The sequence below is a fragment of the Coregonus lavaretus genome, assembly GCF_964263955.1.
Source record: "Coregonus lavaretus genome assembly, contig: HAP1_SCAFFOLD_4114, whole genome shotgun sequence".
In the NCBI taxonomy this organism is placed as follows: Eukaryota; Metazoa; Chordata; class Actinopteri; order Salmoniformes; family Salmonidae; genus Coregonus; species Coregonus lavaretus.
The window spans coordinates 1-53,872 of NW_028162580.1; the positions used below are offsets into that span (position 1 = coordinate 1).

The following is a 53,872-nucleotide window of genomic DNA, read 5'->3' on the forward strand; positions in this document are numbered from 1 at the left end:
GCAGCAGGTTGATGTGTTACCTGCTAGTCTAGTCTGGCAGCAGGTTGATGTGTTACCTGCTAGTCTGGCAGCAGGTTGATGTGTTACCTGCTAGTCTGGCAGCAGGTTGATGTGTTACCTGCTAGTCTAGTCTGGCAGCAGGTTGATGTGTTACCTGCTAGTCTGGCAGCAGGTTGATGTGTTACCTGCTAGTCTAGTCTGGCAGCAGGTTGATGTGTTACCTGCTAGTCTAGTCTGGCAGCAGGTTGATGTGTTACCTGCTAGTCTGGCAGCAGGTTGATGTGTTACCTGCTAGTCTGGCAGCAGGTTGATGTGTTACCTGCTAGTCTAGTCTGGCAGCAGGTTGATGTGTTACCTGCTAGTCTAGTCTGGCAGCAGGTTGATGTGTTACCTGCTAGTCTGGCAGCAGGTTGATGTGTTACCTGCTAGTCTAGTCTGGCAGCAGGTTGATGTGTTACCTGCTAGTCTAGTCTGGCAGCAGGTTGATGTGTTACCTGCTAGTCTGGCAGCAGGTTGATGTGTTACCTGCTAGTCTAGTCTGGCAGCAGGTTGATGTGTTACCTGCTAGTCTGTCAGCAGGTTGATGTGTTACCTGCTAGTCTAGTCTGTCAGCAGGTTGATGTGTTACCTGCTAGTCTGGCAGCAGGTTGATGTGTTACCTGCTAGTCTAGTCTGGCAGCAGGTTGATGTGTTACCTGCTAGTCTGGCAGCAGGTTGATGTGTTACCTGCTAGTCTGGCAGCAGGTTGATGTGTTACCTGCTAGTCTAGTCTGGCAGCAGGTTGATGTGTTACCTGCTAGTCTAGTCTGGCAGCAGGTTGATGTGTTACCTGCTAGTCTGTCAGCAGGTTGATGTGTTACCTGCTAGTCTGGCAGCAGGTTGATGTGTTACCTGCTAGTCTAGTCTGGCAGCAGGTTGATGTGTTACCTGCTAGTCTAGTCTGGCAGCAGGTTGATGTGTTACCTGCTAGTCTGGCAGCAGGTTGATGTGTTACCTGCTAGTCTAGTCTGGCAGCAGGTTGATGTGTTACCTGCTAGTCTAGTCTGGCAGCAGGTTGATGTGTTACCTGCTAGTCTAGTCTGGCAGCAGGTTGATGTGTTACCTGCTAGTCTAGTCTGGCAGCAGGTTGATGTGTTACCTGCTAGTCTGGCAGCAGGTTGATGTGTTACCTGCTAGTCTAGTCTGGCAGCAGGTTGATGTGTTACCTGCTAGTCTAGTCTGGCAGCAGGTTGATGTGTTACCTGCTAGTCTGGCAGCAGGTTGATGTGTTACCTGCTAGTCTAGTCTGGCAGCAGGTTGATGTGTTACCTGCTAGTCTGGCAGCAGGTTGATGTGTTACCTGCTAGTCTAGTCTGGCAGCAGGTTGATGTGTTACCTGCTAGTCTGGCAGCAGGTTGATGTGTTACCTGCTAGTCTAGTCTGTCAGCAGGTTGATGTGTTACCTGCTAGTCTGGCAGCAGGTTGATGTGTTACCTGCTAGTCTAGTCTGGCAGCAGGTTGATGTGTTACCTGCTAGTCTAGTCTGGCAGCAGGTTGATGTGTTACCTGCTAGTCTGGCAGCAGGTTGATGTGTTACCTGCTAGTCTAGTCTGGCAGCAGGTTGATGTGTTACCTGCTAGTCTGGCAGCAGGTTGATGTGTTACCTGCTAGTCTAGTCTGGCAGCAGGTTGATGTGTTACCTGCTAGTCTAGTCTGTCAGCAGGTTGATGTGTTACCTGCTAGTCTGGCAGCAGGTTGATGTGTTACCTGCTAGTCTAGTCTGGCAGCAGGTTGATGTGTTACCTGCTAGTCTGGCAGCAGGTTGATGTGTTACCTGCTAGTCTGGCAGCAGGTTGATGTGTTACCTGCTAGTCTAGTCTGGCAGCAGGTTGATGTGTTACCTGCTAGTCTAGTCTGGCAGCAGGTTGATGTGTTACCTGCTAGTCTAGTCTGGCAGCAGGTTGATGTGTTACCTGCTAGTCTAGTCTGGCAGCAGGTTGATGTGTTACCTGCTAGTCTGGCAGCAGGTTGATGTGTTACCTGCTAGTCTAGTCTGGCAGCAGGTTGATGTGTTACCTGCTAGTCTAGTCTGGCAGCAGGTTGATGTGTTACCTGCTAGTCTAGTCTGGCAGCAGGTTGATGTGTTACCTGCTAGTCTAGTCTGGCAGCAGGTTGATGTGTTACCTGCTAGTCTAGTCTGGCAGCAGGTTGATGTGTTACCTGCTAGTCTAGTCTGGCAGCAGGTTGATGTGTTACCTGCTAGTCTGGCAGCAGGTTGATGTGTTACCTGCTAGTCTAGTCTGGCAGCAGGTTGATGTGTTACCTGCTAGTCTGGCAGCAGGTTGATGTGTTACCTGCTAGTCTGGCAGCAGGTTGATGTGTTACCTGCTAGTCTGGCAGCAGGTTGATGTGTTACCTGCTAGTCTAGTCTGGCAGCAGGTTGATGTGTTACCTGCTAGTCTGGCAGCAGGTTGATGTGTTACCTGCTAGTCTGGCAGCAGGTTGATGTGTTACCTGCTAGTCTGGCAGCAGGTTGATGTGTTACCTGCTAGTCTAGTCTGGCAGCAGGTTGATGTGTTACCTGCTAGTCTAGTCTGGCAGCAGGTTGATGTGTTACCTGCTAGTCTATTCTGGCAGCAGGTTGATGTGTTACCTGCTAGTCTAGTCTGGCAGCAGGTTGATGTGTTACCTGCTAGTCTAGTCTGTCAGCAGGTTGATGTGTTACCTGCTAGTCTGGCAGCAGGTTGATGTGTTACCTGCTAGTCTGGCAGCAGGTTGATGTGTTACCTGCTAGTCTAGTCTGGCAGCAGGTTGATGTGTTACCTGCTAGTCTAGTCTGGCAGCAGGTTGATGTGTTACCTGCTAGTCTAGTCTGGCAGCAGGTTGATGTGTTACCTGCTAGTCTGGCAGCAGGTTGATGTGTTACCTGCTAGTCTAGTCTGGCAGCAGGTTGATGTGTTACCTGCTAGTCTGGCAGCAGGTTGATGTGTTACCTGCTAGTCTGGCAGCAGGTTGATGTGTTACCTGCTAGTCTGGCAGCAGGTTGATGTGTTACCTGCTAGTCTGGCAGCAGGTTGATGTGTTACCTGCTAGTCTGGCAGCAGGTTGATGTGTTACCTGCTAGTCTAGTCTGGCAGCAGGTTGATGTGTTACCTGCTAGTCTAGTCTGGCAGCAGGTTGATGTGTTACCTGCTAGTCTAGTCTGGCAGCAGGTTGATGTGTTACCTGCTAGTCTAGTCTGGCAGCAGGTTGATGTGTTACCTGCTAGTCTAGTCTGGCAGCAGGTTGATGTGTTACCTGCTAGTCTATTCTGGCAGCAGGTTGATGTGTTACCTGCTAGTCTAGTCTGGCAGCAGGTTGATGTGTTACCTGCTAGTCTAGTCTGTCAGCAGGTTGATGTGTTACCTGCTAGTCTGGCAGCAGGTTGATGTGTTACCTGCTAGTCTGGCAGCAGGTTGATGTGTTACCTGCTAGTCTGGCAGCAGGTTGATGTGTTACCTGCTAGTCTAGTCTGGCAGCAGGTTGATGTGTTACCTGCTAGTCTAGTCTGGCAGCAGGTTGATGTGTTACCTGCTAGTCTGGCAGCAGGTTGATGTGTTACCTGCTAGTCTAGTCTGGCAGCAGGTTGATGTGTTACCTGCTAGTCTAGTCTGGCAGCAGGTTGATGTGTTACCTGCTAGTCTAGTCTGGCAGCAGGTTGATGTGTTACCTGCTAGTCTGGCAGCAGGTTGATGTGTTACCTGCTAGTCTAGTCTGGCAGCAGGTTGATGTGTTACCTGCTAGTCTAGTCTGGCAGCAGGTTGATGTGTTACCTGCTAGTCTAGTCTGGCAGCAGGTTGATGTGTTACCTGCTAGTCTAGTCTGGCAGCAGGTTGATGTGTTACCTGCTAGTCTAGTCTGGCAGCAGGTTGATGTGTTACCTGCTAGTCTAGTCTGGCAGCAGGTTGATGTGTTACCTGCTAGTCTGGCAGCAGGTTGATGTGTTACCTGCTAGTCTGGCAGCAGGTTGATGTGTTACCTGCTAGTCTAGTCTGGCAGCAGGTTGATGTGTTACCTGCTAGTCTGGCAGCAGGTTGATGTGTTACCTGCTAGTCTGGCAGCAGGTTGATGTGTTACCTGCTAGTCTAGTCTGTCAGCAGGTTGATGTGTTACCTGCTAGTCTGGCAGCAGGTTGATGTGTTACCTGCTAGTCTAGTCTGGCAGCAGGTTGATGTGTTACCTGCTAGTCTGGCAGCAGGTTGATGTGTTACCTGCTAGTCTGGCAGCAGGTTGATGTGTTACCTGCTAGTCTGGCAGCAGGTTGATGTGTTACCTGCTAGTCTAGTCTGTCAGCAGGTTGATGTGTTACCTGCTAGTCTGGCAGCAGGTTGATGTGTTACCTGCTAGTCTAGTCTGGCAGCAGGTTGATGTGTTACCTGCTAGTCTGGCAGCAGGTTGATGTGTTACCTGCTAGTCTAGTCTGGCAGCAGGTTGATGTGTTACCTGCTAGTCTGGCAGCAGGTTGATGTGTTACCTGCTAGTCTAGTCTGGCAGCAGGTTGATGTGTTACCTGCTAGTCTAGTCTGGCAGCAGGTTGATGTGTTACCTGCTAGTCTGGCAGCAGGTTGATGTGTTACCTGCTAGTCTAGTCTGGCAGCAGGTTGATGTGTTACCTGCTAGTCTAGTCTGGCAGCAGGTTGATGTGTTACCTGCTAGTCTAGTCTGGCAGCAGGTTGATGTGTTACCTGCTAGTCTAGTCTGGCAGCAGGTTGATGTGTTACCTGCTAGTCTAGTCTGGCAGCAGGTTGATGTGTTACCTGCTAGTCTAGTCTGGCAGCAGGTTGATGTGTTACCTGCTAGTCTGGCAGCAGGTTGATGTGTTACCTGCTAGTCTGTCAGCAGGTTGATGTGTTACCTGCTAGTCTAGTCTGGCAGCAGGTTGACGTGTTACCTGCTAGTCTGTCAGCAGGTTGATGTGTTACCTGCTAGTTTGGGCAGTAGAACTCTCTCCACTATAGCAGGCAGCAGGTTGATATCCACGTCTCCTCTCTGCATCCCACTCTGCTCCTCACAGCCATAAAACAACAACGACTCAAACCACAACATGTACTCAAAGTTCGCACACTTCTCCTAGAGAGAGAGAGGGAGAGAAGAGAGATTTGTTTTGTTTACTTAGTGAGTCAAATTAAAAATTGTGGCCAGTATAGGCCGTCTACACACACACACACACACACACACACACACGACCGTATCACGTACCTGTAGAGGGTTCCACGTGATGAGCTGTAGTCGTACTAGGGGGTTGAATAATTTTGGCAGACACAGTCCTATGTAAGCGTCTCTGTAGCAGGTGAAGTAGAGACGTCTCCACACCTCAAAACGACTCTTGATACAGTCCAGAGAATGGAAGTCCTCCAACACATCCTCAAACACCTTCTTACACTCACGCACTATACGATCTGGAAATAAACAAGAGAAATATAATCACACTATACGATCTGGAAATAAACCAGATAAATATATAATCACACTATTGTATTTAACCTTTACTTATCCAGGAAGTCCCATTGAGTTCAGAAGACATCTTTTACAAGGGAGACCTGGCCAAGAGGACAACTCAATACCTAACCCCAGATCAAACACTACTACTACTACTACTACTACTACTACACAGTCTAGAGAAGATACCAACCCCAGATCAAACACTACTACTACTATTATTACTACACAGTCTAGAGTTCTCTCCAAAACTCTTGAGCGTGCCGTCTCTAGCCAACTCTCTTGCTATCTCTCTCAGAATGACCTTCTTGATCCAAACCAGTCAGGTTTCAGGACTGGTCATTCAACTGAGACTGCTCTTCTCTGTGTCACGGAGGCTCTCCGCACTGCTAAAGCTAACTCTCTCTCCTCTGCTCTTGTCCTTCTAGACCTGTCTGCTGCCTTTGATACTGTGAACCATCAGATCCTCCTCTCCACCCTCTCCGAGCTGGGCATCTCCGGCGCGGCTCACTCCTGGATTGCGTCCTACCTGACAGGTCGCTCCTACCAAGTGGCGTGGCGAGAAGCTGTCTCCGCACCACGTGCTCTCACCACTGGTGTCCCCCAGGGCTCAGTTCTAGGCCCTCTCCTATTCTCGCTATACACCAAGTCACTTGGCTCTGTCATATCCTCACATGGCCTCTCCTATCATTGCTACGCAGACAACACACAACTAATCTTCTCCTTTCCCCCTTCTGATAACCAGGTGGCGAATCGCATCTCTGCATGTCTGGCAGACATATCAGTGTGGATGTCGGATCACCACCTCAAGCTGAACCTCGGCAAGACGGAGCTGCTCTTCCTCCTGGGGAAGGACTGCCCGTTCCATGATCTCGCCATCACGGTTGATAACTCCGTTGTGTCCTCCTCCCAGAGTGCGAAGAGCCTTGGCGTGACCCTGGGCAACACCCTGTCGTTCTCCGCTAACATCAAGGCGGTGACCCGATCCTGTAGGTTCATGCTCTACAACATTCGGAGAGTACGACCCTGCCTTACACAGGAAGCGGCACAGGTCCTAATCCAGGCACTGGTCATCTCCCGTCTGGATTACTGCAACTCGCTGTTGGCTGGGCTCCCTGCCTGTGCCATTAAACCCCTACAACTCATCCAGAATGCCGCAGCCCGTCTGGTGTTCAACCTTCCCAAGTTCTCTCACGTCACCCCGCTCCTCCGCACACTCCACTGGTTTCCAGTTGAAGCTCGCATCTGCTACAAGACCATGGTGTTTGCCTACGGAGCTGTGAGGGGAACGGCACCTCCGTACCTTCAGGCTCTGATCAGTCCCTACACCCAAACGAGGGCACTGCGTTCATCCACCTCTGGCCTGCTGGCCCCCCTACCTCTGCGGAAGCACAGTTCCCGCTCAGCCCAGTCAAAACTGTTCGCTGCTCTGGCACCCCAATGGTGGAACAAGCTCCCTCACGACGCCAGGACAGCGGAGTCACTCACCACCTTCCGGAGACATTTGAAACCCCACCTCTTTAAGGAATACCTGGGATAGGATAAAGTAATCCTTCTACCACCCCCAAAATAAAAAAATATTGTAAAGTGGTTGTCCCATCACAAGGTGAATGCACCAATTTGTAAGTCGCTCTGGATATGAGCATCTGCTAAATGACGTAAATGTAAAGATGATACCAACCCCAGATCAAACACTACTACCACTACCACTACCACCACTACCACTACTACTACTACCACTACTACTACTACTACTACTACACAGTAGAGATAAAGAAGAAGAAAGCTTTAGGATCTGAAGGGATGTGGAAAGAAAATGAGAGAAGGTAAATGTACAGAATATCCAACTGAAACATAGTGAAGGAGATGAGAGAGAAGGGTCTGAAGGTATGTGCTGATGGAGGGAGAAGGGTCTGAAGGTATGTGCTGATGGAGAGAGAAGGGTCTGAAGGTATGTGCTGATGGAGGGAGAAGGGTGTGAAGGTATGTGCTGATGGAGGGAGAAGGGTGTGAAGGTATGTGCTGATGGAGGGAGAAGGGTCTGAAGGTATGTGCTGATGGAGGGAGAAGGGTCTGAAGGTATGTGCTGATGGAGGGAGAAGGGTGTGAAGGTACCTCTCTCCAGGCAGTATGATGTGAGGTCAGTGGAAGTCTCCTCATCGTCGGAGGACAGCCCCTCGCTATGCTCCGCCCTCTTCCCGTTCTGCTCCCGTGCCTGCCGCCGCCGCGTTCTAGGCCCGCCCCACAAACAATGTTAGCCAATCACACAAGACATTGTTTTCGTCGATAAAAACCCATTTGGGTCATTCAGAACTGCTAACAAGAAGGGTGCATCTCAATAATGTTGTGTCCTCCTCTCCTTCAGTGATTGATGCCTACCGGGAGAGGGTGCAGCTTTAGAGTATTGAGACGCGCCCCAAGGGGACAAGACTATGGTATGGGGCTGCATTCAGAGCATGTTTGATCTCATGAGTACATTCAACATGTGATAACTACAATTTAACACTAGGGGACAGCATAGCTCTATTTAAAGAGATATTTCAGATGTTTTCATACCTTGGGAGTGTCCTGTTGTCATGTACCTTGAAAAGGTAAAAACATCTGACAAAGTTTGAAAAAAAGTGAAATATCACTTTAAAACTATGAGTGAGTTGAAGGCTTCAGATCTTTGCGCTGAGGTCTTGTATCTCCAGCTAGTGCCTCCCGCTCTGCGATCCTCATTCGTCTAAGCGTTCTGCTGATAGACAGCCCTCACCTCAACAACACCTAGCCTGCACAACATTTATACTGACTGAATATGAATATTTTAAAAAGCTGTGAGTGTGTTAGCGTAGCATCGTACCGTCGGGCTTCCCGTTCAGCGATCCTCCGCTGTCTGGCGTGCTCCTGATAGACGGTCCTGTCTCTCCCAAACGAGTCAGGAGACATGAGGTTAGGAGCCATCACAGCCTTACCTGGAAGAGACAGGTCAAGGGTTAGAGACCTGAGGACGGGACAGAGAGCCCTCACCTCAACTCCACCTGGCTTAATCTAGACTCCAACATGCTTAATCTAGACTACACCTCAACTCCACCAGGCTTAATCTAGACTACACCTGACTAAACTAGCCTACATACCATTTATACTGACTAAATAATAATGCAACACATTTGTAAATAACTTTCATGAAAAAGGCATTTCTGCATTTGACACCAGGATCAGAAAAAAGTGCTTTATTTATTGAACTATTTATGAATATTAGACGTGTCAATAATTATCAGCCGAACTGATTAATCTAAACCTATTCACAGCACAGAAACATTATCCGTTTGATTAACTGTCCTGGTCTACAGTCGTAATGCATTGATGTTCTGCTTGGATTATCACTGGATCCACTTAACACTTACCTGTCTGTGGTCAGCAGCATCATATCAACTAGCATTCACTTTAGGACCTGTCTGTGTCAGTGACTCACTGACGTCACGGTCATAGCTTTTGGTCACTGATTTTATGGCGTTTTAGTCAGTGATTCAAAGGACTACAGGTCTACAGACAACTACAGACAGACCGTCTGTGGTTCGGTCTGTCACAGTCATCTCAGCCACAACAGATGGAGCAAAGCTGAAACAGCCTTGTCCCTTTACACATTACTGTGCAGTCAGGACTCAAGATCACGTCTCTCTCTCTCTCACTCTCTCTCTCACTCTCACCAAGCTCACTTGACAACAAGGCTCGCACCACTCACAGACAGGGAGAGGTGAGAAGGGTTTGGGTAAGACAGGGAGAGATGAGAAGGGTTTGGGTAAGACAGGGAGAGATGAGAAGGGTTTGGGTAAGACAGGGAGAGATGAGAAGGGTTTGGGTAAGACAGGGAGAGATGAGAAGGGTTTGGGTAAGACAGGGAGAGATGAGAAGGGTTTGGGTAAGACAGGGAGAGATGAGAAGGGTTTGGGTAAGACAGGGAGAGATGAGAAGGGTTTGGGTAAGACAGGGAGAGATGAGAAGGGTTTGGGACAGACAGGGAGATATGAGAAGGGTTTGGGTAAGACAGGGAGAGATGAGAAGGGTTTGGGTAAGACAGGGAGAGATGAGAAGGGTTTGGGTAAGACAGGGAGAGATGAGAAGGGTTTGGGTAAGACAGGGAGAGATGAGAAGGGTTTGGGTAAGACAGGGAGAGATGAGAAGGGTTTGGGTAAGACAGGGAGAGATGAGAAGGGTTTTGGGGAGTGGGGGTTAACACTTAAGGAAAATAAGAGTTGGGGGGGGGGGGGGGGGGAGCTGCTTCACACGTACACACCACCACACACACACACACACACACACAGAGAACCAACGATGCCGTTCGAGTAAAGAATAAAAACCTTCAAGATGGACTGACTTGAAAGGCTTGCAAACTCCGCCGATTCATCTTTAATATCATCCTGGCGCCGCTGGACCAGCCGACAGGCCCGTTGCCTTAGTAACTGGTGCATGGCGCCCTCCAGCTCCACCACGCTGGGAACCTGAAACATACACGCCCACATGTCACCTCTGACCTCGACACAGAACAAAGCCCTGCTCAGGCTGACCGGCCACCGGGAGACCTCATTGGTGCAAGGGCCAGAGAGACGCTTGACTGACAGGTGACACGTCCAATTGTGTTGTGAGGTTGAATATAGACAGGAATATCAGTCAAAGTTAAATATTGTAGTTATTTTCAATCAAGGTGTTACTCTGTGTTCATTCTACATCTATAAACATGGACCAACATCAGCGCTATTTCAGCTTTCCTTTACTAACAAGCCAGAGCTTTTAGTTTGAACTGTGCAGTCAGTGAGCTTTTTCACAACGTTCTCAGCCCCCACACCAAAGAGACTCCATTAACCATCATGCATCATTCCTCTAAGGAGAGCTGAAGGAGGAAGTGAGTGTTAAAGAGAGAGGCTGATAGTCAGTTCAGCTAACAGGTGCATAGAGACTAGGGTCCTTCTCCTCCCCTCTCTGGAGACCACCTAGAACCACCTGCTGTAGAACTAACACCAGTCAGATGTTAAGATGGTAGACCACCTAGAACCACCTGCTGTAGAACTAACACCAGTCAGATGGGAGGCAACCTAGAACCACCTGCTGTAGGACTAACACCAGTCAGATGTTAAGATGGTAGACCACCTAGAACCACCTGCTGTAGGACTAACACCAGTCAGATGTTAAGATGGTAGACCACCTAGAACCACCTGCTGTAGGACTAACACCAGTCAGATGGGAGGCCACCTAGAACCACCTGCTGTAGGACTAACACCAGTCAGATGGGAGGCCACCTAGAACCACCTGCTGTAGGACTAACACCAGTCAGATGGGAGGCCACCTAGAACCACCTGCTGTAGGACTAACACCAGTCAGATGTTAAGATGGTAGACCACCTAGAACCACCTGCTGTAGGACTAACACCAGTCAGATGGGAGGCCACCTAGAACCACCTGCTGTAGGACTAACACCAGTCAGATGTTAAGATGGTAGACCACCAAGAACCACCTGCTGTAGAACTAACACCAGTCAGATGTTAAGATGGGAGGCCACCTAGAACCACCTGCTGTAGAACTAACACCAGTCAGATGTTAAGATGGTAGACCACCTAGAACCACCTGCTGTAGAACTAACACCAGTCAGATGTTAAGATGGAAGGCCACCTAGAACCACCTGCTGTAGAACTAACACCAGTCAGATGGGAGGCCACCTAGAACCACCTGCTGTAGAACTAACACCAGTCAGATGGGAGGCCACCTAGAACCACCTGCTGTAGGACTAACACCAGTCAGATGGGAGGCCACCTAGAACCACCTGCTGTAGAACTAACACCAGTCAGATGGGAGGCCACCTAGAACCACCTGCTGTAGAACTAACACCAGTCAGATGGGAGGCCACCTAGAACCACCTGCTGTAGAACTAACACCAGTCAGATGTTAAGATGGGAGGCCACCTAGAACCACCTGCTGTAGGACTAACACCAGTCAGATGGGAGGCCACCTAGAACCACCTGCTGTAGGACTAACACCAGTCAGATGGGAGGCCACCTAGAACCACCTGCTGTAGAACTAACACCAGTCAGATGGGAGGCCACCTAGAACCACCTGCTGTAGGACTAACACCAGTCAGATGTTAAGATGGGAGGCCACCTAGAACCACCTGCTGTAGAACTAACACCAGTCAGATGTTAAGATGGGAGGCCACCTAGAACCACCTGCTGTAGAACTAACACCAGTCAGATGGGAGGCCACCTAGAACCACCTGCTGTAGAACTAACACCAGTCAGATGGGAGGCCACCTAGAACCACCTGCTGTAGGACTAACACCAGTCAGATGGGAGGCCACCTAGAACCACCTGCTGTAGAACTAACACCAGTCAGATGTTAAGATGGTAGACCACCTAGAACCACCTGCTGTAGGACTAACACCAGTCAGATGGGAGGCCACCTAGAACCACCTGCTGTAGGACTAACACCAGTCAGATGGGAGGCCACCTAGAACCACCTGCTGTAGAACTAACACCAGTCAGATGGGAGGCCACCTAGAACCACCTGCTGTAGGACTAACACCAGTCAGATGGGAGGCCACCTAGAACCCCCTGCTGTAGGACTAACACAAGTCAGATGGGAGGCCACCTAGAACCACCTGCTGTAGGACTAACACCAGTCAGATGGGAGGCCACCTAGAACCACCTGCTGTAGGACTAACACCAGTCAGATGGGAGGCCACCTAGAACCACCTGCTGTAGAACTAACACCAGTCAGATGGGAGGCCACCTAGAACCACCTGCTGTAGGACTAACACCAGTCAGATGGGAGGCCACCTAGAACCCCCTGCTGTAGGACTAACACCAGTCAGATGGGAGGCCACCTAGAACCACCTGCTGTAGGACTAACACCAGTCAGATGGGAGGCCACCTAGAACCACCTGCTGTAGGACTAACACCAGTCAGATGGGAGGCCACCTAGAACCACCTGCTGTAGAACTAACACCAGTCAGATGGGAGGCCACCTAGAACCACCTGCTGTAGGACTAACACCAGTCAGATGGGAGGCCACCTAGAACCACCTGCTGTAGAACTAACACCAGTCAGATGGGAGGCCACCTAGAACCACCTGCTGTAGGACTAACACCAGTCAGATGGGAGGCCACCTAGAACCACCTGCTGTAGGACTAACACCAGTCAGATGGGAGGCCACCTAGAACCACCTGCTGTAGAACTAACACCAGTCAGATGGGAGGCCACCTAGAACCACCTGCTGTAGGACTAACACCAGTCAGATGGGAGGCCACCTAGAACCACCTGCTGTAGGACTAACACCAGTCAGATGTTAAGATGGGAGGCCACCTAGAACCACCTGCTGTAGGACTAACACCAGTCAGATGGGAGGCCACCTAGAACCACCTGCTGTAGGACTAACACCAGTCAGATGGGAGGCCACCTAGAACCCCCTGCTGTAGGACTAACACCAGTCAGATGGGAGGCCACCTAGAACCACCTGCTGTAGGACTAACACCAGTCAGATGGGAGGCCACCTAGAACCACCTGCTGTAGGACTAACACCAGTCAGATGGGAGGCCACCTAGAACCACCTGCTGTAGAACTAACACCAGTCAGATGGGAGGCCACCTAGAACCACCTGCTGTAGGACTAACACCAGTCAGATGGGAGGCCACCTAGAACCCCCTGCTGTAGGACTAACACCAGTCAGATGGGAGGCCACCTAGAACCACCTGCTGTAGGACTAACACCAGTCAGATGGGAGGCCACCTAGAACCACCTGCTGTAGGACTAACACCAGTCAGATGGGAGGCCACCTAGAACCACCTGCTGTAGAACTAACACCAGTCAGATGGGAGGCCACCTAGAACCACCTGCTGTAGGACTAACACCAGTCAGATGGGAGGCCACCTAGAACCACCTGCTGTAGAACTAACACCAGTCAGATGGGAGGCCACCTAGAACCACCTGCTGTAGGACTAACACCAGTCAGATGGGAGGCCACCTAGAACCACCTGCTGTAGGACTAACACCAGTCAGATGGGAGGCCACCTAGAACCACCTGCTGTAGAACTAACACCAGTCAGATGGGAGGCCACCTAGAACCACCTGCTGTAGGACTAACACCAGTCAGATGGGAGGCCACCTAGAACCACCTGCTGTAGGACTAACACCAGTCAGATGTTAAGATGGGAGGCCACCTAGAACCACCTGCTGTAGGACTAACACCAGTCAGATGGGAGGCCACCTAGAACCACCTGCTGTAGGACTAACACCAGTCAGATGGGAGGCCACCTAGAACCACCTGCTGTAGAACTAACACCAGTCAGATGGGAGGCCACCTAGAACCACCTGCTGTAGGACTAACACCAGTCAGATGGGAGGCCACCTAGAACCCCCTGCTGTAGGACTAACACCAGTCAGATGGGAGGCCACCTAGAACCACCTGCTGTAGGACTAACACCAGTCAGATGGGAGGCCACCTAGAACCACCTGCTGTAGGACTAACACCAGTCAGATGGGAGGCCACCTAGAACCACCTGCTGTAGAACTAACACCAGTCAGATGGGAGGCCACCTAGAACCACCTGCTGTAGGACTAACACCAGTCAGATGGGAGGCCACCTAGAACCCCCTGCTGTAGGACTAACACCAGTCAGATGGGAGGCCACCTAGAACCACCTGCTGTAGGACTAACACCAGTCAGATGGGAGGCCACCTAGAACCACCTGCTGTAGGACTAACACCAGTCAGATGGGAGGCCACCTAGAACCACCTGCTGTAGAACTAACACCAGTCAGATGGGAGGCCACCTAGAACCACCTGCTGTAGGACTAACACCAGTCAGATGGGAGGCCACCTAGAACCACCTGCTGTAGAACTAACACCAGTCAGATGGGAGGCCACCTAGAACCACCTGCTGTAGGACTAACACCAGTCAGATGGGAGGCCACCTAGAACCACCTGCTGTAGGACTAACACCAGTCAGATGGGAGGCCACCTAGAACCACCTGCTGTAGAACTAACACCAGTCAGATGGGAGGCCACCTAGAACCACCTGCTGTAGGACTAACACCAGTCAGATGGGAGGCCACCTAGAACCACCTGCTGTAGGACTAACACCAGTCAGATGTTAAGATGGGAGGCCACCTAGAACCACCTGCTGTAGGACTAACACCAGTCAGATGGGAGGCCACCTAGAACCACCTGCTGTAGGACTAACACCAGTCAGATGGGAGGCCACCTAGAACCACCTGCTGTAGGACTAACACCAGTCAGATGGGAGGCCACCTAGAACCACCTGCTGTAGGACTAACACCAGTCAGATGTTAAGATGGGAGGCCACCTAGAACCACCTGCTGTAGAACTAACACCAGTCAGATGAAATAAAACATTTCAGTAGATGATAAATATTGGAGCGGTTGATAGTTCTGATACAGACATGCACTAATGAGTATCAGAGCAATTCAGTTCGAGACCACCAAATGGAAGTATACTGCAAAAAACAATTGCTCTAAACTAAAAAAAAGGCATAGGTTGTAATTTTAAAGCAGAAATGAACTTAAAACTAATTTTTACGTCAAAGTACATATCAAATTGTTATGCTCTTATTTCAAAAAGTATTTTAACCCACGAGAGAAAAATATCAAAATAAAAACGAAGAACGGAGGCAGAGAATTTCTCCCTTACCTTTTCACCGAAACACTCAAGCAAGTCTCGAACATACCCTCGCATCTCTTGCAAGAATTTATACTGTTCTGCGTCGTCATTGGACGAACCCTCGAGGCGGCGAATGGTGTTCTGAGCTGCCTCGAGTTCTTCCTGGATCTGATCGTAGCGCTTAGCATTAGCATCATGCCCCACACGCATCTGGCTCAGCCTAGAGACACACACACACACACACACACGAGACAAACAGGGTGAGTTGAGTGGATCTGAGCCTACAGACAGACAGACAGACAGAAGAGAGAGAGAGAGGGTGAGTCCTGTAAAGTTATCCCATGAAGCTTGGTTTACAACTGTCAATAGACACATATGATGTGGTAATCAAATCAAATCAGATTGTATTTGTCACATTCACGTGTTTAGCAGATGTTATAGCGGGTGTAGCGAAATGCTTGTGCTTCTAGCTCCGACAGTGCAGTAATATCTAACAAGTAATATCTAACAATTTCACAACATATACCCAATACACACAAATCTAAGTAAGGAATGGGATTTAAGAATATATACATATATGGACAAGCGATGTCAGAGCGGCATGGACTAAGATACAGTAGAATATTATCGAATACAATACAGTATATACATATGAGATGAGTAATGCAAGATATGTAAACATTATTAAAGTGACTAGTGTTCCATTTCTTAAAGTGGCCAGTGATTTCAATAGGCAGCAGCAGCCTCTAATATTCCATTGGTCTACAGCGCTGTGGTCAGGGGCTAACTATAAAGCTCAGCCTGGGAAGGCATACAGGACAGACAGACACTTAGTGAGGACTGACCAATAGAAAGGAAGACCATGAGGTAATGTGCCTGAGGTAAACCAGGTGACTGAGTGGGGGAAGAGAGGAGAGTCACCCCTGGCAAACCTTTCCAGCAGCACAAACCACACAGCTTCTAGCTGGCTGGGATTCCAGTAACAGTAGAAGGGAGTGGCTTCTAGCTGGCTAGGATTCCAGTAACAGTAGAATGGAGTGGCTTCTAGCTGGCTGGGATTCCAGTAACAGCAGAAGGGAGTGGCTTCTAGCTGGCTGGGATTCCAGTAACAGCAGAATGGAGTGGCTTCTAGCTGGCTGGGATTCCAGTAACAGCAGAATGGAGTGGCTTCTAGCTGGCTGGGATTCCAGTAACAGCAGAATGGAGTGGCTTCTAGCTGGCTGGGATTCCAGTAACAGCAGAATGGAGTGGCTTCTAGCTGGCTGGGATTCCAGTAACAGTAGAATGGAGTGGCTTCTAGCTGGCTGGGATTCCAGTAACAGCAGAATGGAGTGGCTTCTAGCTGGCTGGGATTCCAGTAACAGCATAGTAGAATGGAGTGGCTTCTAGCTGGCTAGGATTCCAGTAACAGCAGAAGGGAGTGGCTTCTAGCTGGCTGGGATTCCAGTAACAGTAGAATGGAGTGGCTTCTAGCTGGCTAGGATTCCAGTAACAGCATAGTAGAATGGAGTGGCTTCTAGCTGGCTGGGATTCCAGTAACAGTAGAATGGAGTGGCTTCTAGCTGGCTAGGACTCCAGTAACAGCAGAATGGAGTGGCTTCTAGCTGGCTAGGTAACAGAACCACATTAGAGTAGCTCAGTAGTCCAACTGGTTTACCCCCAGGCCCCAAATTGAACCAGCTTGTCTCAGTGGTGATCCAATATTCGCGTCTCCATTTTTTGCTGTTGCCAAAATGCAATCTGGAAAACTATGATTAACGCTATATTCACAGTAAAATGTACCAATTATATGAAACGGGAACAGTCCCAACTTTTTCCATAGTCAATAATTCCATTTTGCTCATATTCTTGAAGAATGCTAAGCTCACTGGTATGAGACCAGAAGAATCCACCAAATAAACTGAACAAAAAAATACTGTGATTGAAGAAAAAGATTTCCGATATAAAATGATATAAAAATATATGTCCATTATCATTTCTACCTGGTTTTAGTCATTTATTTCAGACTGGAGTATTTTTTATTTTTATTTTATTTTACTCAGACTTGAGACCCATTCCAAACCTAATTTGGGTCGCGACCTACCAGTTGAGAACCGCTGGAGTAGAGTACTGAATCTGTCAGGCACCTGTCTCTGAGGCATATGTTGCATTCGGAAAGTATTCAGACCCATTCACTTTTTCCACATTGTTACATTACTGCTTTATTCTAAAATTGATTGCATGTTTTGAAACTACACACAATACCCCAAAATGAAAAAGTGAAAACAGGTAAAATAAAAATAAAAACCGAAATACCTTATTTAAATAAGTATTCAGACCCTTTGCTATGGGACTCGAAATTGAGCTCAGGTGCATCCGCCCGGCCAAACTGAGCAATCGGGGGATAGGGGCCTTGGTCAGGGAGGTGACCAAGAACCCGATGGTCACTCTGACAGAGCTCTAGAGTTCCTCTGTGGAGATGGGAGAACCTTCCAGAAGGACAACCGTCTCTGCAGCACTCCACCAATCAGGCCTTTATGGTAGGGTGGCCAGACGGAAGCCACTCCTCAGTAAAAGGCACATGACAGCCCGCTTGGAGTTTGCCAAAAGGCACCTAAAGGATTCTCAGACCATGAGAAACAAGATTCTCTGGTCTGAAGAAACCAAGATTGAACTCTTTGGCCTGAATGCCAAGCGTCACGTCTGGAGGAAACCTGGCACGATCTCTACGGTGAACCATGGTGGTGGCAGCATCATGCTGTGGGGATGTTTTTCAGCAGCAGGGACTGGGAGACTAGTCAGGATCGAGGGAAAGATGAACGGAGCAAAGTACAGAGAGATCCTTGATGAAAACCTGCTCCAGAGCGCTCAGGACCTCAGACTGGGGCAAAGGTTCACCTTCAACAGGACAACGACCCTAAGCATTCAGCCAAGACAACGCAAGAGTGGCTTTGGGACAAGTCTCTGAATGTCCTTGAGTGGCCCAGCCAGAGCCTGGACTTGAACCCGATAGAACATCTCTGGAGAGACCTGAAAATAGCTGTGCAGCGACGCTCCCCATCCTACCTGACAGAGCTTGAGAGGATCTGCAGAGAAGAATGGGAGAAACTCCCCAAATACAGGTGTGCCAAGCTTGTAGCGTCATACCCAAGAAGACTTGAGGCTGTAATCACTGCCAAAGGTGCTTCAACAAAGTACTGAGGAAAGGGTCTGAATACTTATGTAAATGTGATATTTCCGTTTTTTTTCTTCTAAAAACCTGTTTTTGCTTCGTCATTATGGGGTAGTGTGTTTAGATTGATGACGGGGAAATAAATAAAAAAAATCAATTTTAGAATAAGGCTTTAACGTAACAAAATGTGGAAAAAGTGAAGGGGTCTGAATACTTTCCTTGACCAGGTCAGTAGTGACAGGTGAAAGGTCAACGTCAGGGTTAGCAGAGTACTGGATCCGTCGGGTACCTGTCTCTGAGGCGTGTCTTGACCAGGTCAGCAGTGACAGGTGAAAGGTCACCACCAGGGGCGCTGTAGACCAGTGCGCAGCCCTCAGCCTTGCTAATGTAGGAGTAGGGCAGGCTGTAGGTAGAGCTGTAGGGCTGCTGGGGGTCGTAGCTGTTGCTCTGGTAGTACATACTACCGCTACCGCTGTCGTCTGGCTGGCAGGACTGGACCTACACAACAACACAATGTATGGTGTGTGTTACCTTGGGGGATGCTGGTGTGTGTGGTATTACCTGGGGGATGCTGGTGTGTGTGAGTGTGGTATTACCTGGGGGATGCTGGTGTGTGTGAGTGTGGTATTACCTTGGGGGATGCTGGTGTGTGTGAGTGTGGTATTACCTGGGGGATGCTGGTGTGTGTGAGTGTGGTATTACCTGGGGGATGCTGGTGTGTGTGAGTGTGGTATTACCTGGGGGGATGCTGGTGTGTGTGAGTGTGGTATTACCTTGGGGGATGCTGGTGAGTGTGAGTGTGGTGTTACCTGGGGGATGCTGGTGTGTGTGAGTGTGGTATTACCTGGGGGATGCTGGTGTGTGTGAGTGTGGTATTACCTTGGGGGATGCTGGTGTGTGTGAGTGTGGTATTACCTGGGGGATGCTGGTGTGTGTGAGTGTGGTATTACCTGGGGGGATGCTGGTGTGTGTGAGTGTGGTATTACCTGGGGGGATGCTGGTGTGTGTGAGTGTGGTATTACCTGGGGGATGCTGGTGTGTGTGTGTTACCTGGGGGATGCTGGTGTGTGTGAGTGTGGTATTACCTGGGGGGATGCTGGTGTGTGTGAGTGTGGTATTACCTGGGGGGATGCTGGTGTGTGAGAGTGTGGTATTACCTGGGGGATGCTGGTGTGTGTGAGTGTGGTATTACCTGGGGGGATGCTGGTGTGTGTGAGTGTGGTATTACCTGGGGGGATGCTGGTGGGTGTGAGTGTGGTATTACCTGGGGGATGCTGGTGTGTGTGAGTGTGGTATTACCTGGGGGATGCTGGTGTGTGTGAGTGTTACCTGGGGGGATGCTGGTGTGTGTGAGTGTGGTATTACCTGGGGGATGCTGGTGTGTGTGAGTGTGGTATTACCTTGGGGGATGCTGGTGTGTGTGAGTGTGGTATTACCTGGGGGATGCTGGTGTGTGTGAGTGTGGTATTACCTGGGGGGATGCTGGTGAGTGTGGTATTACCTGGGGGGATGCTGGTGTGTGTGAGTGTGGTATTACCTGGGGGGATGCTGGTGTGTGTGAGTGTGGTATTACCTGGGGGGATGCTGGTGTGTGTGAGTGTGGTATTACCTGGGGGATGCTGGTGTGTGTGAGTGTGGTATTACCTGGGGGGATGCTGGTGTGTGTGAGTGTTACCTGGGGGATGCTGGTGTGTGTGAGTGTGGTATTACCTGGGGGATGCTGGTGTGTGTGAGTGTGGTATTACCTGGGGGGATGCTGGTGTGTGTGAGTGTGGTATTACCTTGGGGGATGCTGGTGAGTGTGAGTGTGGTGTTACCTGGGGGATGCTGGTGTGTGTGAGTGTGGTATTACCTGGGGGATGCTGGTGTGTGTGAGTGTGGTATTACCTTGGGGGATGCTGGTGTGTGTGAGTGTGGTATTACCTTGGGGGATGCTGGTGTGTGTGAGTGTGGTATTACCTTGGGGGATGCTGGTGTGTGTGAGTGTGGTATTACCTGGGGGATGCTGGTGTGTGTGTGTTACCTGGGGGATGCTGGTGTGTGTGAGTGTGGTATTACCTGGGGGGATGCTGGTGGGTGTGAGTGTGGTATTACCTGGGGGATGCTGGTGTGTGTGAGTGTGGTATTACCTGGGGGGATGCTGGTGTGTGTGTGTGTGGTATTACCTGGGGGATGCTGGTGTGTGTGAGTGTTACCTGGGGGGATGCTGGTGTGTGTGAGTGTGGTATTACCTTGGGGGATGCTGGTGTGTGTGAGTGTGGTATTACCTGGGGGATGCTGGTGTGTGTGAGTGTGGTATTACCTTGGGGGATGCTGGTGTGTGTGAGTGTGGTATTACCTGGGGGATGCTGGTGTGTGTGAGTGTGGTATTACCTGGGGGATGCTGGTGTGTGTGAGTGTGGTATTACCTGGGGGGATGCTGGTGTGTGTGAGTGTGGTATTACCTTGGGGGATGCTGGTGAGTGTGAGTGTGGTGTTACCTGGGGGATGCTGGTGTGTGTGAGTGTGGTATTACCTGGGGGATGCTGGTGTGTGTGAGTGTGGTATTACCTGGGGGATGCTGGTGTGTGTGAGTGTGGTGTTACCTGGGGGATGCTGGTGTGTGTGAGTGTGGTATTACCTGGGGGATGCTGGTGTGTGTGAGTGTGGTATTACCTGGGGGGATGCTGGTGAGTGTGGTATTACCTGGGGGGATGCTGGTGTGTGTGAGTGTGGTATTACCTGGGGGGATGCTGGTGTGTGTGAGTGTGGTATTACCTGGGGGGATGCTGGTGTGTGTGAGTGTGGTATTACCTGGGGGATGCTGGTGTGTGTGAGTGTGGTATTACCTGGGGGGATGCTGGTGTGTGTGAGTGTTACCTGGGGGATGCTGGTGTGTGTGAGTGTGGTATTACCTGGGGGATGCTGGTCCCTTTGCGTATCTGCTCCTGTTCCCAGCGTGACACCTCCTCATCCTGACCTCCTGTATCCAACGCCTCATCATCACTACCCTCTATACCTAGTGGAGGGGAGAGGGAGGAGAGAAGGAGGAGAGAGGGGAGGGAGGAGAGAGGGGGGAGAGAGGGAGGAGGGGGAAGGGAGGAGAGAGGGAGGAGAGGGAAGGAGAGAGGGATGAGGGGGAAGGGAGGAGAGCGGGAGGGAGGAGGGGGAAGGGAGGAGGGAAGGAGGAGGGAGGGAGGGAGGGAGGGAGGGAGGGAGGGAGGGAGGGAGGGAGGGAAGGAGGGAGGGGAGGGGAGGGGAGGGGAGGGGGGAGGGGAGGGGAGGGGAGGGGAGGGGAGGAGGGAGGGGAGGAGGGAGGGAGGGAGGGGAGGAGGGAGGGAGGGAGGGAGGGAGGGAGGGAGGGAGGGAGGGAGGGGAGGAGGGAGGGGAGGAGGGAGGGGAGGGGAGGGGAGGAGGGAGGGAGGGAGGGAGGGAGGGAGGGAGGGAGGGAGGGGAGGAGGGAGGGAGGGAGGGGAGGGGAGGAGGGGGAAGGGAGGAGAGAGAAGGGGGGGGGGGGGGGAGAATTGTTAGTGCCTTCAGAAAGTATTCCTACCCCTTGACTTATTCCACATTTTGTTGTGATACAGCTTAAAATCTAAATGGATTAAATTGTTTTTTTTCCCCTCTCACCCATCTACACACAATACCCCATAAAGACAAAGTGAAAACTTCGTTATTAGAAATGTTTGCAAATGTATTGAAAATGAAATCTCATTTACATAAGTCAATACACGTTAGAGTCACCTTTGGCAGCCATTACAGCTGTGAGTCTTTCTGGGTAAGTCTCTAAGAGCTTTGCACACCTTGATTGTCCAATATTTGCACATTTTTCAAGCTCTGTCAAGTTGGTTGTTGATCATTGCTCGACAGCCATTTTCAAGTCTTGCCATAGATTTTCAAGCAGATTTAAGTCAAAACTGTAACGAAGCCACTCAGGAACACTCAATGTCGTCTTGGTAAGCAACTCCAGTGTATATTTGGCATTGTGTTTTAGGTTATTGTCCTGCTGAAAGGAGAATTTGTCTCCCAGTGTCTGTTGAAAAGCAGACTGAACCAGGTTTTCCTCTAGGATTTTGCCTGTGCTTAGCTCTTTTCCGTTTATTTTCATCCTAAAAAACTCCAGTCCTTGCCGATGACAAGCATACCCATAACATGATGCAGTCACCACCATGCTTGAAAATATGAAGAGTGGTACTCAGTGATGTGTTGTGTTGGATTTGCCCCAAACATTACACTTTGTATTCAGGACAAAAAGTTAATTTCTTTGCCATTTTTTGCAGTTTTACTTTAGTGCCTTCAAATCCCGGAGCAGTTTCCTTCCTCTCCGGCAACCGAATTAGGAAGGACATCTTTGTAGTAACTGGGTGTATTGATATACCATGCTCAAAGGGATATTCAACGTCTGCTCTTCGTATATTTACCCATCTACCAATAGGTGCCCTTCTTTGCGAGGCATTGAAAAACATCCCTGGTCTTTGTGGTTGAATCGGTGTTCGAAATTCACTGCTTGACTGATGGACCTTTCAGATAATTGTATGTGTCGGGTACAGAGATGAGGTAGTCGGGGCGGCAGGTAGCTTAGTGGGTAAGAGCGTTGTGGCAGTAACCGAAAGGTCGCTGGTTCTAATCCCCGAGCCGACTAGGTGAAAAATCTGTCGACATGCCCTTGAGCAAGGCACTTAACCCTAATTGCTCCTGTAAGTCGCTCTGGATAAGAGCGTCTGCTAAATTACTAAAATGTAAATATCATGTTAAAAACTATTATTGCACACAGAATGAGTCCATGCAACTTATTATGTGACTTAAGCACATTTTTACTCCTGAACTTATTTAGGCTTGCCATGTCAAAGCGGTGAATACTTATTGAATCAAGACATTTCAGCTTTTCTTAATTAATTAATTTGTAAAAATGACTAAAAACGTAATTCGACTTTGACATTATGGGGTATTGTGTGTAGGCCAGTGACACAAAATCTAAATGTAATCCATCTTAAATTCAGGCTGTAACACAACAAAATGTGGAACAAGTCAAGGAGTGTGAAGGCTTTCTGAAGGCACTGTATATCCTACCCATCTCCTCTAGTATCTGGCTCTTGTTCTTGACTATGGTAACAGTAGTAGTAGTAGTGTATTGGTATTGGTAGTAGTAGTAGTAGTAGTAGTAGTAGTAGTAGTAGTAGTAGTAGTAGTGCAGCAGTAGTAGTGTATTGGTGGTAGTAGTAGCAGCTAGTAGTGTATTGGTAGTAGTAGTAGTAGTAGTAGTAGTAGTAGTATATTGCTAGTAGTAGTAGCTAGTAGTAGTAGTTAGTAGTAGTAGCTAGTAGTAGTAGCAGCAGCAGCAGCAGCAGCAGTGTATTGGTAGTGTAGTAGTAGCTAGTAGTGTATTGGTAGTAGTAGTAGCTAGTAGTAGTAGTAGCAGCAGCTAGTAGTGTATTGGTAGTAGTGTAGTAGTAGCTAGTAGTAGTAGCAGCTAGTAGTGTATTGGTAGTAGTAGTAGTAGTAGTAGTAGCAGCGAGTAGTGTATTGGTAGTAGTAGTAGTAGCAGCTAGTAGTGTATTGGTAGTAGAAGTAGTAGTAGTAGCTAGTAGTGTATTGGTAGTAGTAGCTAGTTGTAGTAGTAGTAGCAGCAGCAGCTAGTAGTGTATTGGTAGTAGTAGCTAGTAGTAGTAGCAGTAGCTAGTAGTGTATTAGTATATGTAGCTAGTAGTGTATTGGTCGTAGTAGTAGTAGTAGTAGTAGTAGTAGTAGTAGTAGTAGTAGTAGTAGCAGCTAGTAGTAGTAGTAGCAGCAACAGCTAGTAGTGTATTGGTAGTAGTAGTAGTAATAGCTAGTAGTAGCAGCGGTAGTAGTAGTAGCTAGTAGTAGCTAGTAGTAGCAGCAGCAGTAGCTAGTAGTAGCAGTAGTAGTAGTAGTAGTAGTAGTAGTATATTGGTAGTGTGGTAGTAGTAGCAGCTAGTGGTGTATTGGTAGTAGTAGTAGCAGTAGTAGTAGTAGTAGTAGTAGCAGTAGTAGTAGCTAGTTGTAGTAGTAGTAGCAGCAGCAGCTAGTAGTGTATTGGTAGTAGTAGCTAGTAGTAGTAGCAGTAGCTAGTAGTGTATTAGTATATGTAGCTAGTAGTGTATTGGTCGTAGTAGTAGTAGTAGTAGTAGTAGTAGTAGTAGTAGTAGTAGTAGTAGCAGCTAGTAGTAGTAGTAGCAGCAACAGCTAGTAGTGTATTGGTAGTAGTAGTAGTAATAGCTAGTAGTAGCAGCGGTAGTAGTAGTAGCTAGTAGTAGCTAGTAGTAGCAGCAGCAGTAGCTAGTAGTAGCAGTAGTAGTAGTAGTAGTAGTAGTAGTATATTGGTAGTGTGGTAGTAGTAGCAGCTAGTGGTGTATTGGTAGTAGTAGTAGCAGTAGTAGTAGTAGTAGTAGTAGCAGTAGTAGTAGCGGTAGTAGTAGTAGTAGCTATAATAATAAAAACTATTATTGCACACAGAATGAGTCCATGCAACTTATTATGTGACTTAAGCACATTTTTACTCCTGAACTTATTTAGGCTTGCCATGTCAAAGCGGTGAATACTTATTGACTCAAGACATTTCAGCTTTTCTTAATTAATTAATTTGTAAAAATGACTAAAAACGTAATTCGACTTTGACATTATGGGGTATTGTGTGTAGGCCAGTGACACAAAATCTAAATGTAATCCATCTTAAATTCAGGCTGTAACACAACAAAATGTGGAACAAGTCAAGGAGTGTGAAGGCTTTCTGAAGGCACTGTATATCCTACCCATCTCCTCTAGTATCTGGCTCTTGTTCTTGACTATGGTAACAGTAGTAGTAGTAGTGTATTGGTAGTAGTAGTAGTAGTAGTAGTAGTAGTAGTAGTAGTAGTAGTAGTAGTAGTAGTAGTAGTAGTGCAGCAGTAGTAGTGTATTGGTGGTAGTAGTAGCAGCTAGTAGTGTATTGGTAGTAGTAGTAGTAGTAGTATATTGCTAGTAGTAGTAGCTAGTAGTAGTAGTTAGTAGTAGTAGCTAGTAGTAGTAGCAGCAGCAGCAGCAGCAGTGTATTGGTAGTGTAGTAGTAGCTAGTAGTGTATTGGTAGTAGTAGCAGCTAGTAGTAGCGGTAGCAGCAGCTAGTGGTGTATTGGTAGTAGTAGTAGTAGCTAGTAGTAGTAGTAGCAGCAGCTAGTAGTGTATTGGTAGTAGTGTAGTAGTAGCTAGTAGTAGTAGCAGCTAGTAGTGTATTGGTAGTAGTAGTAGTAGTAGTAGTAGCAGCGAGTAGTGTATTGGTAGTAGTAGTAGTAGCAGCTAGTAGTGTATTGGTAGTAGAAGTAGTAGTAGTAGCTAGTAGTGTATTGGTAGTAGTAGCTAGTTGTAGTAGTAGTAGCAGCAGCAGCTAGTAGTGTATTGGTAGTAGTAGCTAGTAGTAGTAGCAGTAGCTAGTAGTGTATTAGTATATGTAGCTAGTAGTGTATTGGTCGTAGTAGTAGTAGTAGTAGTAGTAGTAGTAGTAGTAGTAGTAGTAGTAGTAGTAGTAGTAGCAGCTAGTAGTAGTAGTAGTAGCAGCAACAGCTAGTAGTGTATTGGTAGTAGTAGTAGTAATAGCTAGTAGTAGCAGCGGTAGTAGTAGTAGCTAGTAGTAGCTAGTAGTAGTAGCTAGTAGTAGCAGCAGCAGTAGCTAGTAGTAGCAGTAGTAGTAGTAGTAGTAGTAGTAGTATATTGGTAGTGTGGTAGTAGTAGCAGCTAGTGGTGTATTGGTAGTAGTAGTAGCAGTAGTAGTAGTAGTAGTAGCAGTAGTAGTAGTAGTAGTAGTAGTAGTAGTGGTAGTAGCAGTAGTAGTAGTAGTAGTAGTAGTAGTAGCAGTAGTAGTAGTAGTAGTAGTAGTAGTAGCGGTAGTAGTAGTACTACTACCAATCAGTAGCAGAACACCTGCTCTTTCCATGACAGACTGACCAGGTGAAAGCTATGATCCTTTATTGATGTCACTTGTTAAATCCACTTCAAATCAGTGTAGATGAAGGGGAGGATACAGGTTAAATAATTATTTTTAAGCCTTGAGACAATTGAGGCATGGATTGTGTATATGTGCCATTCAGAGGGTGAATGGGCAAGACAAAATATGTAAGTGTCTTTGAACGGGGTGTGGTAGTAGGTGCCAGGCGCACCGGTTTGAGTGTGTCAAGAACTGCAACGCTGCTGGGTTTTTCACGCTCAACAGTTCCCCGTGTTTATCAAGAATGGTCCCACCCACCCAAAGGACATCCAGACAAGTCGACACAACTGCGGGAAGCATTGGCGTCAACATGGGCCAGCATCCCTGTGGAACGCTTTTGACACCTTGTACAGTCCATTCCCCTGACGAATTGAGGCTGTTGTGAGGGCACAAGGGGAGGTGCAACTCGATATCAGTAAGGTGTTCCCTAATGTGTAAAATGTAACTAACCTATCTCCTCTGCTATCCTGGTCCTCTGGCTCTTGTTCTTGACTCCACTGAAGCTGATTCTCTTTTCCTCTTCATCATCATCATCATCACTCCCGTCCCCCTCCTCTTCCTCCTCTCTGACCAGACGCTTCTTGGGGGTGTCCGTCTCCACCAGGGGGGCGTCGCCGCCTAGCTCCCTCGCCATCTGACGACGCTTCCTTGCGGCGTGGATGAAGGCCGCGTCCGGGATCTCACCTGGACAGGACAGGTCAGAGGTCAGAGGTTAGAAGTCAGTAAGATTAAAGGTGAAGAGTTCTAACCTGGTCCCAGATCTGTTTGTGCCATCATGTCAACTGCTTATTGATGTAACTTGTTAAATCCACTTCAAAATCAGTGTAGATGAAAAGGGAGAAGACAGGTTAAAGACAGGTTATCGTCAGGCCAAACACATGTTAGACATGTCAAGGACTTGACATGACGGCAGTGGGGTCACCACCATTAACACACACCAAATGCGGGTAGATGTTGTAAATTGGCAGGTAAGAACGTCTATTTCACCATCCACATTGGCAGGTGGTCATAAAGAGCATTTGGGAACCGTTTTTTTTCTTCCAATCAAAAACACCACATATAGAAATTGTTTGAATTAACCCGAAAAGGCTACTACAGGGAGACTTTGCCCTTGTGTTTTTTGGGCTAGTTACATCGTTCTGTTCACACACGCTAGGTCGTTTTTCAATGTTCTGTCTGCTGCTAGCAATGAGACGTTGCAGATTTGTTCATCTATAAACACGTTTCCATCCACAGTTTTCTATGCATATCACGACAGCTGTGAAGGAAAAAGGACGTTTCAGTACAATTATATAAAATGCCGACAGATCATTTTGTTTGTTCGACAGGGTGGGATCTTTGTGTCTGTAAAATTAACTATGCGCGAAATGGCAGTAGAAACACCTTTATGCGCAAATATTGATATAATAACCATCATATCGAAGTAAACTTGGGAGTCACGCGATGACATGGTGTGTGGTCCTCCCACTACGACTCGAGAAAGCATGCAGTTTATTAGGATACAGATTAAATTAATTATGATGAACTTCACAGGGTGGTGAAAGTGCCAAGGTGATGAGCTTGATGCTCCTTTTCAATCAATATCGAGGGTCTTATTCTGGTGACATGATGATCGATGCTTGAATGCCATTTAATAAAAATATTCTCCATAATAATCTCCTCATGTAGACTAGACTACCCGCACTGTATCTGCGAGCTGTTGGCTAAAGCGAACGTGCCAAGACCTGAGTAGGCACATTTGCTATTTAACGCAACAGTTTTTTGTGACAAAACTATCGGTAGAATTGAAAATGCGATGGAAACACAATGAATTTTAGATTTTAATTCAGTACATGAAAACTTAAGCGAAAAAGTAAAATTGTGTGCGCACTATGTCGTTTTTCTAGCCAGCTGTTTCTAGCCCAGGTAGCTAGCCTTTCCTAGGTTTGGCACATCGGAAGCTGTTTCTAGCCCAGGTAGCTAGCCTTTCCTAGGTTTGGCACATCGGAAGCTGTTTCTAGCCCAGGTAGCTAGCCTTTCCTAGGTTTGGCACATCGGAAGCTGTTTCTAGCCCAGGTAGCTAGCCTTTCCTAGGTTTGGCACATCGGAAGCTGTTTCTAGCCCAGGTAGCTAGCCTTTCCTAGGTTTGGCACATCGGGAAGTCCCTCACTACAAACCATATTGAATGCTTGCTGGCTAACAAAGTACAATCTGATGGCAACGTCAAAACTACTGTAACGTTCAACACAGTAGGGCTGACCGCATTTAGTCGACTGGTCGATTGTTTGGTCGGTAGATTGTTTTGGGGGGGGGGGGGGGGGGGCAATCGCAATTAATTTTTAGAGGCACACGAGACACCTGTCTGATTGGCTCCCGTCTCAGTGGACTAATCCATTACGGAGACGACAGGGAAGGTACATTCCACCCCTCTTGGCGCTGTCTCAGTGGACTAATCCATTACGGAGACCACAGGGATGGTACATTCCACCCCTCTAAGACAGCCATCGGCAACGTACGGCATGAGCGCCGCGAGGTATTTGCCTTGGCACACCCAGCAATTTGATAAAATGGAGAAAATCAATTAAATTGCATTGGTTTTAAATAAACGGCTACTGCTTTGGATCCGACACAGTTTGTGAGAGTATTCCTCAGGCCTACTATATGTGTAAAGATAATGTGTCGAGAGTGTGGCTTAGATGCAGAAGGCGCGTCCCTCTCCAGAATGCACTCTCCTGCCCATTTGTGTGTGTTCATAACTTCATTGTGTGAATTTTGGCCCTTTGATGGTTAGTGTCTATAAATTCCCCATTACATATATCACCAGTAGCACATTTACCGTTAATTCCCATAATTTCTAAACTACAATATTTGTTCGGTTACGGTAATTTATGTTATTGCATTCAATATACACTGCTCAAAAAAATTAAGGGAACACTTAAAACAACACAATGTAACTCCAAGTCAATCACACTTCTGTGAAATCAATCTGTCCACTTAGGAAGCAACACTGATTGACAATAAATGTCATATGCTGTTGTGCAAATGGAATAGACAACAGGTGGAAATTATAGGCAATTAGCAAGACACCCCCAATAAAGGACTGGTTTTGCAGGTGGTGACCACAGACCACTTCTCAGCTCCTATGCTTCCTGGCTGATGTTTTGGTCACTTTTGAATGCTGGCGGTGCTTTCACTCTAGTGGTAGCATGAGACGGAGTCTACAACCCACACAAGTGGCTCAGGTAGTGCAGCTCATCCAGGATGGCACATCAATGCGAGCTGTGGCAAGAAGGTTTGCCGTGTCTGTCAGCGTAGTGTCCAGAGCATGGAGGCGCTACCAGGAGACAGGCTAGTACATCAGGAGACGTGGAAGAGGCCGTAGGAGGGCAACAACCCAGCAGCAGGACTGCTACCTCCGCCTTTGTGCAAGGATGAGCAGGAGGAGCACTGCCAGAGCCCTGCAAAATGACCTCCAGCAGGCCACAAATGTGCATGTGTCTGCTCAAACGGTCAGAAACAGTCTCCATGAGGGTGGTATGAGTGCCCGACGTCCACAGGTGGGGGTTGTGCTTACAGCCCAACACCGTGCAGGACGTTTGGCATTTGCCAGATTGGCAAATTCGAGACAGACAGAAGGGTGTGTTCATAATTCAACTGTTCTACCTTGTTAGCTAGCAAATACTGTAGATCCAAGTTGGCTAAACTTGAAATATAAAGATTAGCTGGCTAATCACTAGCACGTGGGCTTGAGAGATTGTTGATGAGACCAGTGTTCATTTTCTACAGGCTAATGCCTGTTACAAGAAGTTAGTCATTATTAGTGAATGTGTTTATGGATGGTTCTAGTTACATTATAACAAAAAATTGCATTTTTATAGACCGACTTGAAAGCCAGATCAGTGATTATTGCAACAAAAAAAACAGGTTAAACTCTTTTGATAAAATAATTAAATTATTAGTGGGTCATTATTTTTACATTTTTTAGTCATTTAGCAGACGCTCTTATCCAGAGTGAGTGCATACATTATTTTTGTATTTTTCATACTGAAGCGAACCCACAACCCTGGCGTTGCAAACACCATGCTCTACCAACTGAGCTACATCCCTGCCGGCCATTCCCTCCCCTACCCTGGACGACGCTGGGCCAATTGTGCGCCGCCCCATGGGTCTCCCGGGACGCGGCCGGCTACGACAGAGCCTGGATTTGAACCAGGATCTCTAGTGGCACAGCTAGCACTGAGATGCAGCGCCTTAGACCACTGCGCCACTCGGGAGGTTGATATACAGTGGGGAGAACAAGTATTTGATACACTGCCGATTTTGCAGGTTTTCCTACTTACAAAGCATGTAGAGGTCTGTAATTTTTATCATAGGTACGCTTCAACTGTGAGAGACGGAATCTAAAACAAAAATCCAGAACATCACATTGTATGCTTTTTAAGTAATTAATTTGCATTTTATTGCATGACATAAGTATTTGATCACCTACCAACCAGTAAGAATTCCGGCTCTCACAGACCTGTTAGTTTTTCTTTAAGAAGCCATCCTGTTCTCCACTCATTACCTGTATTAACTGCACCTGTTTGAACTCGTTACCTGTATAAAAGACACCTGTCCACACACTCAATCAAACAGACTCCAACCTCTCCACAATGGCCAAGACCAGAGAGCTGTGTAAGGACATCAGGGATAGAATTGTAGACCTGCAAAAGGCTGGGATGGGCTACAGGACAATAGGCAAGCAGCTTGGTGAGAAGGCAACAACTGTTGGCGCAATTATTAGAAAATGGAAGAAGTTCAAGATGACGGTCAATCACCCTCGGTCTGGGGCTCCATGCAAGATCTCACCTCGTGGGGCATCAATGATCATAAGGAAGGTGAGGGATCAGCCCAGAACTACACGGCAGGACCTGGTCAATGACCTGAAGAGAGCTGGGACCACAGTCTCAAAGAAAACCATTAGTAACACACTACGCCGTCATGGATTAAAATCCTGCAGTGCACGCAATGTCCCCCTGCTCAAGCCAGCGCATGTCCAGGCCCGTCTGAAGTTTGCCAATGACCATCTGGATGATCCAGAGGAGGAATGGGAGAAGGCCATGTGGTCTGATGAGACAAAAATATAGCTTTTTGGTCTAAACTCCACTCGCCGTGTTTGGAGGAAGAAGAAGGATGAGTACAACCCCAAGAACACCATCCCAACCGTGAAGCATGGTGGTGGAAACATAATTCTTTGGGGATGCTTTTCTGCAAAGGGGACAGGACGACTGCACCGTATTGAGGGGAGGATGGATGGGGCCATGTATCGCGAGATCTTGGCCAACAACCTCCTTCCCTAAGTAAGAGCATTGAAGATGGGTCGTGGCTGGGTCTTCCAGCATGACAACGACCCGAAACACACAGCCAGGGCAACTAAGGAGTGGCTCCGTAAGAAGCATCTCAAGGTCCTGGAGTGGCCTGGCCAGTCTCCAGACCTGAACCCAATAGAAAATCTTTGGAGGGAGCTGAAAGTCCATATTGCCCAGCGACAGCCCCGAAACCTGAAGGATCTGGAGAAGGTCTGTATGGAGGAGTGGGCCAAAATCCCTGCTGCAGTGTGTGCAAACCTGGTCAAGACCTACAGGAAACGTATGATCTCTGTAATTGCAAACAAAGGTTTCTGTACCAAATATTAAGTTCTGCTTTTCTGATGTATCAAATACTTATGTCATGCAATAAAATGCAAATTAATTACTTAAAACTCATATAATGTGATTTTCTGGATTTTTGTTTTAGATTCCGTCTCTCACAGTTGAAGTGTACCTATGATAAAAATGACAGACCTCTACATGCTTTGTAAGTAGGAAAACCTGCAAAATCGGCAGTGTATCAAATACTTGTTCTCCCCACTGTAACTGTTGTGTGTCAGTGTCTGTTGATGTACTGCAAGTCACCTGTTGACCAGGACCCCACCAGGGAATAGGGTACCATTTAGTAAACCATTTCCACCATTACCTGGTCGTAGGTTGCTGAGCGTGGACAGGGTGCTGGTGTTGGAGAAGGCTCCGGCTGCTGTTGTAGTGGGGATCTTGGAGGCGAGGCTCTGGCTTTGCGTCTTGGGCTCCTGTTCATCAGTGCTGTCCACTTCCATCTCCTCCTCTCCCTGCTCACTGCCTGCCCTGCTAGCGGGCTCCTCTTTAATGGAGGCCAGGGGTTGGGACCACACGTCTGGAGAGGGGGGGGACACACGCACTGTATGTTAATATATACACATACTGCATGATAACACACACACACACTGCATGTTTAATATGTACACACATCACATGTTAATATATACACCAGGGTTTTCGTTAGCCGGTAACAGACGGCTTTTGTCCAAAAATAAAATAGAAAAGCCAATAAATACAATTTGCTCGGGCCAATTGCCCGGGAGAAGAACAAAAAGATCCCATTGTGAAATAATACTTTTTAGCCTCTTCACTGATAGAAATACCAGTCGATGGAAATACATTAAACTGGTCATGCTTATCAGTCCATAGGTTAATTAAGTTGGTGCGTGTGTACAGTATTTTTCATTCTGTATCTTATTTATGTACATGTGATCTTCAGGTCGGAAATTCAGAGCTCTAGAAAGGAGGCCCAGAGTTCCCTAGTTGGAATTCTGAGTTGGATGACCATTCAAAACAATTTCTCCCCAGTCAGAGCTCGTTTGTCCCCCCCAGTTCCCAGTTGTCTTGAACGCACTGAAGTCACAAGTCTGAGATCACCGAGTTCCCAGTTGTTTTGAACGCGGCATAAAAAACGGCAGGCTTCATCAGCACGTCACACACCACTGTGCAATGAGCTGGAGGCAGTATGCATTTTGAAAACATACTTAATTGTTTGAAACCTGAACGTTTTAATACATACCGTATTATGAGGCATGTTTCAAAGTAGCCTATTATATCACCTCAACATTTCACACATGAAACTGCTAGGATGTGCAGTGCCCTTTTGACAATGGTGTTTTCCTGCTAATTGCATTATGGAACGAACAGTCGCCCGTACACACACCCCACATGTTGATATGCACACACACGATGGCACGTTTTGTTGTTGTTGTATACAGACTTGACTTCTATATTTAACCACACAGTCCAACTGATCAGGGAAACCCAGTTGGCAGTACATTAATGCCCTGGCACAGGGTCCAACTGATCAGGGAAACCCGGTTGGCAGTACGTTAATGCCCTGGCACAGGGTCCAACTGATCAGGGAAACCCGGTTGGCAGTACGTTAATGCCCTGGCACAGGGTCCAACTGATCAGGGAAACCCAGTTGGCAGTACGTTAATGCCCTGGCACAGGATCCAACTGATCAGGGAAACCCGGTTGGCAGTACGTTAATGCCCTGGCACAGGGTCCAACTGATCAGGGAAACCCAGTTGGCAGTACGTTAATGCCCTGGCATTTGCAGCTCAGTAATAATGCTTAAAGATGGGGAGGCCTAAGCCCCCCACTTTCCTTGGGCTTTTACATGTGGGCTTTACAAACGCGATGGTTTTTGTAACCCCAGACAAATGACAAGACTGTCGAGTCCAAAAAAAATAAAATGTTTTAAAGTCTTAAAAAATGATGAGGTAAGAAACAAGGCAAAGATAAAGGAACCGGGGAAGAGAAACCATTTTGATGGCATTAATGCGCCCCATCATAGAAAAAGGGCAATATTCTCCAGCTCTCTATGGTTTTGTTTTAGCTTTGCAACAAAGCTCACTGCAGTTAAACTTGAAGATGAGCTTTGGATTTCTAGGTATTTTAAGTCCCAGGTAAGTTAAGTGGTCATGCACCACTTTTCTCTAACTCACTTGCAGTGACATTATCTGAGAAACACGAGATCACCTTTTCCCCAATTTATTGAATAGCCAGATCGTTTGCCAAATGAATTGATTAAGTCTGGCAGCTTCATTAAATAGTACCCGCAAAACACCAGTCTCAACATCAACAGTGAAGAGGCGACTCTGGGATGCTGACCTTCTAGGCAGAGTTGCAAAGAAAAAGCCATATCTCAGATTGCCCATCTTAATATTTTATTTTTATTGGCCAGTCTGAGATATGTCTTTTTCTTTGCAACTCTGCACCAAGTGATTTCAAGTGCTTAAATACCCCTTTCGCGCACATGCCCGAGACCGTGCACATTCCACAAGACTAATGAGACACCTTTAACATCCGAATGATTCCCAAGATTGTTTCCTGACATTTATATCCAAGAGCATTTCAAATAAAACATCTTAAACATGAACGTATTCAAATCAAAAAAATGTCTGGCAGCAGAAAACAAAAACCGAACACAGTAACAGACCCCAGAGAAATCCCCCCCCCCCCACTGCTTCCCCAGAGAAACCCCCCCCTCCCCACTGCTTCCCCAGAGAAATCCTCCCTCCCCACTGCTTCCCCAGAGAAACCCCCCCCTCCCCACTGCTTCCCCAGAGAAATCCTCCCTCCCCACTGCTTCCCCAGAGAAATCCTCCCTCCCCACTGCTTCCCCAGAGAAATCCTCCCTCCCCACTGCTTCCCCAGAGAAATCCCCCCCCCCCACTGCTTCCCCAGAGAAACCCCCCCCTCCCCACTGCTTCCCCAGAGAAATCCTCCCTCCCCACTGCTTCCTCAAATGAAGCACTGTTCTCCCCATCTAACATGAATGAGGACCGCCGGGCATGATGGCTAGAACAGACCCAATACTACGCTAGCATGATGGCTAGAACAGACCCAATAATACACTAGCATGATGGCTAGAACAGACCCAATAATACACTAGCATGATGGCTAGAACAGACCCAATAATACGCTAGCATGATGGCTAGAACAGACCCAATAATACACTAGCATGATGGCTAGAACAGACCCAATAATACACTAGCATGATGGCTAGAACAGACCCAATACTACGCTAGCATGATGGCTAGAACAGACCCAATAATACGCTAGCATGATGGCTAGAACAGACCCAATAATACACTAGCATGATGGCTAGAACAGACCCAATAATACACTAGCATGATGGCTAGAACAGACCCAATAATACACTAGCATGATGGCTAGAACAGACCCAATAATACACTAGCATGATGGCTAGAACAGACCCAATAATACACTAGCATGATGGCTAGAACAGACCCAATAATACACTAGCATGATGGCTAGAACAGACCCAATAATACGCTAGCATGATGGCTAGAACAGACCCAATAATACACTAGCATGATGGCTAGAACAGACCCAATAATACGCTAGCATGATGGCTAGAACAGACCCAATAATACGCTAGCATGATGGCTAGAACAGACCCAATAATACGCTAGCATGATGGCTAGAACAGACCCAATAATACGCTAGCATGATGGCTAGAACAGACCCAATAATACGCTAGCATGATGGCTAGAACAGACCCAATAATACGCTAGCATGATGGCTAGAACAGACCCAATAATACGCTAGCATGATGGCTAGAACAGACCCAATACTACACTAGCATGATGGCTAGAACAGACCCAATAATACGCTAGCATGATGGCTAGAACAGACCCAATAATACACTAGCATGATGGCTAGAACAGACCCAATAATACGCTAGCATGATGGCTAGAACAGACCCAATAATACACTAGCATGATGGCTAGAACAGACCCAATAATACGCTAGCATGATGGCTAGAACAGACCCAATAATACACTAGCATGATGGCTAGAACAGACCCAATAATACACTAGCATGATGGCTAGAACAGACCCAATAATACACTAGCATGATGGCTAGAACAGACCCAATAATACGCTAGCATGATGGCTAGAACAGACCCAATAATACGCTAGCAAGCTAACAGTCAGACTTAACAGCCCTCTCCGCGGTTGTTGGAAAACAAATTAATGTTACCGTTTATGAATAAAGCTAAAAATGCACTGTTTGCTCAGTCAATATCCCTAGAAATTTGTGGCGAGTGATTTCACACTTTCACGCAGCTTGCAGCCTCTTCGGGCTTGGTGAAGACTCTTGTCATGGCGCTGTGATGAACATGTAACTTGGCTGGAAAACGCAGGCTGTATTTCACCTCTGCCTCCCTCATGGTCCGAATCACATCTCGAAACGCGCGCCGTTGCTCCATCACCTCCATGGTGTAGTCGGGGAAGATGATAACCTTTTGTATTCCATAGCTCGCTGTCGTCCAACTCGTAGAATTTCCTGAAAGTGATGAACCCTTGCGATTTTTGTGCGTGGCTTTGCACCTGGCGAGGGCGTCGCCTGTAGAGAGCAGTGTGCACGGCCAATGGGGAGGGGCTTTGGGAAGTTGTCGTCGCCCAGCAGCTTGGACACGGACTCTGTGGGAGTCCATTGTTCTTCGTCCTCCAGTTTGATGTTCAGCGACTCCTGCTTCTAAAATCGAGAACCTTGGCTTGGAGCGCCTCGTTCTTTTTAAGCTGCGCGCAGGTGGTTTCCAGGCCTCCGAACCGGGGTGTCATGATCAGACAGGGCCTTGTCGGCTGTGTTCATGCCATCTTTAGAGACTCTGTTTCGAGCCTGTCAAAACGATCGTTGATAGTTTTTATTACAGCCTCTTTCATTTGTTGACACATTGCCGTGGCAGAATCTTGTTGCTGGGTATCTGGAGAGTTGTCATCAGTACTCAAAATGGCGCTAGCTGCTGTTTGTTGAGCCTGGGCCTTTGTCAACTTTGTGTTGCCTGTTCTGTCACCATATTTCACTTTTTCGCTGCTAGTTAGTGCCTGGGGAATATACTAAACAACATGTATATTTTTCTGGGGGCAAACTTGGAAATAATACGTTAAGAATTCAAGATGTCAAAATAAGCGGAGAGGAGATCTGAAGGAACCGATTGGTGTCACCTCGTTAGTCAGTATGTGTTACACCTGTGCTGGTTGCCATCTCGTTAGTGGGAAGGTGTTTCACCTGTGCTGGCCCAGGTGCTATTTAAGAGTGGCTGGCCCAGTTGCCTTGAGAGATTAAGGTCAACACCTTTAGTTGGCTCTCCCCATTTGATTTTTAGAAAGACAATCCTTTATCTGATTTTGTTTTGCTCCACCTTTTTGGTTTGCTTCCTGTCTTTAAGTTTGGTGTGGGTTTTACATTTAGTTTGCCTCCTCTTTGGCAAACTTAGTGGGCGCTAATGGGTGTCTAAGGTTTCAGATGTTGTTGCTAGACAACGTTCAGTGGACACACCCCTATGAGTGTCTTCCAGAACCCCTCCTAAAACCCGTTTCATTTTGGTTGTTGTCAGTGACTCTTTGTTAGTTCCCCCTTCTGTTTGAGCGACATTATTTGGTTTTCTTGCTGGGGAACGTAACACGTTACTAAATACACACACCACATGTTAATATACACACACACACACACGTTAATATACACACACACACACACATCACGCTAATTTACATTTTAGTCATTTAGCAGACGCTCTTATCCAGAGCGACTTACAGGAGCAATTAGGGTCAAGTGCCTTGCTCAAGGGCGAAATCGACAGATTTTTCACCTAGTCGGCTCGGGGATTAGAACCAGCGACCTTTCGGTTACTGGCACAACGCTCTTAACCACTAAGCTACCTGCCGCCCCAACAATGTGTGTATATGTTAATATAAACACAGCACACATTAATACACACCACACGTTAAATAAGTAATTGCCCCCTTACACTCTAACTGGTTGTGCCATCTTTAGCTGCAATGACTGCAACCAAATGCTTCCTGTAGTTGTTGATCAGTCTCTCACGTCGCTGTGGAGGAGTTTTGGCCCACTCTTGCAGGTAGAACTGCTTTAACCCAGCGATATTTGTGGGTTTTCAAGCATGAACTGCTCGTTTCAAGTGCTGCCGCAATATCTCAAAATTGGGATTAGGTCTGGACTTTGACTAGGCCATTCCAAAACTTCAAATGTGTTGCTTTCTAGCCATTTTCATGTAGACTTGATTGTGTGTTTTGGATCATTGTCTTGCTGCATGACCCAGCTGCGCTTCAGCTCACAGACGACGGATGGCCTGACATTCTCCGGTAGAATTCTCTGATACAGAGCAGAATTAATGGTTCCTATTAAAGGCAAGTTGTCCAGGTCTACCGTGCTTCATTGTTGGTATGAGGTTCTTACGGTGGAATGCAATGTTTGGTTTTCAACAGGCATAATGGGACCCATGTCCTCCAAAAAGTTGACTCAAGTTGGCCAAAAAGCACCTGGAAGATCATAAAAGACCCTTGGAAGAACGTTCTATGGACAGATGATTCAAAAGTATAACTTTTAGGACTCAGCGTTGACTCCCTGTCAAAATAAAACATCACATGATATACACTACCGGTCATCTGATGCAGCACTCCATCACTCTCCTCCTTGGTCAAATAGCCCTTACACAGCCTGGAGGTGTGTTGGGTCATTGTCCTGTTGAAAAACAAATGATATAGTACCACTAAGCCAAAACCAGATGGGACGGCGTATCGCTGCAGAATGCTGTGGTAGCCATGCTGGTTAAGCGTGCCTTGAAATCTAAATAAATCGCGGACAGCGTCACCAGGAAAGCACGCCCACACCATAACACCTCCTCCTCCATGCTTTACAGTGGGAATTACACATGCGGAGATCATCCGTTCATCCACGTCTCACAAAGACACGGCGGTTGGAACCAAAAATCTCCCATTTGGACTCCAGACCAAAAGGACAGATTTCCACCGGTCTAATGTCCATTGCACGTGTTTCTTGGCCCAAGCAGGTCTCTTCTTATTATTGGTGTCCTTTAGTAGTGGTTTCTTTGCAGCAATTCGACCATGAAGGCCTGATTCACATAGTCTCCTCTGAACAGTTGATGTTGAGATGTGTCTGTTACTTGATACTTGAACTCTGTGAAGCATTTATTTGGCCTGCCATTTCTGAGGCTGGTAACGCTAATGAACTTATCCTCTGCAGCAGAGGTAACTCTGGGTCTTCCATTCCTGTGGCGGTCCTCATGAGAGCCAGTTTCATCATAACGCTTGATGGTTTTTGCGACTGCACTTGAAGAAACTTTCAAAGTTCTTGAAATGTTCCGTATTGACTGACCTTCATGTCTTGAAGTAATGATGGACTGTTGTTTCTCTTTGCTTATTTGAGCTGTTCTTGCCATAATATGGACTTTGTCTTTTCCCAAATAGGGCTATCTTCTGTATACACCCCCCCCCCCCCCACCTTGTCACAACACAACGCATTAAGAAGGAAAGAAATTCCACAAATTAACTTTTAAGAAGGCGGACCTGTTCATTGAAATGAATTCCCAGTGACTACCTCATTAAGCTGGTTGAGAGAATGCCAAGAGTGTGCAAAGCTGTCAAGGCAAAGGGTGGCTATTTGAAGAATATTTTGATTTGTTTAACACATTTTTGGTCACTACATGATTCCATATGTGTTATTTCATAGTTTTGATGTCTTCACTATTATTCTACAATGTAGAAAACAGTAAAAAAATAAATAAAGAAAAACCCTTGAATTAGTAGGTGTGTCTAAACGTCTGACTGGTAGTGTATATACACACACTCCCTAGGGATCTTTCCATTTCAAGACGATTCGATGCCTATCTGGATCCATGGGCTCCGATACGTTTTAGTTTGAAAACGATTCGATGCGCTAACATTTGTTGCATAAAACTCATCGATTTTTCCATTCTACCGATGGCGCTCGTGGGGCCTCTCGGAGCTGGATCTGTCTGAGCTGACCTGTGTGTGTAAATGTTGTGTGTTCCCCATAAGGGAAGCCGGGCATCTACTTTTTCTTCCCCTCTACCACTTTGAATCTGAAGTCTCCGTCACCCACTAATTCATTAGTCATTTTTGCAGTTTAAAAACATGTTTGAGCTAGTAATGTATCAATATGTACCTTAAAAATTAGCTATGACATACCCAATGAATATATAGCGCAACTTTGGATTTCACCCACATCTCACAATCGAATGGTTTCAACCGCTTGGAAGTTCTCTTCTTCGACCATGTAGTGTGGGTATCAAAAGTGACTGCTGTTCTCATTATTAAATTAAACTAAAAAGGACTATATATACCCACAATACACTGATTGTTTCTAGCAAAACTATTGCGGATGGTGAACCTGAACAATCTAAATGAAGTCTACTGTAGGCCTGATCAGCATGTAAAGGCAGATGACAGTTGTGTCTCTGCTCCATCTTAAGCTACTTTTACTGATATAAATAACCTAGCAAATTACGTTGGTTGTCACTCAACTAATAAAGCCACTTTACAAACATGTGAATGCTGAAGGCAACACGCAGAGGTGCCAGATCAGTCATAGGCCTACCACTTGTTGGTCAGCGCGCAAAGCGTGCAGTTTGACTAGGCTACTGATAATGCCTGGCATGCAAAATGACTTGTAGATCAATGACTGTCAACACAAATACATGCTTAGTTCGACACTGGACTAAGCGTGAAAGACACCCACACACCTCAGCCACGAGCTGTTCTCTCCCTTACCGTCGGGCAGATGGTATCGGAGCATGAGGTCTGTTTGCAGATGACACAACAGTAGTAGGCCTGATTACCAACAATGACAGCCTACAGGGAGGAGGTGAGGGCCCCGGAGGAGCGGTGCCAGGAAAATAACCTCTCCCTCAACGTCAACAAAACAAAGGAACTGATCGTGGACTTCAGAGGGATCACGCCCCTATCCACATCGACGGGACCGCAGTGGACAAGGTGAAGAGCTTCAAGTTCCTCGGTGTACACATCACTGACAATCTGAAATGGTCCATCCACACAGACAGTGTGATGAAGAAGGCACAACAGCGCCTCTTCAACCTCAGGAGGCTGAAGAAATTTTACAGATGCACAATTAAGAGCATCCTGTCGGGCTGTATCACCGCCAGCAACCACTGGGCTCTCCAGAGGGTGGTGCAGTCTGCCCAACGCATCACCGGGGACACACTGCCTGCCCTCCAGGACACCTACAGCACCCGATGTCACAGGAAGGCCAGAAAAGATAATCAAGGACAACAACCACCTGAGTCCTGGCCTGTTCACCCCGCTATCATCCAGAAGGCCATGTATACCATGTGTATCCTGTATATACGACTAATAAAAACGTAACTTAAAAAGGAGAGGATGCAGTTGTCACAAAATGACGTATTTTCATTAGTTAGAAATAAAAGAATTTGAGCAACAACAAAAATTAACAAATACATGAACACACTACGCATGCACACATGATGAGCGACCACATACGATGGGCGCACCCACACAAAAGTGCAGGTGTGATGGCTTACTGTCTTACCGGTGTTGGGCTCTTGTTTGACATAGCAGACCTTCTCCAGATCTTCCTTGTATTCTTTCTTCAGCTGCTTGACGATCTTCTTGCTGTGGTTGGATTTCTTCACTCTGAACACCTCAGCCTCATCTACGAGAGAGAGATTAGTTAACGTTCGTGTAAACAATGAAACAAGCAAAAAAATAATTATGTGAAGATTGGATGCAACCAAACGGCTGTTAACTAGTTAGCTAGCTAGCTATGTTGTTTACAACCTTGAATCTGCTAGCTACTGTAGCTGACTGACATTAGTTAACTTGGCTAACCCACAATGCAGAAACGTTGACAATGTTTTAAAATGTTTTGACAATGTCAAATTGTCAACACTTCAATACGTCAGCTCGGAAGCACAGTATTTATTACAAGAACACTTATTAGGTAGTTAAATATCCGCTGAAACGGTTAGCTAACCGGTTAGTTAGCTAACTAACGTTAACTAGCTAGCTAGATTAGCTAACTCACGTTACCGGTAATAAAGGAGAGGTAATCAGTTAGCTAGCTAACTATCCGACGTTAACTTTACCTTCGTCATCATCAAAGCTCAGCAAACTGGCTTTCGGGGCTCCCCCTGCATCCCGAGTTTTCTTATTTTCCTTCTTGATGGCCTTTGACTGAAACCCGTTGCCGTGGTGCACGTCCACGCTAACCCCGGAGAAGGCGTCTGTGCTGGGGGCATCGGGCATCGGGAGATCCTCGGCGAAAGGCCCGCATGGCTGCTGGGCTGGCTGGCTTTCCTCCTTCTCGTCCTCGTCCGACTCATTCCTCCGTCTTAAATTTGATCTTTTTGCTTTTTTAAACATGTCTGCTCCTTATCCGAAACAAATTAGGCTATAACTGTAAAAAATAAAAATAAACACACGGCAGCATATCAATAAAATGCTACGAAGCGCGCAAAATAGCCTCTGCAGCGGATGGCGGCCATTTCGTTTCAGCTAACGGAAGTACCCGTATTTTTTATAAATATAATATTACAGACAAGCGAGAAATAGCAATGGCGTCTTTTTGTAGGCACTAACTCCGCCATGACCCGTTGGACGATGCCTATGTGGAAAATTAAAGGTTTATTTTTTTGGATAAACGCCGAAAATAAGGTGTGTGGTAAACACAGGTTTAGGAGATCTTATACGTTTTGTTCCGTGATATAAATCACTTGATTTGGCAATGTAAACATATGTTTCCCATGCCAATAAAGCTATTTGAGTTTAATAATCTTCATCAGTTAACGTCACTTTTTGTGCATTTTTAAGAATTTCAAAAAAAAAAAAAAATTTACACAAAGGCTTCATAATTCCTAAAGTTAATGTTAACATAATGCTACTATCTCATTGAATAAAACGTATAAAGATCTCCTCTGGCCTTACTTTCGCCGTTTATTCAAAAACCCTATTCTTTCCACATAAATGTTTCCCATAGGGATGGCTGAACGAACCAGAGGTAACTCATTTCCGGGTTTTAGGACTACAAACTGGCGAGCTCTAGTGATGCCGCATTCAAAACAACTGGGAAGTCGGAAAAATACGAGGTCAAATCCTTTCGTCAGTGATCTTCATGTCGGAAAGTCGGAGCTCTAGAAAGATGCCCGATTTCCCAAGTTGGAATTCCGAGTTCGATTTTTCCCAGTCGCAGCTCTTTTTTTTCTCTCCCACATTCCCAGTCGTTTTGAACGCTCGGAAGTCTGAGCTTTCCGATTTCCCAGTTGTTTTGAACGCGGCATGAGTACCACCTGGAAATGGTTCCAATCGTTTTTCCACCAATACTTTTTACTTAGGGGTTTTACAACTACTTCATATAAGGTCTGTGTTTCGTGTAGGCTTCCCCTTACGTGACGTTTTGATAACCGCACAAATCTCTCTCGGATAAGGTAACTTTTATCAATGCATTCGCCTGTAATTACCCCCCAAAAATGAAACGTTAATGTGGCTATCATACAGAACTAAACATCCTATTGCAAGCTTTGACGTCATCACTCAAGGCGCAGGGTGGGGGGAAAAAACTCAATTTCTCCAGGCAAACTCTCATCAACAAGTAACCTAGCAAGTAGATATTATAGTCTGTTTAATTTCTCGTGTAAATAATTTATATTTTGTATTTCTTGTATGTAATCTTGTTTAGCATTATTCAAATTACCTAGCTAGCTACCTTAGCATTTTTCCTATTATTGATTATAATTTTTTTTAATGACCCTGGCCTTTATAGCTAACTAGCTAACCTTAGGTCTCTCCATAAATCAGAAGCATGGATGGTGCTGTGCTATGTACCGGATTGTAAACACTACTCCGGACATGTCCTCTTTTTGTACCTAAAAAAAATGCGTCCGGCCGGGATTTCTAAATCGCCCAAAATGTCAGGGATTCGGCTTTTGCTTTCTACAGTCGCCATTCATTGTGTGCGTTTTTTTTTTTTTGCATTGCTTTGACCTTTTTCTTTAGGTCCCGCCTTCTCACACACCATCATTGGTCGGTCATGTAGGCCTACGTAAACATTGGTCAAACTGCATCTCAATCATTACCCGCACCATGGCTACAGCCAGGAGACAGAGCAGCAGCTTGCTTGTCAACAGTGGCACATGGCTCCAGAACAGCGTAAAAATGCCAAAACTCAAATGTAAATTCACAGACGATTTACAGAGAAAATTCCAGTGTTTTCGTCTTGGTCGGGATCCGTGTGAAGCAGAATGCATGACCTGCAAAGCTTGCACGTATGTGTCAGTGCCAAATAAAGGTGCTAGCGACCTAGAAGCCCACATAAGCTCCGCAAAACACAAAATTGCAGCTAAAAGGAGAGAGTTCGTCAGGTAAGTTAACTGACTATTTTGTGAGAGCAGGTATAACAGAAGATGCTGTTACTGCTGCGGAGGGAGTTTTTGCATTCCACACCACGAAGCATCACAATAGCTACAGATCAATGGACTGCACGTCTGCCTTGTTAAAAAAGGCTTTCCCTGATTCCGAGCCTGTGTGAACATTTTTCAGGCTCTCATACTAAGACCGAAGCAATTGTTAACGCTGTGATAGCACCACATTCTGTCGACATAGCTCTGAAAGCACCGGAAGACATACTGTGGTGTTTTCTACTGATGGGAGCAATCACGGTGCTGGGAAAATATTCCCTCTGCTTATTCAGTATTTTGATTGGAAGAATGGTGGCGTGCAAAGTAAATTAGTCGAAGTTAAAAACACCCCAAATGAGACAGCTGATACGATCGCGCAATACATCAAAGAGACACTGGAAAAGAATGGGATTTTTTCTAAATGTATTGCATTTACAGGTGACAACTGCAATACAATGTTCGGGGGAATCCGGCGTGATGAAGAAGGAAAGATTGTTTTCGCAAAACTTAAAGAAGTCATTGTAGAACAAGTCTTTAATCGGTGTGGGCTGCCCAGCAAACGTCCTGGACAATTGTGTTCATTACGGGGCAGACACACTAGATGTGTTCATTACGGGGCAGACACACAGATGTCGATATTGAGAAAATCATCTTCAAAATATGTCAATACTTTCACATCTACACTGTGCGCACAGAGAATCTGAAGGAGTACTGTGAATTTGTTGATGTTGAATACAGAAGTCTCCTTTCTCACAGCAAGACGCAATGGCTGTCATTATTCCCAGGTATTGAGAGGCTGCTACAGATGTTTCCAGCCTTGAAAGCATTATTTTTGTCACAGGAAAAAACACCCTCCTTGATCAATACGTTTTTTGAAGATGAGTTCAGTGAAATTTACCTCTGGCACATGCACTCACTCATGTGTGTGTTTCATTCACACATTCAGGAGATGGAAAGGGAGAGCAATTCAATTGTGGAAGTGAATAACCTTTTGAACAAAGTCCACACCATGCTTCTTGAACGCAAGTCCAATAACTTCATGTCCTTTAAAGTTAATGGACTATTGGCACAAAAGCACAGGGATGGACTTGGTAAGAATTGTGACTCAAGTACAGGGTCTGTACAGTTCATGCCTGGAGTATCTGGAGAAATGGATGGCACCCACGGAGGAGTTCTCCTCTTTCATGTGGATGGATCTGAGTGAGACGCCTGACTGGAATGACATAGAAGCCTGTATCAAACACCTGGGAGAAAATGGGGGTGCCAATTGATGATGCAAAGTGCTTTGATCAGGTCACCAACCTGAAGAAATTCACAGAAAGGTGTAACAGTGATAGAGAGTTCAGTAATCTGCAAGCACACAAGAAGTGGACCAAATATTTTGAAAGGTCCAAAAGCATAGATTTTCATTCAGAGCTACTGAAGATTGCACAGTTTCTCTTTGCTATTCCTTCTCACAATGCAAATGTAGAGAGAGTTTTTTTCACTGACGCTAAGCCAGTGGACAAAGGAAAGGAATCACTTGTCTGTTGAGTCACCGAAGGGGCTTCTGTGTACACAAAACAACTTTAAAAACAGGTCTTGCAAAGTCTTTCATGCCTACTTGATTGGTAATCAAGGACTGTTGGGAAAGATTTGATCTTCGGGAAAGTATACCAGAGAGCATCAGGAGGACTGACATTTTAGACTGAAATAGTGGATTTGTTTATGACAACTGTTTATTTTATTTTATTTTATTTTATTTTAACCTATGGCCATGAAAAGATGTTAAAAAAAGCTAAACTATTTTTATTTATTTGTTTGTTATTATTCTATCATTGAGGGCCAACAGTTGAATGGAAAGGAAGTATTACTTTATGTATTAAAGTTCAATAACATAGTTGCATGGTTGTGAACGCATTTTGTATTTACCACCCACTGTGGGTGTCAGTCTGCCTCCCGCTCCCACTGTCCTCTTTTTTGAAAACTAAAATATGGTCACCCTAGATAAACACAAGTGCATTTTATCATTTTACGACCTCTGTAAGCTAGAGGAGTCGGTGAAGCTGTGTGTTAAGGTAAGCCTTGTTTGCTAGCTTCTAACAAGCTATTTTGTATGGGATTTTAATGATGACAGAACTATGTGAGTTTTTATTTTGAATTTCGTGGTCGCTCATTGATATTCGTGGTTGCAAGTACTATTCGCAAATGTGCAATTACATTTTGCAAGCTTGTATCACGGTGTGTGAAAGATTTAACAACGGTCGCAAACTTGTAACTTGACATTTGAATACATTCAATAAGATTTGCTGACACGCCTACTCCCGCTCCCCCCCTCCAGCTGTCTTCATCAGGGTACCATCATTACACTCACCTGCTCCCCATCATTACGCACCCCTGGACCTCATCATCACCTTGATTACTCTCCCTTTATTTAGCCCTCAGTAGCCTCAGTCATTAGGCAGTATTGATTTTGTTCAAGTTCAGTACGCTTCTCCTGTTTTTTGTTTATCTGCCTTCTCTTATCATTAAACTTACCTTCTGCACCTGCTTCCTGACTCCAAGCATATTCGTTACAGAATACTGCCTCAATTATTATGGAAGCAGCAGAAGAGAAAGACATCTCGGTGAACAGGGACACCTACTCCGCCAACACCACGATCAGCTGCGCAACTATGGATGAGGTCCTCTGCATCCTCCACCGAGATGTTTCACCTCCAACTATGGATGAGGTCCTCTGCCTCCTCCACCGAGATGTTTCACCTCCAACTATGGATGAGGTCCTCTGCCTCCTCCACCGAGATGTTTCACCTCCAACTATGGATGAGGTCCTCTGCATCCTCCACCGAGATCTTTCACCTCCAACTATGGATGAGGTCCTCTGCCTCCTCCACCGAGATGTTTCACCTCCAACTATGGATGAGGTCCTCTGCATCCTCCACCGAGATCTTTCACCTCCAGCTAGAAGAGGGCCTCCTACCACGAGTCGTCCCAGCGAGCCAGCTCCCCAGCCTACCCAGCAGTCCGCCCAGGGAGAGAATGCCCAACTGTCCCTCCCGGACTGTCCCTCCGGGACAAGTATGACGGGACTCCATCCAAATGCCGTGGCTTCCTACTCCAGGGCTCCCTCTATTTCGCCCTATCAGACGGGAGCCCCCCACCACCGAGAGGTCCAAGGTTGCCACGGTCATTTCCCTGCTGACCGGGAGGGCGTTGGCGCTACAGCCATCTGGGAGAGATGAGAGGAAGAGCTGGGTTCATACAAGATGTTCATGGCTCATTTCAGGGCGGTCTTCAACCATCCACCGGAGGGCAGAGAGGGAGGTGAGCAACTATTCCAAATCCGGCAGGGTGCTCAGACCACTGCTGAGTACACCCTCACCTTCCGGACCGCAGCAGCCTCCAACGGATGGAATGAACCAGCGCTCTGCACCCTATTCCGTAGAGGACTGCGGGAGGAGGTCCAGACGGAGTTGGTGTGCCGGGACAACAACCTTTCCTTGGACGCTCTCATCGCGATGGCCATCCATCTGGACAACCTTCTTCGGGAGCGGCAGTACCTCCCTCACCCCTCACCCCTCACCCTCCTCCTTTGGCCGTCCTGAGGCAGAGCCTGAAACCATGGAGGTAGGGGCCACACATGCCTTTTCCTCAGCAGAGCGACGTCGCCGGAGACAGCTGGGGCTGTGTGCCTATTGCGGCCAGGAGGGGCACCGGCTCCAGCGGTGTCCGGTACGTCCCAACCCGGAGTCCACTAGGGTAGAGGGGCGGTCCCGTGATCATCCGTCTCCCAGGGTAGGCGTGGGTATTCCATCATCATCGTTTTCCGCCAAACCCTTCCTGGTTTCCTATTTCGCTGGCTGTCCCTCAGGTGTTGTCTCTACTGCTCTAGTGGACTCCAGTGCTGCGGGGAATTTCATCAGCCAGGCCCTCGCATCCTCCCTTAACATCACCTCGTACCCACTCTCCTCTCCTTTTCCTTTCCAATCCTTGGATAAATTGACTGTTGGGATCCGGCACAATCACACACATCACAGCACCACTCACCAGGTTAGCTAGTTTCCTGGAGCTGGGACCCCAGTACCAAGAAAGCCTTCCCTTCCTCATCAGCAACGCACCCGTATACAAAGTCATCCTCGGCCTCCCGTGGCTCCAACATCATGATCCCACCATCTCCTGGTCAAGGATGAAAATCACAGCCTGGGCACCCGGATGTTTGAAGACCTGCTTTTCCTTACCCTGTGGTTCCACGTCGGTTGAGAGTCCTGTGAGTGCCCACCAGCCCATCATTCCGTCCTCCCGTATCGTTGGCCCCATGTTTTCTGGAGAGGGAACCTGTGCCTGCTACCTGCCCTCCTGAGCGCACCTACGTTCCCACGAGGGTAAGGGTAGGTCCTCGCCGCTGGACACCCCGGTATAACCCGCACCATCCAATCCATCTCCGCTAAGTACCGGTGGCCCACCTTGGCGCAGGACGTCGCCCGCTACGTCAACTCCTGCTCCGTATGTGCCCAAACTAAATCTTCCCGGCACGCTCCAGCAGGGAAACTCCTTCCCCTTCCTGTGCCTCAGTGGCCTTGGTCTCATCTGTCCATAGATGTTGTTACTGATCTTCCCCGTCTGATGGTTTCACCAATGTTATGGTTGTGGACAGATTCTCTAAATCCTGCCGTTTTATCCCTCTCTCTGGTCTCCCTACTGCTCTCCAGGTCGCTGAGGAACTGTTCCAGCAGGTCTTCAGGCACTATGGCCTTCCGGAGGACATCTGCTCCGACCGTGGCCCCCAATTCACGTCGCAGCTTCATGGAGAAGCTGGAGGCCACGGCCAGCCTCACAAATGGGTACCGGCCTCAGTCCAACGGGCAGGTGGAGAGGATCAACCAGGAGCTGAGGAGGTTCCTTAGGAGTCACTGCCAGGTCCAGTGGGCCCGGTTACTTCCCTGGGCGGAGTACGCCCAGAACTCACTTCGTCACTCCTCCACCGGGCTGACTCCCTTCCTGTGCATCCTGGGATATCAGCTGGCCCTGTGGACCCCGAGCCAGACCGAAGCCCCTGCGCCATCCGCCGCCAGAAGGAGCAGGCTGACCGCCGCCGCAGTGAGGCTCCCGTATTCCATCCCGGTGATCGCGTCTGGCTCTCCACTAGGAACCTCCCGCTCCGCCTGCACCGCCGGAAGCTGAGACCCCAGTTTGTGGAGCCCTTCAAGGTCCTCCGGAGGGTCAATGAGGTAACTTATCGTCTACAACTTCCCACCAACCTCCGGATCTCACCCTCTTCATGTTTCACTCCTCAGGCCGGTGGTTCCTGGTTCCCTGGCTGATGCCGTCCCCCGCGATACCCCTCCCCTGGACATTGATGGGACCCCCGCCTATGCCGTCAGGTCCCTACTGGACTCCAGACGTCATGGGGATCGGATTCAGTACCAGGTGGACTGGGAGGGGTACGGTCCAGACGAGCGCTGTTGTGTCCCGGTGGCTGACATCCTGGACCCCAATTTTCATCCGGGATTTTCATCTCCGCCGTCCGGACCGGCCCGTACTCCTGGCACGCCTAATCCCGCTCCCCCAGCGCTCGACGTTGCCGGTCTACTAACCACCAGTCCTGGACCTCATCACGCACACCTGGACCTCATCATCACCTTGATTACTCTCCCTTTATTTAGCCCTCAGTAGCCTCAGTCTTCAGGCAGTATTGGTTTTGGTCACGTTCAGTACGCTTCTCCTGTTTTTTGTTTATCTGCCTTCTCTCATCATTAAAACTTACCTTCTGCACCTGCTTCCTGACTCCAAGCATATTCGTTACATTTCCAAGTATCATTTATTTTCAGAATTATTTCAAGTCCATTTACGAGTATGAATATTATGCTGTGAATCAAAAATACCACTTGCAGATTTTGAGTTCTGTCACTGTTGTCACATTACCAAGAGACTCGGTAAGCTTGTAAAAAGTTTTGTGAGTTTGTAGAAAGAGATTTGCAAGTGAAAATGTGATATGCGCTCTGGGGGCAGGACCTTTTTACTCCTGACCAAACAGTTCCCTCTGCCAAAACCACAACCACCTAACCATTGGCTGGATTGTTCCTTCAATCAAATCTCAGGATGTAGCTCCCCACAATGAGCAAAGGGTAAATGAAACGAAAACGATCTACTTGAAAGTCTCTTTTATTTGTTCATCGATTTATCTTTATATATATACAGTATTTGCTAGTTAGTATGGTAGAAAATTACAATATGTTTTATTACTGTTTATGCGTCGAATGGTTGTTTTTATGCAATGAAATAGGGTTCTTAGAACTCTCTCGTCTGTGTCTGTGTGAACTCAGTTGAGCTTGGGCTGGCAATTGATTTATGATGACTGGGTGATAAAACCTACAGCCTGCATTCCATAGAATGAGTTGGTGTTTGTGTACTATGTAAGGTACCAGGGAGGAGATTGCTCGGGTATGGATAATGATGAGAGGAACCTTGTCTTAGGGGCCAAACTCTGGTTTCTATACAATTAGAACTGTCTTCACAGCAAATGCTATCTGGCTTAGGGGATACTCCTTTCTCACATACCTAGCCTCACCTTTTGACCCATTCCACACATCTGCTGTTTGTCATGTAGACTAAGAGGTTGTATCTTTGCTATAAAAAAAATCTCTGTATTCTTTGTATGTCAGAGCTCTCGGTCCAACACTCAACCAGCTTCATTATTGCAATAATTAATCGATATTAAATAAAGATGATTTTAACACACACTGCACACTGCCCTATCCCATCTGGACAAGAGGAATACCTATGTAAGAATGCTGTTCATTGACTATAGCTCAGCATTCAACACCGTAGTACCCTCCAAGCTCATCATCAAGCTCGGGGCCCTGGGTCTGAACCCCGACCTGTGCAACTAGGTCCTGGACTTCCTGACGGGCCGCCCCCAGGTGGTGAAGGTAGGAAACAACAACACCACTACGCTGATCCTCAACACTGGGGCCCCACAAGGGTGCGTGCTCAGCCCCCTCCTGTACTCCCTGTTCACCCATGACTGCGTGGCCACGCACGCCTTCAACTCAATCATCAAGTTTGCAGACGACACAACAGTAGTAGGCCTGATTACCAACAATGACGAGACAGCCTACAGGGAGGAGGTGAGGGCTCTGGGAGTGTGGTGCCAGGAAAATAACCTCTCTCTCAACGTCAACAAAACAAAGGAACTGATCGTGGACTTCAGGAGACAACAGAGGGTGCACCCCCCTATCCACATCGACAGGGCCGCAGTGGAGAAGGTGAAAAGCTTCAAGTTCCTCTGCGTACACATCACTGACAATCTGAAATGGTCCACCCACACAGACAGTGTGGTGTAGGGCGGCAGGTAGCTTAGTGGGTAAGAGCGTTGTGCCAGTAACCGAAAGGTCGCTGGTTCTAATCCCCGAGCCGACTAGGTGAAAAATCTGTCGATGTGCCCTTAAGCAAGGCACTTAACCCTAATTGCTCCTGTAAGTCGCTCTGGATAAGAGCGTCTGCTAAATGACTAAAATGTAAATGTAAATGTGAAGAAGGCTCAACAGCGCCTCTTCAACCTCAGGAGGCTGAAGAAATTCACATGCATTTTATAAAAAAACAACAGACTTTTTCTCCCAGCGGGTCAGACGCACCAATTATCTTCAGGTATTCACATGTCTCCCAAGTGGCGTAGTGGTCTAAGGCACTGCATCGCATCGCAGTGCTAGCTGTGCCACTAGAGATCCTGGTTCGAATCCAGGCTCTGTCATAGCCGGCCGCGACCGGGAGACTCCATGGGGGCGGCGCACAATTGGCCCAGTGTAGGGGAGGGAATGGCCGGCAGGGCTGTAGCTCAGTTGGTAGAGCATGGCATTTGCAACGCCAGGGTTGTGGGTTCGATTCCAGTATAACAAATAAAAATGTATGCACTCACTAACTGTAAGTCGCTCTGGATAAGAGCGTCTGCTAAATGACTGAAATGTAAATGTAAGGTATTCAACCTGAACATCCGCTGTCACCCCTGAGATGACTCCTTTGATGGGTCTGCTCTGAAGTTCAAAGCACCATACTTCTGTTGTCCAGATTTCTTTTGAGGCTCACTGCAATCTTCCTCTGTTGTTCAGAAATACAATTAATCAGAATAAGACCACTCCTGGTCACTCTGACAGACTCCACTTTTCCAAGTGCATACTTCACAATTTTCGTCACCTCAAACGGGTCTCCCAAATATGCATCCTTACTCAACAAACGCAACAAGAAATGATTCATTATCCAACATGTTTTAACACTACTGATGTCCATTCAGGACTTCCATCTTCACCAACTTTGCGCTTTGCTTGATTCAAACTTGGCATCACCTTCCGCCATCTCTCCACATCCACACAACTGGTGGCACACCTATCCACATCATCACTTCCAAACCGACTGTCACGTCACCCATGAGAAGAAGAAAAAAAAAAAACACTGTTTGGTTTTGAAGGTGTGGTCCTCTGTAGCTCAATTGGTAGAGCGTGGCGCTTGTAACGCCAGGGTAGTGGGTTCGATCCCCGGGACCACCCATACACAAAGAAAATGTACGCACGCATGACTATAAGTCGCTTTGGATAAAAGCGTCTGCTAAATGGCATATTAACATCGGCCGTATCCCTGGTCAGTGTGCATATTCACTGTCTTTATCATTGTTGGGTCAGGGCCACTATTGTTGGTCACGTGATAGTCCGGCCTGATCACAGCAGAGCGTCTACCGTATCTTGCATAATGTTTTTACCTCTTTTTACTCTGACCAAATAAAACATTTTAACAGTGTCAGGCTGCTAACATAAAAACATGTATTATAGCCTATTGTTTTGTTTTTTTAAGGGAAATCTCCATTGACTCGCCATTCATTTGATCCTTCCTTATGTGCGCTCACTGCTGCCACTGCAAGAGTAAAAGGCTTTTACACACTTAAATGGGAAATTCATTGGGATAACTATAACATCTTTCCATGTACTAGCCTGCTGAACAATACCAGGCGGTGTCAGAGGAAGGCCCTTAAAATTGTCAAAGATTCCAGCCACCCTAGTCATGGACTGTTCTCTCTGCTACCGCACGGCAAGCGGTACCGGAGCGCCAAGTCTAGGTCCAAAAGACTTCTCAACAGCTTCTACTCCCAAGCCATAAGACTCCTGAACAGCTAATCATGGCTACCCGGACTATTTGCACTGCCCCCCCACCCCATCCTTTTTACGCTGCTGCTACTCTGTTAAGTATTTATGCATAGTCACTTTAACTCTACCCACATGTACATATTACTTCAACTACCTCAACTAGCCGGTGCCCCCGCACATTGACTCTGCACCGGTACCCCCCTGTATATATAGCCTCCCTACTGTTATTTTATTTTACTTCTGCTCTTTTTTCCTCAACACTTTTTTGTTGTTTTATTCTACTTTAATATTAAAAATAAATGCACTGTTGGTTAAGGGCTGTCAGTAAGCATTTCACTGTAATGTCTGCACCTGTTGTATTCGGCGCATGTGGCCAATAACATTTGATTTGAACAATGCTAGGGAGTGGGGAATAATGCAAACATTTATTGTATCTTTCTTGGGCTTCTAATGCG

General features: G+C 47.2%; 1 protein-coding gene and 1 long non-coding RNA gene across 3 annotated transcripts; both read right to left on the reverse strand.

The window, feature by feature from the left end:
- Window positions 1–4,940: 4,940 nt before the first annotated feature.
- On the reverse strand, window positions 4,941–42,426 carry paxbp1 (PAX3 and PAX7 binding protein 1; the record flags this gene model as incomplete). Its single annotated transcript, XM_084193887.1, has 12 exons — window positions 42,001–42,426; window positions 41,445–41,567; window positions 32,179–32,391; window positions 26,656–26,889; window positions 21,145–21,248; window positions 18,540–18,748; window positions 15,130–15,319; window positions 9,815–9,938; window positions 8,300–8,411; window positions 7,573–7,688; window positions 5,218–5,417; window positions 4,941–5,088 (listed from the first exon to the last, which is right to left on the reverse strand). Coding segments are annotated over exons 1-12 (2,050 nt in total), but the record flags the coding sequence as incomplete, so codon positions are not given.
- On the reverse strand, window positions 11,023–15,115 carry LOC311119142. 2 transcript variants are annotated; one of them, XR_014611914.1, is made up of 3 exons: window positions 12,169–15,115; window positions 11,150–11,980; window positions 11,023–11,047 (listed from the first exon to the last, which is right to left on the reverse strand). It is a non-coding gene; the product is annotated as an uncharacterized lncRNA (long non-coding RNA). The 2 variants fall into 2 exon arrangements; XR_014611915.1 differs by lacking the exon at window positions 11,023–11,047 and having other exon boundaries at window positions 11,171–11,196; window positions 11,393–11,980.
- Window positions 42,427–53,872: the final 11,446 nt, after the last annotated feature.